A 70,972-nucleotide genomic window follows, 5' to 3' on the forward strand; every position below is an offset into this window, starting at 1 on the left:
TATGAAATGAAAATATATAAATCTATATGAAATGAAAAAATATCAAAATGAATGAAATAATACCTATTAATTTCTCATAGATGTAATTTAACATCTATATACTATTGCCGGCTGGGGGTCTCTGTACGAATCACGAACGGGACGGGACTGCTGAGGAGCGCGCCTTGAGCTGTTTGTTTTCCAGCATCAGTCTCATGACTTGGGTATGACTATGGGAAGATACCAGCAGCTCACATCTGTGGCAGCAGGCAAAGAACTTAATGGTACAGCTTCCTTGAAAAGTTTTTTGACCAATCACACAAAGCAGAAGCATATTGACAGTAGTTCTATCCAACCACTATACGCACACGTACCTTTTGTTAAAACAGTGCTTGCTTCTTTTGAATAAAATACCTGCTTGTAAGCCTTAAAACACAATGCACTGAGCTCCAGTATTAAGCTGAGAAGTTCCTAATATCTTGCTAGAGATACTTTTTTGAAGGTTAGGGAGTTGTCCTAACCAAGCATTAATACACAGACCATTGTTCTTTTTGTCCTTACTTTTCTACTTCTTCTATAACTTTTCTGCTGACAAATCTTATGGCTGCTGCTTAGCTCTAATTGCAGGTCTGCTGTTTCTGAGGTCTGCCTTTTGCAGCTTTCCCAAAACTCTCTGATTTGAAGGATTCCCACAATTCCCCCTCACGGTACAACTAAAAAGAAACCTTTGTATCCGTGTAGTTTATTAACTACCTTGCATTTCATAGCTTTACTATAGTATACCTGCTTATTACTTGCTTCAAGCATCCTTTTTGCTCGCATTAAGCCTTGCTATATTCCAACACAGCAATTTTAATGCTGTGAAAGTCCAGTCAGTTCAAAGGGCAAAAGTCATGTCTGATAACAATTACAAGTCATTGTTCCAAAAAAGTCTCGTCTGTTCCAAGGTCTTATTCAAAACCTTCCTCCATGTCTATACCTTCCTTCACCATCTGTGTGAGATTTCAAGAACTCCCTGTGAAACCATTTCCTACCTCTCTCTCTTGTGTGAGAGAAACTTCTTTGATAGTTTTGCCCATCATTTGTCACACACACCAATGTATGCAAGGTATTACTACTAGTACCACTACCAAAACACCCAATCCATAGAGACCTATGCTACAAGGTCCCCTTAGCCAAGATGCAAAGCTCCATCCTTGGAACAAATCATCTAACCATGACCCACCATCTTCTTTAATTGGAGCTGTCAAATCTTTCAGCTTTTGTATGCTTTTGAGGATGGATTCAGAGTGATCAGACAGGTTCATGCAACGCAGTCCTTCAAATTCCTCACAACCATGTCCTTGTGCCAGTAAAAGAAAATCAAGTGCTGCTCTGTTCCGTAAGGTTGCATGTCTGACAACACTAACATCATTCATCATGTCACTAATTGCAATGCAAGTAGCACTGTCTTCTTTCTTCAGCCAACACCCCAATCGCTATAATGGTTTCAGTGCCTCACCCGAGGCAAGTGGATGCAGAAATAAATTTGATGTAACTCATTTTGCAGGGCCCTAGGGTCTGAAATTGCTATAACACTTTTCTTTGTAATGATGGACAAATCTTTTTTCTCTGTGTTTTCTCTTGATGGCTTTTTTAACGATAGGTGCTTTCACAGTGAGTTGTCTGATGCTACATGGGCCACCTTTAATTTTTGAGGAATTCAGGCTCTACCTCCACAAATGAGCCAATATTCTGTTACTAATTGTTGTGGGGACTCATCTAGGTCATCTGCTTGTCAGCAGTTTCACCCTTAGGGGACACTGGGGTAGTACAATTGCACCACAAACTTGAGTATCTGTCCACAGGATGAACGGGAGTAACATTTAACTGTGGATCTCCCTGGTACTGAAAGGCAGCACAGAATTCCATTAGAAATGAACCAAGAATTCCAATTCTTGAGGTTCAGAAGGTGCTCTAAGAAGATCAGGGGCTCAATGATGCCAGCTGCTTATGGGATTGGTCTCGTTGGCAGCCTCACACCAATATTTGTCACGATTGGGTATTGGCCATTCCTTGGCTGGCACTGGCACACCGACCAAACAGGTCACAAAGGGTTTGTCTGGCCTCAAATTGGTCAAACATATGGTGTCTGAGCCTGGTGACTTGGCTAAAGCAAGGTAAACGTTCATTTTTGGTTGATCTACAGGCATATATGCACTGCAAAAGCAAGCAAGCAAAACCAACAAATGCCAGTATATCATTTGATCAAGCTCCATGTTCCTGTGCAGCTGCTTTTTGGCAAAAGCTTCCCCATCTCTTTCAGTTCTCAAGCAAATCTTTTAGCACTTGTTCAGGGACTGGCCAACTATAGGGCACTAAACTGTCCCTCTGAACTCCAATTTTTACAAATGTGGATATCTTAGAATTCTTTTGAACAAAATGGGCACCATGCTTTTGCTGAAAGAGCTCTATGATACAAACAATTTTCACAGTCCAAGAATCAACAATCAGACTCAAGATTTGTAGCTTTCACAGGTTGAACAGGGAAGGTCTGGCATGAACTATAGTTTCTCGGTGCGGCTCACGTCTGCGTGCTCAGTTCCCTGCTGGTGGAATTGTCGGTGCGCTCTTGTGTATGAGACGGTTTCATGTCCTTCGCAGGGACCCACTTAGGTCTGGCACCTGTGCAAATAAATACAAGCATACCCTTTGCCCCAAGTGATTAGTGCAAATGGTCCTTCAATTTGTCCTAACTCAAGGTTTCTGATCAAAATTTTCTTACAATTTTGCCTGTGTGCTGTTTGAAAAGTGCCTAAAAATTGGAGGATTATGTCCTGCAAATGAGCTATTCAAAGCATAAAGACATCTAAAGCTATGCTCAACACCTTATCAGAGGTGTTGCTTGGATCCCCCTTTTGTTGACCTAGAAAGGGTTTTAGAGTGTGGTGCGTCCTTTCAACAATTGCCTGACCTGTGTGGGAATAGGGAATTCCAAAAGTGTGGCAAACACTCCAGTCCATCAGAAATGTTGCCAATTTTTGAGCTCTGCATGTGGGGCCATTTGTCAGTTTTTGCCTCGTGGGGGATCAGTTTGGCGAGCTCTGGACTCCAGTGACACTGACAAGGACAAAAGCAAAAGACGAGAGGCGGTCTTTCTTCTCGGGACCAAAGTCCCACTGCTTTAATGGAGAACAACTCCAGGAGAGAAAGGGGAGAAAGGGAGCATCTAGGAGAGGAAAGAGGATGTCCAGGAGAGGAAAGAGAGCGTCCACCTGGTGGCAGGAGATTTTTAACCCTGGAGGAGGGGGGGTGGTAGAAAGGAACTACCATAGGTCAACATACGTAAATCACCACACTGTAGTTTTCTGCATAAATTGCTGCACTTGTTGCAAACAAAATCCTAAAATCTCCCCAAATACAACCATTCAGTCCCAAATGCTCACAATGAGGGAGAAAAACCACTCAACCCCCCTGTATACCCAGGCACCCGGTGTCACAGGGAGTACCAACCCCTGCAACTACAAAGTCCATACACACAAGCTCACCGGGAAAGGAGTATCTCTTTATGAGGGGACAGAGTGCTCGCTTTTCTCAACACAACACACACCATAAATCACAACAGCATCCACCCACATCATCTTCCTCAAACATTCACACACTGAAAACACAACCACAATTACAACACACAGGAAAAATTGCAGCAATAAAACAGGATTTGCTCAATTCACCCCCAGAATTGCTAGCAGGTTCTTATTGACACAGCAAATCCTTTCTGCTGGCGGCCAGACCCAAACCCAAACTGTACAGGCGTACGTTGTGTGCAAGACATCTCTGTGTGACTTAGGAACAGCCCTTCCTCTGCGTTCGCCGTACGGGTTACTTTATACAGAGTTAAACATTCCCTTTCTCCACAGTCCCAGCAGTCTTGTCTGTCCTCCATGAGGGACAGCCAAGAGCGGAGGTGCCTCCAGGAAAGGAATGTCCTGGCAGTGCCCAGAGACGTCCACAGCGCGGCTGTTCTCGCTGGAGCAGAGAAGCGTTCCTGGCGCGGTCACCAAATGAGGTGTGGAATAGAACTCACCACAGCTGAAGTTAGAAGGTGGTGTGTTTATTACAGCACCAGGCACAGGAGGAGTTGTCTCCTAAAGACATGTGTGAAGAATCACTGGCTCTCTACTTATCTAAAATATCTTACACATTCATATAATTCCCAAAAAACCCAACACATATTCATTAGGTAACACTGCCTACCCTCCTTTGTATTAAAATGTATTATAATTGAGTCCAAAGTTCCTTCACATTTCTGCAGTCTTTCACTTCAAATGGGTTGGTGGGTTTTAAAGTGGGGAATGGTGTCCTTCTGATGAAGGCCAAGACGTCTTCCTCAATTTGACCTCTTTCCTTATGACCTGTTGGCAGGCTTTTGCACTTCTTGGCTATAGCTGAAGTTTCGGGGCCCAGGTGCAGGCTCTGGTCCTCTTCTTTGTCACAAAGAAATCCGCATCCCATCCTGCTTCTTTAAACATAGTAAAGACAGGCAAGGGATATATTACCCTAGCCTTAACTACCTTACCTGCAAAACATTAACTATCCCTTATTATTTCTACTCTTCTTGCTATACTCCTTCCCCCTAACTAAATCTTGCTGAAATTTTAACTCTTCCAGTTCTTTTAAATCCTTGATTCATTGGCCTCATCTCGCCAGCCATGTGTGAGCCAATGACGTAACTGGGAAATTCCACTCCTGAGCAGGAGATATAGGGCCCGGTTCTGAGCTGGAAGGGTGAGAAGGATGAGATGCACACCATTTTCATCCAGGGGATGTCCTGAAAGTGCACTGCCTACCTTCCCCTGCAGCCGAGCACCATGCTCCACCTCCTTCTCCTGCTCCGCAGATTTTTAGGAATCCAGGGGTTGCTGTGTATTATTTGCTATTGCAACTAATAGAATGAATTTGCTTTGCAAGCCCTGTTTTGTCCTGGGCTCTTTTGTGCATGGGGCTCCTCCTGAACCTGTGACAAAGGCCAGCAGGGACCTACAGGACACTCCTATACTCATGTCAGGAAATTCTGAGAAGTGCTTTAAGTATCAATAAGTCAAAAGGTATCAATCAGTAAATCAAATAATTTGGCGGAATATTTAGCCTGTGAGTTTTAGCAAAGTATTGAAAATGTCTTAGATCCATGGGTACAAACAAGTAAGTGAGATTGCTGGATGTGCACGTATCAGGGAAGTGATTCCCCACACACCCAGTGCTGAGATCAAGTATTGCCTCTCTTCTAACCCTGAGCTGGCAGCAGGGATCAGGCCCTGCTTGGTAACATTCATTTTGAAGACTTCTGTTGAGCAGGTAAGAATGGTCCAAATTAAATCTTTTCCAGCTGTTTCCCTTTGGTTCACCTGTTTGAGGGTTAAAATTCTGTGCTGCAGGTCTCCTGGGTGTGTGCAGAGCAGAGCAGCCCCAGAAACCCCTTGGCTTGCCCACCAGTTGTCATGCCTTGCTGCCAGGTGTGCCCAGCTGTGGCAGGAGAAGGAGCCCGCAGCACAGTGGGCACCGTGCCCTGCCCAGCCGGGGCTCTCTGGCACAGAGCAGCAGCAGCGCCAGCACCGTTCAACCCGCTCCTGCCTTGGCTTCCCCTGGCACACAGAAGCCTCTGGAAATCAGCACCGCCAGCAGCGTTCCCAGCTTGGAGCAGCTGCTGCTGGCGGGCAGATGCTGCCGGTTCGACTGCTGCCAAAGGGCAAGAAAGGCAGAGATGTACATGCACCAGAGCTCTGGGCATGTCCAAGAAAGGTGCAAATATTTGGAGAGATTTGTTAGGAAGGATTTCAGTTGTGATGCCAACAGTGCCTTCTCTCCTGGTTCTGTGTGTTCTAGACAAGTAATGCAATGGTTGGCTCTGACAATTAAGAAGCAGATGTTATGTGGATGTTCAAATGTGTAGTGATGATATTGTTATATATCCTCCCATAGTCCTCTTTCTCCTCCCCTTTGTAATAGCCTTGGTAGTCAGGGCATTTGGGGAGGGCTGGCTTGTGACCAGCAGGCAGGGGGAAACAACATCTGTCCTGCAGTCAAGGTGCAAGAAAGTAATCTCCACCAATGGACAGCAGAGAAAAAGTTGACTGACAAAACTTTTGGAGGGGCTAAGGGTATAAAAGGCAGAGCATCCTCTTTGTAGATGAGCACATGTCTGCTAGTCATGGAGGCTCTCAATGCTGCAATCATTCCTTATTCATTCCTTTGTTAATGTTTAATATACCTTTAAAATGTTAAAAGTGAGAGTCATTTCTCGCACTTGCAATGCTGTGGGCCATTGTCTTGGTCTGATTTCCTTTGCTTGGGTGCCATCTGAGTGCTCAGTTGGGGTACAGACTGTACGTGCTTGGGGCACTCCTGGAGTTCCTCTTGGATCCCTTGAAAGACAGAGTTTGGCCCATGAGGGGAATTTGTGCTGCTTTGTGACAGAGGAGAACTTCCCAGGCTCTTTTGTGTTTGCTGTAGGGAAGGTTGGGTATTGCTTTGCATAAACTCACAGACCAACACAGAGCTGTTCCTTTGTGATGTCAGGGCATGGTTGCCACGTCGTCATAGTGACATCAGAAGGTTGCCTTGGTGCACAGAAGGCCTGAGTGTCAGAGCAGCCCTAGGCCTGCTCAGATCAGGAGAACCTTCCTGGTCAAAGCATGTGTCAGTAGGCAGCTGCCTACTGACAAGAGGCTTGTTTATTTAGCTTTTAGAAAAGTTGCAGAAATGCCAATAATGAACCATCTCGCCACTGCAGCTTTTGCTGCATATGGCATTGCTTATTCCATTTATTATTTTACGAATTTCGCACGTAAGTAGAGGTTTCCCTTCCGTTTAGGTTATGGTGTAACCTAACCTGGGTTTTCTATGTCTTCCTTCTCTTACTTAGTGACTGAGTGTCTGATTTTGAAACAGAAAGAGCATTAGGGTGCCACTGCTTTGGTAAAGCTCCTGTCAAGGCATTCATCTAAAAAGGGAGTGTCTGTAGCCACAGGGGCAGCATTTGCAAGGGAACCTGCAGGGCTTCCATTCCCTCCACAGGAGAGTCTGTGGCAGCAGAGTCTGTCATTTCCTCAGTTTGCTGGGACAAGCAAGACACCTTGGAAAATGTAGACTGGCAGACCTTCTTGGAATGCCTTTTAAAATCTCTGCAGTTGTTCCCAGAATTCAGAGAAAGCTTCTTTCTTTTTAAATTTTGTCATGAAAGGATTTGACTAACTTGACCTTTTACTGAGTGCTAAAATAGTTGTTCCCTTGGAAAGCAAGTGCAAACTCTAAAGCAGTGAGTGTCTGCTCCTGAACCTCAGAGGTGCTGCTGTGCTCTTCCACAATAGAACTGACATAGCTCAGGGGGATTTTGGGGAACCTTTTCTGGGACACTGTTTCCTGAAAGTTAATCAGAATTAGTGCATGACACTGATTGAAAAAAGAAGGAGTACCTGAAAGAGAGGATTTCAGAAGCTGTCTTATGTGTTTGGTAGAACAGGAGCATTGAGTGTTAAAGATCAATTTGCATTTTCTAGATCAAAGTTATATTCATTTACTGGCTAAACTGGCTGCAGTGTAGGCACAAGCAAGAAGATTGTCCTGATCTCTTGCTGGCTGTGTGAATGAAATGTGTCTCCTGGAGGGATGTTGTGAAACGGGAAATCATCTCTGTTTGGGTTGACTTGCTCTGTGGGATTCAGCAGCCCAGCAGTTTTATGAGAGCATCTGGTTCATTTTCCCTTCCAAATACAGGACACCTGAAGCGTGTATTCAGCAGTGCTGAAGATCCGGAGGTGAGTGAGAAAGGAGCATTTCATGTTGCTGGTGTTTAAGAATTGTAGAGGAAGATGTGAGCTTGGCCAGTAGCAGTAGAGTGTAGAGGGCCAGCTAGGAAGGCTGAAAGAAAATACATATTAATGCCTACAACAAAAATAACAAAGGCATGAGTGGATATTTTAAAATTTCCATCTCAGAGCTTGGAAGAACTACAAATCCAGTTTTGCAGAGACAACCTTGCTTGCTGACGGCAGATAGGGTGGAATATTTACTTAAGAGCAAATTCCTGTACAGTTGAATTAGACCATTTTGAATTAGTCAGAGTGCCTTACAATTCTATTCTTATCAAACTTTATGATATCTACTTAGAAGATGTCGTTGTAGAAAAGGAAGGACATCTTGCAATGGTGCCTGCTGTATCTGAAGTGAAATGGGCACCATTGTGTCTGGGGAGCTGCGTGGCCCAAAAGGACGCAGGGCTGGTGACCTTGAGTAGCTGAAGATGAGGCAGCATGTGGCCAGGTGGCCAAGAAGGCCAAGGGCATGGTGGCCTGTGTCAGCAGCAGTGGGGCAGCAGGAGCAGGGCAGTGAGCGTGGCCCTGTGCTGGGCAGTGCCGTGGCCACAGCTGGAGTGCTGTGTGCACTGTGGGCCCCTGGAAAACAGAGAGTCATTGAGGGGCTGCAGCGTGTGCACAGAGGGACAGGGGAGCTGGGCAAGGGGGGGGAGCACAAGGCCCGTGAGGAGGTGCTGAGGGAGCTTCAGCCTGGACAATGGGAGGCTCTTGAGGCACCTCCAGGCAGACTTCCATCAATCCCTGCATGACAGTGCTCAGCACAAGGGCTGTTTCAGTGCCAAACATGCCATCACTGCATCCAAGGGCTTTAGACACTGGAGTGGGCGACACTTCCATCTGGTGGTTTGTTGGCTCCTAGGTTTGCAAGCACGAGATAGGCTGTTCATTTTCCTGTTTATCCAGCAAGCCAAGATGCTTCTACACAGCGTTTTCTGCTTTTTCCTGCCCTGGATGGGATTCTGATCCAGTTTTAGGTTTCCACATCTGCAGCAGCAGTAGCAAAGGCATTGCTGTTGCTTTCCTTGTTTACCATTTCAGTGCTTTCAAGAACTAAAAGGTCTGTTTTTCTGAGATAACCTTGCTTGCTGATAGCAGCCAGGCAGGAGAATCAACTTCATATCCATCTAGAGTGCTGTTGAATTGTCTCTTTTTAATTTGGTGGCTGTGACTTAGAACCCCTCTGTCGCTATGAAATGTTACGACTTTTTCCTTAGAAGATGTGGTGGTAGCTGTTAAAAGAAATGAGGTTCTACATGATAGGTACCGGGCTGTCCCTCATGCTTCTCTCTTGCCACAGATGACAGAAGCAAGAGCCGTCTCTCCCCTGGCTCCCACTGCTCCTGGAGAAGAAGCCAAAGAGGAGCAAAATGAGGTGGATGACAACAACCCTCCAACGTTGTTCTCACCGCCCTATTCCCGACCTGTAAGTGCCAGTTGTGTGTGGTGCTGTCTTTAGTGCAAGGCAGAGCTGCAAGTTTTGGAGCAGCCAGCACTTTGCTGTTGCAGGCTGAGGATGCTGGGTGCTGGAGTCCTGCCAGGAGCTAGGGATTTCCTCCAGGCAGCCACCGCACAACTTGGCCTTTGACCTGTCATGTTGAGGCCGCAAAGGGCTGGTGCCTCTGGGAGAGCATCTGGCTGCTTGGCTCAGGGAAGCTCTATGTCTTGGCTTCTGCAGTGCTATGGCCAAGAGCAAAGGAGGAGGTGCTGGAGGTGCCAGGGCTTGGTTTGTTTGTTTTCCCTTTATGGCAAGGTGTGTTTGGCTTGTGAAAGTGGTCTGCACTTTCCTTGAGCAGTTCTTCACTGGTAGAGTCTAATTTGGGCACACTGTCTTTTGGCTTTTGATAAGCTGCAAAGGGAGGATTGTGTTGTCCATGCAGCTGTGGGGGGCCATTCTTGTCCCATGTGGAAAAGGAACAAAGTGCGGAGTTGCGACGCCGCCTTGTCAGGCAAAAGCAGAAGCGGCCAGTTTCTGTTGGGGCATATTTTGGTGTAGTCCGCAGCTTTAGCAAGTGCCTTGGAGCCATGAGTGCGGGTTAAGCTGCAAGTCCTTGCCTGCTGTCTTGTGATTCTCGGAAGAGGTAGACCATCTTGCAATGGTGCCTGCTGTATCTGAAGTGAAATGGGCACCATTGTGTCTGGGGAGCTGCGTGGCCCAAAAGGACGCAGGGCTGGTGGCCTTGAGTAGCTGAAGATGAGGCAGAGTGTGGCCAGGTGGCCAAGAAGGCCAAGGGCATGGTGGCCTGTGTCAGCAGCAGTGGGGCAGCAGGAGCAGGGCAGTGAGCGTGGCCCTGTGCTGGGCAATGCCGCGGCCACAGCTGGAGTGCTGTGTGCACTGTGGGCCCGTGGGAAGCAGAGAGTCATGGAGGGGCTGCAGCGTGTGCACAGAAGGACAGGGGAGCTGGGCAAGGGGGGGGAGCACAAGGCCCGTGAGGAGGTGCTGAGGGAGCTTCAGCCTGGAAAATGGGAGGCTCTTGAGGCACCACCAGGCAGACTTCCATCAATCCCTGCATGACAGTGCTCAGCACAAGGGCTGTTTCAGTGCCAAACATGCCATCACTGTATCCAAGGGCTTTAGACACTGGAGTGGGTGACACTTCCATCTTGTGGTTTGTTGGCTCCTTGGTTTGCAAGCACGAGATAGGCTGTTCATTTTCCTGTTTATCCAGCAAGCCAAGATGCTTCTGCACAGCGTTTTCTGCTTTTTCCTGCCCTGGATGGGATTCTGATCCAGTTTTAGGTTTCCACATCTGCAGCAGCAGTAGCAAAGGCATTGCTGTTGCTTTCCTTGTTTACCATTTCAGTGCTTTCAAGAACTAAAAGGTCTGTTTTTCTGAGATAACCTTGCTTGCTGATAGCAGCCAGGCAGGAGAATCAACTTCATATCCATCTAGAGTGCTGTTGAATTGTCTCTTTTTAATTTGGTGGCTGTGACTTAGAACCCCTCTGTCGCCATGAAATGTTACGACTTTTTCCTTAGAAGATGTGGTGGTAGCTGTTAAAAGAAATGAGGTTCTACATGATAGGTACCGGGCTGTCCCTCATGCTTCTCTCTTGCCACAGATGACAGAAGCAAGAGCCGTCTCTCCCCTGGCTCCCGCTGCTCCTGGAGAAGAAGCCAAAGAGGAGCAAAATGAGGTGGATGACAACAACCCTCCAACGTTGTTCTCACCGCCCTATTCCCGACCTGTAAGTGCCAGTTGTGTGTGGTGCTGTCTTTAGTGCAAGGCAGAGCTGCAAGTTTTGGAGCAGCCAGCACTTTGCTGTTGCAGGCTGAGGATGCTGGGTGCTGGAGTCCTGCCAGGAGCTAGGGATTTCCTCCAGGCAGCCACCGCACAACTTGGCCTTTGACCTGTCATGTTGAGGCCGCAAAGGGCTGGTGCCTCTGGGAGAGCATCTGGCTGCTTGGCTCAGGGAAGCTCTATGTCTTGGCTTCTGCAGTGCTATGGCCAAGAGCAAAGGAGGAGGTGCTGGAGGTGCCAGGGCTTGGTTTGTTTGTTTTCCCTTTTTGGCAAGGTGTGTTTGGCTTGTGAAAGTGGTCTGCACTTTCCTTGAGCAGTTCTTCACTGGTAAAGTCTAATTTGGGCACACTGTCTTTTGGCTTTTGATAAGCTGCAAAGGGAGGATTGTGTTGTCCATGCAGCTGTGGGGGGCCATTCTTGTCCCATGTGGAAAAGGAACAAAGTGCGGATTTGCGACGCCTCCTTGTCAGGCCAAAAGCAGAAGCGGCCAGTTTCTGTTGGGGCATATTTTGGTGTAGTCCGCAGCTTCGGCAAGTGCCTTGGAGCCATGAGTGCGGGTTAAGCTGCAAGTCCTTGCCTGCTGTCTTGTGTTTCTCGGAAGAGGTAGACCATCTTGCAATGGTGCCTGCTGTATCTGAAGTGAAATGGGCACCATTGTGTCTGGGGAGCTGCGTTGCCCAAAAGGACGCAGGGCTGGTGACCTTGAGTAGCTGAAGATGAGGCAGCGTGTGGCCAGGTGGCCAAGAAGGCCAAGGGCATGGTGGCCTGTGTCAGCAGCAGTGGGGCAGCAGGAGCAGGGCAGTGAGCGTGGCCCTGTGCTGGGCAGCGCCGCGGCCACAGCTGGAGTGCTGTGTGCACTGTGGGCCCGTGGGAAGCAGAGAGTCATGGAGGGGCTGCAGCGTGTGCACAGAAGGACAGGGGAGCTGGGCAAGGGGGTGGAGCACAAGGCCAGTGAGGAGGTGCTGAGGGAGCTTCAGCCTGGACAATGGGAGGCTCTTGAGGCACCTCCAGGCAGACTTCCATCAATCCCTGCATGACCGTGCTCAGCGCAAGGGCCGTTTCAGTGCCAAACATGCCATCACTGCATCCAAGGGCTTTAGACTCTGGAGTGGGTGCCACTTCCATCTTGTGGTTTGTGAGTTTCCTAGGAGGAGAAGCCCTATACATTTTCTCTTTTTCCAGCAAGTAGGGATGCTTCCGCAAAAACTTTCCTGTCCTTATAGGCACTGGAAGGGATTCTGAGCCCTTTTTACTTTTCCATATCTGCTAAGCAGTTGCAAAGACCTTGCTGGCTCTTTCCTACTTTTCCATTTCAGAGCTTTCAAGAACCAAAAGCTGCCTTTTGTAGAGATAAATTTTCCTGCAAATAGCCAGGGAGGAATATCGAAGTCATAGCCATGTGCTGTTTTTTTGAATGTGCCCATTTTAATCTGGTTGGAGTGACTTAGAATGCCATTGCTAACAAAGTTGATGATTTCTCCTTAGAAGAGGTGGCGGTGGGTATGAGGAGAAACAAGGTTATAGGCATCAGGTAACGTCGTGTCCTTATGATTCTCTCTTGCCACAGGTGAGGAAAGCAAGAGCCGTCTTCCCCCTGGCTCTCTCTGCTATTGAAGAAGAAGCCAGAGAGAAGGATAATGAGAAAGACGACCACTGCCTTTGTCCAGCCATGGTCAGACCACGGCCTGCTCATCATTTCAAGAGAGTAAGTGCCCGTTGTGGGGGGCGCTGTCTTTAGTGCAAGGCAGAGATGCAAGTTTCTGAGCAGCCAGCACTTGCTGTGTCTGGCCGAGAATGCTGAGTACCGGAGTCCTGCAGGACGTAGCCATTTCCTGCAGGGAGTGACAGCGAGAAATTGGCCTTTGACCTGTCCTGTTGGGGCAGTGCAGAGTTGGGGGCTTCAGCTGTGCTTCTGTCTGCTTGGTTCAGGGAAGCTCCATCTCTGGGCTTCTGCGATGTCATGGCCAAGGGCACACATGGTAGTGCTGGAGGTCAAAAGGCTTTGTTTGCTTCTTTTCCCTTTTTGGAAAGGTGTCTTTGGCTTGTGGGAGTGTTCTGCAGTTTTCTTGAGTCATTCTTCACTTGTAGAGACACTGTTGGCCCAGCTGTGTTTTGGCTTTTGGGAAGGTTCAAACACCAGATGGGGAAACTTTCGGCTGATCTGTTTAGTGGTGAAGAATGAAGCTTTGGCAAGTGCATTGGAGCCAAGAGTGGGGGTGATGCTGCAAGTCTTTGACTGCTGTCTTGTGTTGCTCAGAACAGGAAGGCCAACCTGCAGTTGTTCCTGCTGTATCTGAGGTGAAATGGGCACCATTGTGGCTGCGGAGCTGCATGGGCCTAAAGGACGCAGGCTTGCTGCCGGCCTTGAGTAGCTGCAGATGAGTCAGCGTGTGGCCAGGTGGCCAAGAAGGCCAAGGGCATGGTGGCCTGTGTCAGCAGCAGTGGGGCAGCAGGAGCAGGGCAGTGAGCATGGCCCTGTGCTGGGCAGCGCCGCGGCCACAGCTGGAGTGCTGTGTGCAGTTGTGGGCCCCTGGGAAGCAGAGAGTCATGGAGGGGCTGCAGCGTGTGCACAGAAGGACAGGGGAGCTGGGCAAGGGGGTGGAGCACAAGGCCCGTGAGGAGGTGCTGAGGGAGCTTCAGCCTGGACAATGGGAGGCTCCTGAGGCACCTCCAGGCAGACTTCCATCAATCCCTGCATGACAGTGCTCAGCACAAGGGCTGTTTCAGTGCCAAACTTGCCATCACTGCATCCAAGGGCTTAAGATACTGGAGTGGTTGACACTTCCATCTTGTGGTTTGTGGGTTTCCTAGGAGGAAAAGCCCTGTTCATTTTCTCTTTTTCCAGCAAGCAAGGATGCTGCTGCACCATCTTTTCTGCCCTTATCAAGCTCTGGAAGGCATTTCGCACCCTTTTTTTACCTTGATGCAGATGGAGCATTTGTGTTTCCAAGCCTTCATGCATGGCCTTAAAGATCACTTTGGGTTTAACACTGTCTCTGTTTTTCAACAGCCCTGAGAATCACTGTGTGACGTGTTTGCAAATTTAGCCCGAGGTCAATGTCCTTGCATTCCATCTGCTCCTCAGAGATCACAGAAACTGGAAGGGGCTGGGCTGCATTTCTATTCCAGCCACTTTAGCACTGTCAGTGTGGCTGAGTCCAAGAGAACTTGCCCGAGCACAGATGCACAAAGAGTGCAGTTCCCACTGCAATGCTCTGGGTCTGACTCCTTTCCATAAGGACCTACAATCTCCACATTCCCCAAGAATGTGCTTTTGTGAGGAACAGGAGAACAATTTCAGGATTGCTGCTGATCGGCACACTGGCTACCAGGTTTGATGTGTGCAGCAACAGAGAGGGCAGTAACTGGAGATTATAGTAGTGAGATCTATCTGTCTATCTTCCTACCTATCTATCTATGTAACATTTACATAACTGAATCTTCCTGGCTCTGGCCCAAGGCAGTTGGGGATGCAAAGATCACCAAAAGCATCCCTTCTGGAGAGGATTAGAGACATGTTCCCTCGACCAATTCTGAGCAGGCAGAGATGTTTCCCCCTCCAGATATGATGGTTTTTCCATTCAGAATTGTTTTCCTCCTTAGGCTTTTTGTGTCCTGATGTCTCCTGTTAATTCTTTCAATTTCTGCCTGTCCTAGAGAGGTGCAACAATTCCATGTTTAGGTGGTGTTTGGTGACTCTGGTCATACATGCCATGCATTACATGACACATGGTTTCCTTCACTGGCTTCCTCAGGGCTGTGTAAGTGCATTCGTTCATGGGACCTTAGGAGAGTGTCTTTTTCTGCTGGTCAGAATTCTCAGTTGACAGAAGAGGGACTTTGGTCTTCCTCCATGTACTGAGGTGGCCATAGAGGCTCTGTGACCTCCATCAGAGATCTTTGCATGCATCCTCATCTCCTGAATGACCAGGTTTTCTAGCAAGAGAGTGGATGTCAGAAAGGCAGAAATGCTGGTGCAGGCCTGAAGAGAACATGAACTCCAGGAGTGTCTCTCACAAGGGCTGAGCTCACCCAGGATGCCACCTGCAGAGCCAGGATGGAGCTGTGGGACATGGTGGGGTGTCAGTCACTACTGAAAGACAAACAGGACATGGCAGAAGCAGAGGGAGGCCCTCACCAGACCCTTGAGAAATGCCACACCTTCCCTGTCAGCTGCCTGAGAGGCTGTTTAAGCTTCAATCCCAGATGGCCCCTGATTATAAGGCCAGGGTCACTTTGGAATCTGTGCCTCCTCTCGGGCAGAGAATGACCCAGCAGAGCAGCAGCACAGTGCTTTTGGAACGTGTGAGCCCAGCAGTCTTTGAGTCTTGACCCACAAAGGTCATGTGGGAAGTTGAAACCCATCTTCTCTTGCTTTCTGTGCAGGTGCTTCTAGAGAAAGAGCAGGAGCAGAGTGCTTCATCAGAGATGCCATGCCAGACTCAGGGAGAGCTGTTCCCAGCCCGAGAGCAGGAAGAGCAGATCAGGCAGCAGGTGGAAGAGCCACAGGAGAATGGCCAGGTGAGCCTGACTGGCCAGGAGACAGAGGGAAGGGCAGGAAGAGGGGCATAAACCAGAGCTCTTGGGACTGGGGAGGCCAGGAAGTCCCACAGGCACTGAAAGCACAGGGCCTTGGAATTTGCAGAGATCAGCCCTGGGACAGGAGGTTTGCAATGGAAGCAGATGTGGGGAGGGAAGCAGAAAGAAGTGGCTGAATAAATGTGATTTTGAGGCTGCAAGAGGAAAAAGCTGAGCTTGATGGCAGCTCCCAGTCACTTGCTCTGCATTTGTGTGCACAGAAGATCAAGGCAGAGCCACAAGCAGAGCTGCCCGAAGCTCAGAGTGCCATCATGGATGTGAAGAGAAAGAACAGGGAAGACATGGGAAGAATTCAAGAGGAGAATCTCCATCAGCACAGGAGCCATCAACAAAACCAGGTGAGTGAAAGAGTGGCAGCCACTCCACTCATGAAGTGTCCTTTCCCTTCTCCTTTACAGTCTATCAAAGGACATGTGCAGGCAGAGCTGCAGGACTCTGAGGCTAGCAACAGGCCAAGGGAGAAGAGGCTGGAGGAAGAAATGAAAATTGTCAGAGAGAAACTTAATCGCCTCCCTCAGGCTCTAGAATGAGTGAAAGTGGGATGCAGTCACTGCAGTCACCAAACTGGTGGTTTCTGCCCTTCTTGCCTTTCCACTCAGAGCAGCAGGGAGTGGGGCCATGCCTCTGAGTGCGATCCTGCTCTAGTGTGTATCACAGTCACTCTGAAGGACATTTCCTGGTGTGCTCAATCTCCACTGCTGCTCTGTTCTTCTGGCCTATTCCTGCTGTCCTTATTCCTTCAAGTGTTTGTACAGTGGAACGTGGTGACCCAGATGGAGGACTGAAACAAGCTGTCTGTATCCCTTGTCAATCTCTTCTTTGCCTTTCCTCACAGTCAACGACTCCTGGCTGACAGGGACAAGCTGTAGTGTCTGACTGCTTTGTTCTGTTTGACTTGAGGTGCGAGTGTTGACATCTCACCGGGCAGCCTGCAAAGAATTCCAGCCAATGTCTGGCAATGAAGGGCCCCAAGTTTGGAGTGAGGCACAGGAACAGTGCCCACCAGAAGTGCTCCAGGTCCAGCACATCATGGGCTCTGATCCTGCTGCCGCAGCAGCATCATCCCAAGGAAGCCTTTCTGTCGAAGCTCGGAGCTCAAGCTCGGGCAGTTACTTCATCTCCCTGAAAGAGGAGACTGAGAAGAAGCACCTGGAGATGCTGGGTACGTCTGGGGTGTTTCTTGTCTGAGGGACAGTGTGTTGTGGGCAGGTGTCAGCAGAGCTGTACCAAATGCTCCTCCTGAGTTTGGTGTCACAGGGCCATTTAGGACTCCCCAGAGGAAGTGCTGTGCTCCGAGGCAGCGAGAGAGAGCTCTGGGTGTTCCTGCTGCCTCTGAGGGCACCTTGGACTGGCTTGGGTTTGCCTGAGCTTCTCTCTCTGCTAAAGGTTGAAGCAGGGGATGTTCTGGGATCAACAGAAGGCTGTGACCTTGCAAATGATCTAGACAAGTCTCGTGTGCTAGTGCCAAACTGAACAGAATTTTTACTTTCCTAAATTCTCCTTAGACTCCTGACTTCGAACCAGTAATCAGAGCAAAAAACTTCACAGAAATGGACTGGTTTTGGAGTTTTGTCTTTTTGGTTGGGGACTTTTTTTTTGGGAGTGGGGCCATGTTTTTGTGTTATTTTTTGTGGAGGCCTTTTTTTTTTTTTTCTGTGGCGGGTTTTTTTTGTGTTTTGGGTTTTTTCGGTTTATGGTTTGTGGGGCTTTTTTAGTGGAGTTGGTTTTTCTCCATCCTGAAAGCACCCTTCTGCCCCATGTCTTACTGATGGCATTTTTATGACTGCTACTGTTACCACTACTACATCTGCAGTTTATTTTGACAAGAATGCTATCTTTTTGTCAATAAGAACTATTTTGGAAGGACAACAGGTTACAGGACAAATAGAGAGCAAGAGATGTTTTCCATGTGCCCCCAAAGAAAAAAGCGATACTTTTGTAGCAACCTTTATTTAATCTTCTAGTTTTATGCTTATCAAGATGAGTCCAAGAGACGCATCCAAGTGGCATGATCAGATAAAACTGTACTACAGGCATTTCTCAGGAGAGAGCCTCCAGCCCAGCCATGGTATATTCCTCAGATCCATGGCACTTTTCCATACCCAATTCCCACTCTTTCCCATGACTGTTAGAATCCTACCCATTGGCCCAAGCCCTGCTCAGATCAGTCTCCAGGAAAACACATCAAGTCCTTTGTGATTCTGCAGCACAACCCAATGAATCTGCTTCTTGCCTGTAACAGCTGCCAGTGCTGTGCTCTCAGATAAGACCTGGTGGGGCTGAGACCAGAGCCCAGTGGATTCTGTGTCTGCTATCACCTGTTGGGACAAAAAGGGCACTTTTTGCCCACACACACCCTCGGTGTGGCTGATCTCAAAGCCCATCCTGTCGTGTCCTCAATGGGGGCAACAGCTTGTAAGAGGCTCAGGCTTGCTGTGGCTTCTTCCCACTGCTTGCCAGTGCTCATGCTTGGGCTTTGCCAGCCTTGATGTGCTAGCTGCCCTGCCCCTGAGGGCTGGAGGGACTGCAGAGGCTGCAGCCTTCCTTAGCTGGGAGAGGGGCATCTTTGAGCTCAGCCTGCTCATAAACAGGTCAGGCTCCTGATGCTGAAAGCCCCTTTGGGATCAGTTATAGCATGAGCTGCTCTGGTTTACAAATGGAAATAAATTCCTTTGGCCAACTGCTGAAAGGGTGGGGAAGATATCCTTCTCTCCTGGGAATACATCTCCCCATGCTTTGTTTCCTGTCAAGAGAACTCTTCAAAGGACTGTACAAAATCAGTCTCTGTGCCAGCCATCTGCACTGCAGGGCTGCCTGTCCTGTTGCTGTTGTGGTTGTGGTTGTTGTTACCCAGCTGACCACAAAGGGCTCAGAGCCCCAGACAGTGGGGCTGCCTTTTGTATCTCCTGGAAGCTGGGATCTCTGCTTTAAAGTCACCATCCCGCATTTTGTTTCCCTCAGAGAGAATGGTGAACCAGGAAAATCCCTTTAGGATATACACCGAAATGGAACACATTGGCAGCGGGTGAGTCCAACCACAGTTACTCCTGCACAGCCATGGCCCAGGTGTTTTTCTGGTGGAATGTCTATCCAGTGTGAAGTCAGGCCAGCTGCAAACATGTTCACACACTGGGGATAAGATGACCCCATCTCTCAGTGCTGCTCAGAATTTGTGAGTGTGCTCAGAAGGCATTGTCAGAGACATCTCCGTGCTGCCAAGGTCTTGCCTGCATCAAGGAACAGGACGTGGAAGATCTCCTTGTGTCTCAAGTGTGGGACAGCTCTGTGTTAATTTCCTTAGCATTTTTGTATGTCTCCAAATCATACTGCCCCATTAATGAGAAAAGAAGAAACTTGCTTGCCTGAAAGAGCAACCTAGCCTCTATCAAAGCTGTGTGAGATAACAGTTCCCAAGAACATTTCTTTCCCCTGCTTTGCAGAAGGAAATACTCTGTGGTCAGGATAGGAACCACACAGTTTAGAAAGTGAAACCCAAGAGGAATGACTAAACTCACTTTAGAAGTTGAACCCCAGTGCTTCAGAAACAGGCCCAGTGCCCATGGACTGGAGGAGAGGAAAATGCATCATCTGCCTTCCGGCAGAGCCCTCCTGCCTCCCGCAGGTTTTTGACACTTCCAGCAGACATCTCCTGTGTGGGCTGGCTTTCACTCTAGGAGCTGAACAGCTTCTCCTTTCTCTGCTTCTGTTTTGTTTCTAGGGGTTTTGGACAAGTGGTCAGAGCACTCAACAATGCCACAGGAGGAGAGGTAAATGTCAACAAGCCCCACAGACTCTGCTGCACATGAGGGCTTTCCCCTCTGGTGTGAGCTGTGGTTGGAGCTCTGGGCAGAGCTGTGCTGAAAAGGCACAAGAAGCACAGACTGGTGCCAGCCTGCACAATACATTTGGGACTTTGTCCTCCTCAGCTGCCAGAAGGAAGGCACGGAGGCAGCGGTTCCTTTCACAGAAGGACGTGCTCACTCACTCTCCATTGCTAAAACAAAGGTGGTGCCTTAGAGCACCTCACTGCTCTTTGGGGCTACAGCTTCAGAGTCCTGAATTCTTATTTCTGGCTGCCAGCAAATCCATCTGAAAGCTACTGGTAGTTCCTTAGCCACCTGCAGTGCTTCACTTGGGAACTGCACGTAGGGAGAGATCTGCAAGGTGTCCCTAAAAGCCCTAAGCCATGCCCATAGCCCAAGATGTATGCACAGAGTATTAAGGCATGGATTACTTCTTCTGAATCCCAAACAAAGCAGCAGAGAGTGTGGTCAGAGGTTTGTGGGTGATAGCTGAGACACCACTGTTACCAAGTGGACAAGGCAAAACGTCAGTGGCCCCACATGTCCTGTAACTGTCCCCCAAGGGAGCAGAGAAATGGGCTGTTGGAATGTCAGTTCCTAATTACTGCAGTGCCTAATCACAAGGCAGTTTGGCACAGCTCAGCTGTGTCATTGCAAAATCACTTGCTCCATGTGCGTTGTCGTCTCGTGCCACCAACTTCTCGAGTTACTGATTTTTAATGTCATTTTAGGTGGCCATAAAGAAAATACATCTTCAAGGACTGAGAACGAAGGAACTAACTGTTAATGAAATCATGATCATGAAGAAGTGTAGGAGTCCCAGTGTTGTGAATTATTTAGACAGGTGAGAGGTCATGGTCTTATCCCATCAAGGGGCATTTACATACAGCAAACATGAGAGGTTAAAAATCCACTTTGGTCAGTGGCAGAAAGTAGACCTGTTAATTTTTATTTATTCATATTTCTTTACTCATCTCCAATGGATGTGAGGAGAGTGCATCTTGTCTGCATGAGTTTTCCCTGCCACTTGTCGTTTGAAAATTATTCCAAAATTACTGAAACCTGGGTCAGCTGTATCTTACTAAGTCAACACCCTCAGAGTACATTGCCTCCACATTTTTTCGGGATTGATTTTTTAAAGTTTCTTAAATGCTGATGAACCATCCTAAAGTGGATTTCTCTTAGATCGTTGCCCCTCTTTGTCATTGCTGGGCATGCCAGGAAGACTTGGTGCTTATTTCCAGAACCACCATGCCTGACAGGTTTTTACCTGGGCTGTTACTAAACTGCATTTTTCACCTGCTGGCCATCTAAGACATCTCTAAGACATCTCCTTTTTCACTGCTGTGCCTTTCTCCTCCAGACTGCACAGACTGCAGATTGTCTATTCCTTTGATTCTGTCCTAGTCACAAAGGCACCTGGAAACAAGAAACTCGGAAGCAAAACATCAAGGTAGTCATGCATGTTTATCTCCCCGGCCTTGTTTCCTTCTTTCAGCTACCTTCTGGGTGAGGAACTCTGGCTGGTAATGGAGTACATGGATGGAGGCACCCTGAGTGATGTCATCCGCAAGACCTTCCTGTCTGAAGACCACATTGCAGCCATCAGTCGGGAGGTCAGCAATCCCATCTGTGCTTCTGAGGCCTTGGGCAGGATTGTCTGGGAACAGGGGCTCAGAACAGGAGTGATTTCATGTGCCAAGCTTTGTTTCTGTGTGGCTGGTATGCTATGGGCAAGTAAAAGCATCTCAAGTGAAAGGCCTGCCAGTGGCCCTGCACTCACTGTACTCAGTGCCAGTACTCTTATCTCCTACTGTTGTACTCTCGCTCCGCCTCTTGTATTTGCTGTTCCCCATCTTGCCTCGCTAAACTTTTTTCTGTCCTCACTGCATTCCTTGCCTGTTAAAGCAAAGGTGCTGGTGGCAGGATTTGAAACAAACAGCAAAGAAAAAAGTTAGACTCGATTCTCTCAGTCCTTAGCTAAGAAGGATAGAAGTGCAGCCAAAATGCTCTTTGCTTCTGAGCACATCCACTGCAGCAGGAGTCATCCTGGCTGGTTTGCAGGGGAAAGTCTAAAAGAGCAGGTGCTGTTGCTCTTTCCAAAGCTGACATGCCTTTCCTCAGAAAGGTCCTGCTCGGCAAGTGTTGGAGCAGCAAGCTCTTCCTCTCAGTGGCACTGTGTTCTGCCATTACTCCCCATTCCCCTGGAGCGGGAATCTTTTAGATTCTTTGTTTCTTTCTCGTGTGATGAAATCACATCACTCATTTTTGCCCTCCTCTTTCTCTTTCCTCTCTCAGTGCCTGCAAGGACTGGATTTTCTTCATTCAAACAATGTGATCCATCGAGATGTGAAGAGTGACAACATCCTTCTCAGAACCGATGGCTCTGTCAAGCTGAGTCAGTAGATTCTTGGTCAGGTGCAGCGTTCCAGGGATGTGGGTGTGGGGCTGCTTGGAGTGACAGCCAGCTCCCCAAAAATGGTGCTGGTGGCAGCGCAGGGACACCCACTGTGAGCTGAGGGCGCAGTTGCCACGTGCACAGAGATAGGACAAGGAACAAGAAGTCAAGAGTAGTGTTATCCTGTGTGTGTCCAGGAAGAGGGAGGGAGCTACAAGTCTAAAGTTTCCAAAGAACAAAAGCCACTGCTGGAGGCAGTGTAAAAAATCAGGGGATTTTTTAAGTTGCCATTGTCAGGAGATTCAACAGCACATTTTCAAACCTCTACTGGGGAATTCTTTTGCTTGCTTTCCCAATTGCACAGAATTAAAATAAAACCAGTATTTTTCTTTCTCCTCAGCTGATTTTGACCTCTCTACTCAGCTCAACTCTGAGCAGAGCAGACCGTGCTTGGTAGCCGGGACTCCTTGGTGGATGGCGCCTGAAGTGGCGACAGGTCAACCATATGGCCCCAAAGTGGACATATGGTCTTTTGGAATTGTGGGGATTGAAATGTTAGAAAAAGAACCTCCTTACTGGGACCAAAGTCATGCCTCGGTAAGCAGCAAATACTCACCGATCCCACTGTCTTTCTCACCTCTCCCATTCCCTGCATGCCATTGGACAAAATCCCATTGCCATCTGCTGGAACTACTTCCACCAAGGTCCCCTCTAAAAATGTCCCTGCAACACATCAGCATCTGCTGTAGATTTGGATACATCAGTGGTCGAACTCAAGCCTTACCACATGCAAACAAACTCCATTCTCAGGAAACACTTTCCTTTGGGTTATAAGTGGTTCCAGTTCTTTTGTCTGTGGAGATGGCCCCAGAAAAAGGAAACAAGCATCTTAGAACTTCTGTTATCTTTCCATAAATGAAGGAAGGAAACCCAAACCCAACAAAGTTTCTAAAACTGTAGTCTTTAGAGGGGAACCTAACCCAGTGTGCAGTTTCTTCTCACTGGGAAACATGCCTGCAACCTGGGCATGAGTGTGTAAAGGCCACTGAGTCTCTTCTGCTTCTTGTGCAGTGCTGCTGTACTGCATTTAGTGACCATGTTTTTTCACAGCCCAAGGCACGTTCTCTGTGTCACCAAGCCAGAGCCTGGTGATGTGGAGAGCCTGCCAAAACCTCCCGTTTGTTTCCTGGCACTTTCTGAGATGGGCCTACCACTAATGCATTGACTTGAGTAGCCAAATGAGCAGAGGGTGACCATAGGGATGGCACCTCTCCTTCTTCTGACCATGACAATTTTGTCTTTTGCTGCAAAATGGGAAGCTGCAATTTTCAGACTGCTGAGAGACAGAGCTGCAGGTGGCACCTGTGTGCCCAAGCAAGCATTTCCATCCCAATACACCGCAGCAGGCATCTTAATGTGGCTGTGTTGAAGATGAGTTTGTAAATCTTTATTTCCTTACCTGGGGATTACCTGATGGATTTTCTTTCTTTTCTTCCAATTCCCATTGTTTTCAAGAACAGCACAAAAAGCTTGATGAGTTTTGTTCTAAGGCACGTGTGCTTAAAGGACCAACAAGCAGTGCAGAGATGCCTTTCATGAACTAACCCTTGAAATTAGTTAGTATAGCACAGTCCCTCTTCCATAAAGCCTCTAAAACTGGTATGAATCCTCAGAGAAGTAAACATGCTTTTGCTGATGTAGTTCCCACTAACTAGGTCAGTCAATGAAATCAGCTGCCAAGGCAAGATCTGTGGGATGGTGGAAAAGCTGTGGCCGCATCAGGGTTTGGATTTTTGGTTGGGAAAGGAAAGTCATCTCTGGGTCTCTGTCAGGGCAGTAACTGCCACTGAGGAACAGAGGCTAAACAAAGGGATCTGGGAGAGCCTTAGAGATGTGAAAGCAGCAGGTGGAGCCTCATGAGTTTTTTTCTCCAGGCTCGACGCCTGATAGCCAAAGTAGGGACCCCAAAACTGCAGCATCCCAAGCTCCTCTCAGCTTTGCTGCGTGACTTCCTGAGCTGCTGCCTGCAGAGAGATGAGGAGCAGCGCTGGTCTGCCAAGGAGCTCCTGCAGGTAAAATGTGAAGGGGCTGCAGGTGAAACAGGCTCTGAGGGATGGGCTCCTCCTCCACTCAAGTCCAAGACATCAGATGAGCCCTCTTCTTCCTCACTTCCACTCTTGGGGCTCTTCAAATGAAAATGGTGAGGAATCCTAGACTGGGCTGGGCTGGCAGGGCCCTCTAAAGGTCCTCTGGTGCAAGTGTCCTGCAATGAGCAGGGACATCTTGAAAGAGAGCAGGTAGCTCAGAGCCCTTTCCCACCTGACTTGAAATGGTTGCAGGGACGGGGCACCTACAAGCTCTTGGGGCAACCTGTGCCAGGGTGGCACCATGCTCCGAGTAAACAAGTTCTTCCTTAGACCTACTCTGACTTGATCCCCATTTTGTTTAAAAATATTCACCCACATCCTATTGTAATTGGCCTAGTTAAAAAAGATGTCCCCCACGTTCTTCAAAGCCACTCTGAAGTCTTGGAAAGTGGCAATAAAGTCTCCCTGGGGCCTGTTCTTCACAAAGCTGAATAACTCCACCTCTCTCTACATTTCCTGAGAGGAGAGGTGCTCTGTTTTCTGTTTCTGTCACGCTCTTAGTTTTTTAATTTGGTGCTGTGTTCAGTTTTACCTAATGTCAAAAGAATTGAAGTAGAGCAATGCAGGGTACAGAGACATGAAATGGAGGTGCAGGAACCCAAGGAAGCCAGTCCCAGCTGAGCAGTCAGAGATTTGGCTGTGGGCAGGAGGGGCTGTGGGGGTTCACTCTGAGCCTCTGAGGGGCCCTGGTTTGTGCCCCCCAGCCCACCCTTAGAGGTTTCTGCCACAAACAGAGACAGCCAGGAGGGACTTGTCCCAGCCCCATCTGCTGCCTGGCACCCTCAAGCAGACGGGAACTGTGCCAGGGTTGCTGCCAGGTTGTGTGGCAGAGTGGGAACTGCAGGGCCCAGTGCCCCTGGGCTGGCCCTGCTGGGAAGGAAGGTGCCGACCAGCACACAAGGGGCAGGGCATGGAAAGGTAGACACTGCTCTGTCTCCCTGCGGAAATCAGCACAGTGCCTGTCTTACAAAGAGAGGGACCAATGAGAGGCTTTGGAGTTTCCTGAAAAGAAGAAACTCCAAGGACAGAAAGCACCATTTCTAGAGCACTGGCAGGGCTAAAATCTCAGCAAGATGAAGACACCTGTATCAATGGGTGAGTGAGATTCTGGGCCAGGTTTGCCTGTGATGGCAAAATCCTGCACATCAAGATGGAGGTGTAGACGGTCCCATTGTTCCTCTTCCTGCATCCTTCTAGGGGCAGGAGCAATCCTGTGAAGCACTGAGCTTGGAAAGTCATGGTTCATTGTATTTTGTTGATTTGGATTTTTTCCCTTTGGGCAGCATCCATTTGTAAGATATGCTGAGCCTGCGTCCAGCCTGGTGCCACTGATTGTTGCAGTGAAGAGGAAGGAGACAAAAATGTGACAATCACATCAGAACCATTTATTTATTCCTTAACAGGTTTAGAGTAGGATTGTAGGTTAGGACTAGGATTAGGATTAGATTAAGGATTAGGATAAGAATAAGGATAAGGATAAGGATAAGGATAAGGATAAGGATAAGGATAAGGATAAGGATAAGGATAAGGATAAGGATAAGGATAAGCATAGGCATAAGGATAAACATAAGGATAAACATATGGATAAGGATAAGGATAAGGATAAGGATAAGGATAAGGATAAGGATAAGGATAAGGATAAGGATAAGGATAAGGATAAGGATAAGCATAGGCATAAGGATAAGGATAAGCATAGGCATAAGGATAAACATAAGGATAAACATATGGATAAACATATAGATAAGGATAAGGATAAGGATAAGGATAAGGATAAGGATAAGGATAAGGATAAGGATAAGGATAAGGATAAGGATAAGGATTAGGGTTAAGGTAAGGGTTAGGGTTAGAGTAGGATTGTCTAATAGGACTGCAGAATAGGATTGAAAATCAATAAAGTTTCTGAAACCACAACTCACCTTGAAGATCCCCTTCCTTCTCACTCTGCGAATGAACTCCAGAATTCCATCTGAATTGTCTGTTGTTTCTTAAAGGAGGAAAGTGAAACGGTGTCTTTGGTATGGTGTCAAAGTGGGGAAGGATCTTCTTCAGTCATCCTCTCCAGACCAGACTGCCTTTGGAATATGGCCCACTGGTCAGTTTTTGGCCATCTTTGGTACTTCTATTTGAGGCAGAAAGGACAATGGCATTTGCAGGCAAAAGCAAAGGAAGAATGGGGCAGCCCAAACATCTTATGCAGATGCAGGCCTTCAGCTGTGACTGGAGAGCATTGGAGCTCCTGCCACTTGGACTTGGATCCCTAAATGCAATAATCTCTTTGGCTGGAGGAAAGCCTTGATCAAGTGAGAAAGCAGAAAGATCAGAGAGGGTGCTCGGGAAGGTCTCCTGTGGTGCAGAGCTGTCAGCACCTGTGAGGTGAGAGCGGGCCCGGCCTTGCCCGGGCTGGAGCCCCAGCTGAGCCGCGGCCGAGACAGGGTGGAAAGAGGCCCTTGGAGCTGCAAGAGGCAGCAGCCGGGCCCTGGGTGCCTCTTCCTGGGAGCAGGCGAATCCTCTGCCCTCAGAGCCCAGGTGGCAGCTGGCTGCTGCCAAGGGGAAGCGCAGCCGTGCTGGGCACAGCCCAGCCTGGAGGCATTGGCCATCTGCAGTGTGCCCAGGAGCAGAGAAAGGCCAAGGGCAGCCAAGGGCCACTGGGCTGGCGGAGGATTCCTCCTCTTCTGCTGGCTGCCCTGCAACTCCTGGCAAAGGCCAGCAGTGTGTGCAGCACTCTGGGCACCAGGGCAGGGAGCCGGGCTGCTCGGCAGGCTGGAGCACAGGGCAGCCTCCTTCAGGCCCGGCACTTGTGCCAGGGGAAGCGAGACCAGCGTGAGGCAGGGACAGCTTGGCAGGGCCCATCTGCAGGAGCCAGCGCCTCACGCAGCTCTGGGAGGAAGCACCTGCAACCCTGCAGTTCTGCACTGAGCCAGAGCAAAGGTGTGACATGCAGAGTGTTTGGCAGAAATATGCAGGCCCACCAGGCCAGCCTGCTTTGTGCTCTCTGGCGCACAGCAAGGGCTGTGCAATGCAGCTCTGAGCTCCTGGGAGAGAGGCACATCAGGGATTTGCCTGAGGCTTGTGCTTGAGGAGTGAACTGATTTGGCCGGGGGCAGAAGGGTTTCAGTAGGCAATTTGTGTTTTCTTCATTAATTTCTGAAAGAAAGTCATAATGTGCTGCACACAGGTAGGGTTATTAGAAAAGAAAGACCTTATAAAATCAGGCCTTCCTATTGCTATGTTTGCTCAGTTATCCCATCATAAAAAAACCCCAAACAATATTAAAAGTAGTAGCAATTTTAATTTATTATTTAAAATAAAAAAAATTAAAAATTGGTTATATTATATTTGATTAAAATAAGGGAGAATTTGGTTCCAATAATAGCACATAAGCAAAAGATAACCACGGAGTGTGGAGTGCAGGGCTCTGGGACCCTTGCCAAATCACGTACAAGCTTGCCAAGTGAAGATTCTTCCTTATATGCCATCTGTCAATGCCATCTCCTCCCATTTTCGATTCAGCACACTTCTACCTCCGTCCTCATTATCATCTTTACCACGCATGTGCCACCACTCGGTTTGGTGGTCGCACAAGTCTTTGGGGGTCATCTGAGGAAGATTTTGTAGTCTTCCTCTTTGTCCTTTAATTCAGCTTTGCGTTACACATGCCCACCAAGCCAATACAATGTAAGCCAAAACTAACAAAATTACTGCATTTAGGCATCAAGGCAATAAATCCCTTATAATTAGCATTTTCCTGGGACACAACCAGAGTGTCCCTTCTTTGTTAGTTTTTAGCAACCATTATCTCTTGCTTTCCTCCTGTTCCTGAACATCTGCGGGGAGGGGGGGGAAGGTAGAGCCCCGCCTCTCCCTTTTTCTTTGGCATTACAACTTTTTACTGTTTTAATATTTCTAAATATTAATTACTGTATCAATATTGATTCTTGTTTCAATTTTTATCAGCATGAATCATACCTATTTACCACACTATGGTAAATTCCCAACTGTCCTGTTGCATCTTCTACATGCAGCCAGCTAACTTCCCATGGGAATAGTCATGAGTGCAGTTAGCACAACAAGCTATTGTGCTGAGAAAACTGTTTGCATCTGTAATAAACAAGAAACCTGTCCATGAGCGTGCACGAAAAAAAATGTAATCACCCGAGTAAGAGTGAGTCTTAGAAAGTGTGAGTCTTAGCATGTACACACTAATACACCTTCTAAGCAATAAATTGTGTGGCAAGGAAACTACCAGCCAGTTGGAGTTGAACACGAGGTCTGTGAAAACAGTATAAAAATGAGTTATTTGACTAAAGAATTGGCTTTCCCTGCATGAAGAAACTGAGTCCTGGCTGCTTTATTGACACAGCAATGTGGCTTCACTCAGCAAGAGCACTTGCAGGGTGTATTGATGAAACACTTGTGTTTGATTCCCAGAATAGGATGGAGAGGCATTAAGTCCAACAAACAGGGCATAGTCTTTTCAATTCCTTTAGCTTTAACAGGAGTGCTGAACCACGTATTCCCCCACTGCAGTGCTTACTGTGTGCAAGTGGCTATCTTGGCCTTGAGAATAAGGAGAGTGGTCCTGCTAAGAAGGTAGCTGGAATGCATTCAGGGGGAAGAAAGTGTTTTTAGGAGGCTCTTGACCACCAAAGGAGAATTTGAGGAATGGGAATTTTTCCCAAAGGACTGTGTCAGGAACTGGAGTTGTGTCCCAGGCCCTGCCATATTTGATCCATGTTTGAGCAGGTTGACAAGACAATGAAGAAAAGTGTCTTGTTTAAGAGCTGGGACCTTGAGCCTTGAAAGAGAAACAATGGATTGGTCAATGGGTGGGCAGTCAAGCTTTGAAAGGAGAGCAATGCACAATAGAGCCCTTGGTGGCAGGGAGTCATGGAGTCATCCTGAGCCATCATCTCACACGCCAGGCATGTGTGAGCTGATGCTGTAACTGGGGAAATTCCGCTCCTGAGCAGGAGATACAAGACCTAGTTCTGGGCTGGAGATTTGAGAAGGACGAGATGCATAGCGTTTTGATCAAGGGGATGTCCTGCAAGTGCACTGCCTACCTGCCCCTGCTGCTGAGCACCAAGCTCCAACTCCTTCTCCAGTTGATTTTTGGGAATCCAGAGGTCAGTATGTATTATATGCTATTGCAAGTAATGGAATGAATTTGCTTTGCAAGCCCAGTTTTGTCCTGGGTTATTTTGTGCATGGGTCACCTGAACCTGTGACAATGACCAGCAGGGATCTACAGGGCACTCCTACTCTGATGTCAATAAATTCTGAGAAGTGATTGAAATATGTCGATAAATTGGAGGTAATGTTTAGCCTGTGAGTTTCAGCAAAGTATTGAATATGTCTTAGTTCCATGGATACAAACTACTAGGTGAGATTGCTGGGTGTGCTTGACTTAGGGAAGTTACTCCCTGTGCACCCAGCAATGAAATCAAGTAATGCCTCCTTTCTAACCCTGAGCTGGCAGCAGGGATCAGGCCCTGCTTGGTCACTTTCATTTTGACAACTTCTGTTAGCAGGGAAGAAAGGTCCAAATGAAACCTTCTCCAGCTGTTTTCCTCTGGTTGATCTTTTTAGGCACCAAAGCTCTGTGCCACGGGGGGCCTGGGTGTGTGCAGAGCAATGCAGCCCCCACAAAGCCCTTGGTTTCCCCACAAGTTGCCAGGTTGACTGCTTCCAAAGGGCAAGAAAGGCAGAGATGTACATCCACAGGAGTCCTGGCCATGTCCAATAAAGGTGCAAATATGTGGGGAGATTTGTTAGCAATGATTTCAGCTGTTATGCCAACCCAGTGCCTTCTTTCTTGCTTCTGTGCATTATAGGTGAGTAATGTAATAGTTGGCTCTCACAATTAAGAGATAGATATTATGTGGATAAATATTCTGTTCAAATGTAAAGTGCTGCTATTGTAATATGTCCTCTCATAGTCCTCTTTCTTTTCCCCCTTGTAATAGCCTTGGTAGTCAGGGCAGTTGGGGAGGGCTGGTTTGTGACCAGCAGGCGGGGTGTAACAACACCTGACCTCCAATCAAGATGCAAGAAAGTAATCTCCACCACTGAACGGCAGAGAAAGAGTTGACTGAAAAAACATTGGGAGGGGTTAAGGGTATGAAAAGCAGAGCATCCCTTTTGGAGATGAGCATGTGGCTGCTAATCATGGAGACTTTCCAGTGCTCCAATCTTTCCTTATACAGCCTTTTCTTAAGGTTTAATAAACCTTTAAAAAGTTAAAAGGAGGGTAATTTCTCAGATGGGCAATGCTTTGGGCCATTTTCTTGGGCTCGTTTCCTTTGCTTGGGTGCCATCTGAGTGCTCAGTTGGGGTACAGGCTGTAGGTGCTTTGTGCACTCCTGGAGTTGCTGTTGGATCCCTTGAAAGACAGGGTTTGGCCCGCAAGGGGAATTTGTGCTGCTTTGTGACAGAGGAGAACTTCCCAGGCTATTTTGTGTTTCCTGTAGGGAAGGTTGGTTATTGCTTGGCATAAATTTACAGACCAACATGGAGCGTTTGCTTTGTGATGTCAGGGCATGTTTGCCACCTTGTCGTAGCAACATCAGAAGGTTACCCTGGTGCATGGAAGGCCTGAGTGTCAGAGCAGTCCTAGCACTTGCTCAGTTCAGGAGAATCCTCCTGATTGAGGAAATTGTCAGTGGGCTGTTGCACACCGACAGGAGCCTTGCTTTTTCCAGTGTGTGAGCACAGCCTGCAAACTTGCAGGACAGTGTTAAAATGATTGAGGGAATTGCTCCTTTGCTTTTCACTGCCTATGGAATTACCTATGGTGCCTATTTTGTAGCATATTTCACACGTAAGTAGATGTTTCCCCTCTGCTTAGGTTAGGGTGTATCCTAACCTGGCTTTTGTATGTCTTCCTTCTCTTTCTTAGTGACTGAGTTTCTGGTTTTGAAACAGAAAGAGCATTAGGATACCACTGTTTTGGTAAAGCTCCTGTCAAGGCGTTCATCTTAAAAATGGGTGTCTGCAGCCACAGGGGCAGCATTTGCAGGGGAACCTGCAGGGCTTCCGATGGCTCCATGGGAGAGTCTGTGGCAGCAGAGTCTGTCATTTCCTCAGTTTGCTGGGACAAGCAAGACATCTTTGAAAATGCAGACTGGCAGACCTTCAGGAAAGGCTGAATAGTTGGACTAGGACTACTGTTGTAATGTAGCTTAGGATTTTGCGCTCTGCTAGTGTAAGGAAGGCTACTGCGATTAAGTTTGGGAGGGCATAGGAGTGGGCTATGATGAGGTTAATAATGAGGGTGGTTTGGGTTAAGCTAGGAAGAGGATCGGAACCTCTGAGTTAAAGGACTGAAGTCTTTTGCATTTTCCAAGCTCTGCCACGCTAGCTGGTCCTTTTCTTGGACGTGGTGGGGTGTAATAGCCTTTTGTAATTTAGTTGTTTTCATTACTTAAGGCGAAGGCTTGCTTGTGGTATTGGCCTCACTTTTCCTATCCTTTCGTACTGGGAAGAGTTCATCATAGATAGAAACCGACCTGGATTGCGCCAGAACTCAGATCACGTAGGACTGTTAATCGTTGAACAAACAAACCCTTAGTAGCAGCTGCACCACTACGATGTCCTGATCCAACATCGAGGTCGTAAACCTCCTCGTCGATACAGACTCTCGGAGGACATTGTGCTGTTATCCCCGGGGTAGCTTGGTCCATCGATCAATTGTATTGGGTCTGGATGCTATTAGCATGTTGAGGGGTTGCTCTTAGTCTAGAGGTGTGATCTAATTTTTGGAGGTTTTGTTTTGCTCCAAGGTCGCCTCAACCGAAAAACGCAGACCAGAAGCTTATGTGTCAGTGAAGCCAGTAGGTGAGTATGTGTTTTAAGGTGGTTGCTGGTTTTGAAATTCCACAGGGTCTTCTTGTCTTACAGGTTTGTCCCTGCTTTTGTACAGGGAGATCAATTTCACTGATTACTGGTAAGAGACAGTTAAGACCTCGTTTAGCCATTCATACTAGTCTCGATTTGTGGGACAATTGATTCCACTACCTTTGCACGGTAAGGATACCACGGCCGTTGAACGTGAGTCACCGGACAGGCATCACCTTCAAAACTTGTTTTGCATTTGCTGAAGGCTATGCTTTTGGTAAACAGTCGGGCCTTGATGGGTTTGCCTAGTTCCTTTTACAGGTTTTAATCTTTCTTAATGGACGCTCCTCTGTCAGGTTAACAAGATACTTAATACTGTGCTTGTTTGATTTGACGTATATTGGTGGTTTGTTCATAATGTACAGATGTAAGCTTGTGTCATAGAGGGAGGACCCTGGTTACTCATTCTAGCACTATTTCTCCTATTTGAATATAGGTTAGCCTGTTAATGGGGAGGGAGTCATAAGGTTCTTATATTTTTGTAATGTAGAGCTTTAACGCACTCTTTGTTGATGGCTGCTTGAGGGCCCACAATGCAGTTGGAAAACCCAGTATTTATCTGCTCAGAGAGATTGTATTCTTTTTTAAAGGAGCTGTACCTCCTTTAAATGGCCCTTAATTCGCTTCATTAGGGTTTGTAGGTTTTCCTTGGAGAAGAATTAAGAGTGAACTTAGATTCGTTTCACAGGCAACTAGCTATCACCCAGCTCAATTGGCTTTTCACCTCTACTGACAAGTCATCCCACTCTTTTGCCACAGAGACGGGTTCGCTCAATAATAGCTGCTCGTAAGTAGCTCACTTGGGTTTCGGGGTAGCAAACTTAAATTCATTTTGTATTATTTTTCTTGCTAGACCATGATGCAAAAGGTACAAGGGTTGATCTTTGCTGTTTATAGCTTAGTTTTCATTATTATTTCATCTTTCCCTTACGGTACGTGGTCTCTATCGCGCCAATGGTGTCTTTTCTATCACCTATACTGGGAATAGTGAATGCTTTAGTTGGGTGCGGGGGAGTAGCTTTGTTATTCCAGATCATGTCGATTGGGCTAGAGTTTGGCATCAAGACAATCTGGTGTTAGCAGACATTTTTCAGGTGTAAGTTCAATGCTTTTGCTGAAGCTACGTCTTGGTAGCCTAAGTGCACCTTCTGGTACACTGACCTTGTTACAACTTACATCATCTTTGGCTAAGTAGCTTATTAGTTCATTGGGGGGGGCGCCTGCGAGGAGGGTGACGGGCAGTATGTAGGTGCCCCAGGGCCAGCTTAAAGAGGGCTCCATTGTCCCACTCTACTGCTAAATCCACCTTCCAGGGGTTATTTCATACCCCTTTGCCGCTATGTTCTAACATAGAAAATGTAACACATTGCTACCTTTCCATAGGCTATACCTTGACCTGTCTTGTTAGCGTGGTGGGGCTATTGAACTCACTGTTGAGCTTTCAGGGGAGGTGGGCTGGTGACAGCAGTATGTAGGCTGTTTTGGCAAGGAATGGTCAGACATATCGTGGATCATTGATTACAGAACAGGCTCCTCTAGGTGGCTTTGGGGCACCGCCAAGTCCTTAGAGTTTTACGCGTTGGTGCTTAAAGCATCAGGAGGATGCTTTAGTAGGTGTAAGCATCAAGATTTAGGGCCAGGCATAGTGGGGTATCTAATCCCAGTTTGGGCCCTGGCTTTCGTGGAGTTCAATTAATCGTTGTTCTAAGATCTTCTTTGATGGGGAGGCCTTTTTGGCATCTTGGGCTTGTGACAACTCAGTTGCTTTTTAACCTTTGCTACTTGGATAGCATGTGACCACTCTTTATGCCGTTATAAAGTTAATTTGGGTCTCCTGTATGACTGCGGTGGCTGGCCCAGGATTTACCAACCCTGGATATGCTATGGCTAAGTCAAGTTTACACTCATTGCATAATATTAACTACTGCTGATTACCCGTGGGGGTGAGGCAATTGCAAGGTATCTTGGGCTACGGTTGTGGTGAGCCTGATGCCCGCTCCTATCTCCCTGATTGAGGTGTTCAGGGCATCTACACTGGAGCGCGGATACTTGCATGTATATACCTAGCAAAAACTAACAGTAAGGTTAGGACTAAGTCTTTTGTCCTTGGGTGCGTGTGGCAGCCATCTTGACATCTTCAGTGTCATGCTTTCTATAAGCTACAAGGACGTGAAATTTGGTGGGTAGCTGGTTGATGGTTTGTCATCATGACTTGTGGTTTGTTTCGGTTTTTGGAGAGGGGCTAGCTTTGGGATTAATATTATGTTTGTTTGGGGGTGGTTAGGGGAGTGTTGATGGTGGCTGGTTATTATTTTTGACAGTAGGGAATATAGAGGAAAGTTAATTGAAAGTGTATTGATGGTAAGTAGTTTGGACAATGTAGGGATATGTGGCTTAGTTATTTGAAAAAAAAAAGTCTAGATAAAAAAACAGATGCATAAAACGGAATTTAAATGTTAATTCCTAGTGAATGATAAAATAATTACTATGTCTGGCAACCATTACACTATCTGTTGTCTAGAGGTAGGTAGCGCGCCCTCCATGAATGGGGTCAAAGTGCATCAGTGCCAAGTTTGCGACAACCTTATCCGTTAGATCATGACATTCTGGGTGTTAGGGGATTCATATGCTTGGCGGTCATGTCATGGACATGTCAAGAGGAAGATAACACCTGCTCTGCACTTGAGGGGCTTATTGAAGAGACGCTAAAAGAAAACAAGTGCAAGAGGTCGGGATGCCGAGGTAATGAAGTTAGGGAGGAGTATTCAACCGACCACTTGTATCTGTGAAGGGCAAGGAGGAAGGAATGAAGCAAGTTATGATCCTGAAGTTACAACCAATAGCGCAAAAGAGCAAGTATAGGAGAGGTATGTGCTTGACGGCAATAAACTAAAGCACATATGATGTTGATAGCTCAGTTCTCGTGAGAAATGCGATCAAAAGATAACCATGTCTGGCTTGGGAGTGCTTGAAGGCTTTTGGCTGAGAATATTACCTAGGAGGTGGGCGAATCCTGTAGACTAGGGGAATTCAAAGGTGTACTGGGACATTCCTCGTTCTCTAGGTTGGGTGTTGCGTACATTAGGTAAGATCCTGGGTCTTTGGGTGACACTTGCGGCTTGGACTTGGGTAGAAATACTTGGGTTGTATGGTACCTGAAGCAATAATGTGCCTGGTAGGTAGGCTGGATGAATACCATCCGTTTGGGTTTTTGGTGGAAGAGCTTGACGTGTAATGTGGATTATCCTACATTTCATGAACTGTCTGATGGGGCAGAGAGTGCGATGCATTATTATACATACCCTGAAAGCAAGAAGAAAACGTGCTGGGTAGGGGGGGAAGGGGGGGGGGGGGGTAAGGGGATGGGGGAGGGAATGAAGGACGTATTTAGGTGTTCTTATAGTTAAATTTTGTAACGACTGCTTTTCAGGCCGTAAATCTCAGAGAGAGGCCAAGTGGGAATTTATGATAGAATCTGTTCTGTTTTTCGGGCTGAGTTTTGTTCTAGGGGGGTTGGCGGTTGCATTAACCTGTCTCCTTACTATGGGGTGTTGGGGCTGGTCGTAGCAGCGGTTGCAAGGTGCAGATGACTAGTGAGTTTGGGGGTCCCTTTTGTTTCTTTGGTACTTGTTATGGTTTATTTAGGGGGAATGTTGGTAGTGTTTGTGTATTCAGTGTCGCTGGCAGCGGATCCTTATCCGGAGGCTTGGGGTTGCTGGGGTGTTGTTGGTTATGGTTTTGGGATGGGGTTGGTTGTCATGGTGGAGCTTGTTATAGGGGGTGTGTTGGGGTTGTTGATGGACGAGGGGATGGTGAATAGTGGGGATTTGTTGTCGGTCCGGTTGGATTTCAGTGGGGTAGCTGTGTTGTATTCAGAGGGGGTGGGATTGCTTTTGATTGGGGGGTGAAGGTTGTTGTTGACTTTGTTTAGGATGTTGGAGCTTGTGCAGGGGTTGTCTCGGGGGGCGATTCGAGCTCTTTAGCAGTAGGGTCAGGAAGTAGTTTAGTGAAAAATGCCAGGTTTGGGAATTGGAGCAGAGGGTTTGAGTCCTTTCTTCCTGAGGTGTGTGGTGGGGTAACTCTAAAGAAGGGGTTTAGTCTTCAATCTTTGGCTTACAAGACCAATGTTTTTATAAACTATTAGAGTTAATTAAAGTTTAAGTAGCTTGTTTTCTAGGGCGGCCGCAAGGGGGAACAGAACTAGAATGATTGTGAAGTATGTGAATGAGGCTAGTTGGCCGTTGATGATGAAGGGGTGTTCTACTGGCTGGCTGCCTACTCAGGTTAGGATGAGGACATTGGCGACTAGGGTTCAGAATAGGGTTTGTGATAGGGGACGGAAGGGTATTGATCATAGTTTTGATGTATGTAGTAGTGGGGTGAGGAACAGGATGAGGATTGAGGCAGCTAGAGCTACTACGCCTCCTAGTTTGTTTGGGATGGATCGGAGGATGGCGTAAGCAAATAGGAAAGATCACTCGGGTTTGATGTGAGGAGGGGTGACTAGTGGGTTGGCTGGGGTGAAGTTTTCTGGGTCACCTAGGAGGCTGAGGGAGAATAGGGCTAGTGAGACAAGTAGGGAGAGCATTAGTACGAATCCTAGGATGTCTTTGATGGTGTAGTATGGGTGGAAGGGGATCTTGTCACAGTCTGAGGGAATGCCTAGCAGGTTGTTTGAGCCTGTTTTGTGGAGGAAGGTGAGATGGACAAGAGTAAGGCCTACGATGACGAAGGCAAGGAGGAAGTGGAGAGAAAGAATCGGGTCAGTGCGGGGTTGTCAACAGAGAACCCGCCTCAGGCTCACTTGACTAGTGTTTGCCCGATGTAAGGGATGGCAGAGAATAGGTTTGTGATTACTGCAGCTCCTAAGAATGATATTTGGCCTCACGGTAGGACATATCCTACAAAAGCAGTTGCTATGAGGGTTAGGAGGAGGATGACTCCAATGTTTCAGGTTTCTTTGTTTAGGTATGTGTCGACGGAAGGAGACCAGGACATCAATTAGATCATCACAGGCCCGATTTTATTGATTAGTACAGCAGGGTAAATACAGTTCATAATGAGCTTCATACATATTGCAAAAGTTGAGCTCAGGATTGGTTAGTTACATATCAGCAACTACGCCTACTTCTGCATTCTTATGGTTATACTTTTGATACTTTCTACATATTCTCAGGAAGAATCTCTCTTCCCTATCCTCATGTTGCAGCAAGGGCAGTCTTTCCTTGCCTGTCATTGGTCACCGACTGCTGACTTCTCCTTTCAGCTTACTGACTGCTTACTTCCCTCTCTCAGCTTAACCAGCGGCATTATGTCAGCATGGCCTTTCTCAGCTAACCAACTATTAATAATATCCTCCACAGGTATAAGCCGTAGTAGAGTCCTCGGCCGATGCGTAGGTAGATGCAGATGAAGAAGAAGGAGGCTCCGTTTGTGTGGAGGTTGCGGATGAGTCAGCCAAATTGTACGTTTCGGCATATGTGAGCGACAGAGGAGAAGGCTAGATTGGTTATTAATAATATCCTCCACATTTCCCCCGTTTTCTTCTTGAGCAAGAAGACTAGTGTGCCAGGTTTTTGCTATTGTACGGCTGACCATGTTTTGAATACAGTTAAAGATACAAGGCAAAATAAGCAAAAACAGTAAAATTACACCCCGAAGTCCTATGGCATAGATCACAATGTTCCTCAGCCATGGCCCAAGTCCTAAGCTTTTAAGCCATTCACCAATTCCTAATCCTTCTTCTTCCTTGAGACTGTGAAGTCCCTGTTGCAGTTCTTTTATCTTAGTGGGAATGGACACCGAATGATCAGACAAATTCATGCAACACATTCCCTCAAACTCTTCACATCCATGCCCTTGTGCTAAGAGCAAAAAATCTACAGCAGCTTTATTCTGCAAAACAGCATGGTTAACACTCTGCACATCTGCGGTTAGCATGTCTAGAATTTGTGATGTCTTGTTTAGCTCATCCTTTGCCCAGCACCCTAATTGCTTTGCTAAATTCATAGCTTTATTGGCAGATCCTCCTGGCAAGATAGTTGAAACTACCACTTGTTTGAATGTACCCCAAAACTGTGGATCTCCTATCTGGCTGCAGTCTAAGTCATGTATGCTACGTCTCTTCCTGTTTGAATTTAGACTCAGCTGCATTAGCAAGGATACGTTAGGGTGAAACAATGACAATTTCCCCAAATGACAGGATCCACCCTGTGGTTTGGCTGGTATACCATTCCACGCCCTGTCTCCACAAATCAAAAATATTCCTATGGGTAATTTCATTGGTGCGGTGATATTTGTGCCGTTACGTTGACTGTAATGCTGCGGAGAGAATTTACTCACATTCAGGGATCAATCTAGGGTGGCCCATGTTTCTTTAGGTTGGTTTAAATTCTGAGCATCCGAAAATTTGAAGCTAAACCATCCGCCAGCTGTCGTGTTAGACATACTGGCGTTTGTACTTCCAAAAAGATCCAATTCCTCAGGAGGAGAATGCAAAGAAGTGTTAAGTGATTGGATTAGTAAGCATTGGCGATAACCATCACTCTGACTTGCAGTATACCCTTGTTGTACTGGCAGTGTGATGTTTGACATGTTAGACATACATAAGGTTTGATTGTTTATCAAACTGCAAAATTCTCCAGGAGACCACAGCGGAAGTCCCACCAGGCATGTTCGAAATGGGTTAGTGACTCCTCCAAGACTAAGACAAAGCGATGATTGGTTAGTTTGATTAGCAAGTGTCACCCATAAATTTTCTCTTGTTTGACTAAAGTGTGTTATTCCTACTGCTTCACTTGCTACAGCATTGAGCAGTATAACAAGAACAAACCTCATTTTTCTTTCTGCTTGCTTTGTTTTTCCTTTCTTTGTTGTCTTTTCCCTGGTTTGCTAGATTGTCTATTGTAAGGCTGAGTCAGTTTTTGAATATACTAACTCTAAATCAGCATCCTTGCTTACAGGTATAGCATGAGGTAAGTCTGAAGGCTCACTGATATCCTTACTCAGATGAAATCGTTCCCTTTTTTGCCTTCCTTTTCTTATCTATCTTCAATCTTGCTGCTCCTAATTTTACTGGTCCTGCCACTTGCAAACTCAATTTTTGCAACTTTTCAATGCAGCAATCTAGTGCTCTATCAGGATTCCTCTTGAAGGGTCCTACAATTGAATGCTGTGTTAAAGGTACTAATTTCCTACACCTTATAGAAACTATGCGTGATTTACTTTGAACCTTAATTCTATTCACAATACATTGTACCTCCCATCGATAATAAGCAAGAATTTTCTGTTCAGGAGACTCATAAAGATTTAAAGCTATATATGCATTTTGCCCTGTTTGTCTCCTTAATTCATCTTGCCAGCTTTTACCCCACGTGTACTCGTGCTCACAAGTGTGACACCACAAATCCCACAATAGTGATTGTTCTATCCAAAAAGTTCTATCACAACCCCCACAACGTAGGGCTATCCAAGCAGCACAATGTGGATTGTGACAGTCAAGGCAATGTTCTGTCGCTGGATTTGTTAAACGAAAGGTTGATAATGAGTCAATAAAACCAATCAGCTCCTGGGCTGTCCGGTAGTGATGTGTCAGTGCTCTGTCCACCGCTTTCGAGTACCCCTTCAATTGTAACAGTAGTGGTTGTAGGACTAGAAGCAGTTTTTTCCCCAGTCGCTCCTTGTCCTTCTCCGTAAGGCGATCCACCAGATGCTGCATCAAAAACAGGTTTAGTCCACTTAGCAGGCACCCACAAAGGCCCTGTAGGTGAGGAAACACAAAGATACCCCCGACCCCAATATAATACTTTTGCAGGTTTTTCCCATAATCCTGTACTCGGGTTCTTATACTTGACCCAGACCTCTGTTTCCTTAGTAGTTTCCTGACTTGACCTCGGGTGATGTTTAATTGCAGGGGGGGGTATCGTCTTCCCCAAAAATACATAAATGGTTAATCACATACAGAACCTTAGCCAAACATGCTTGTGGATCTCTCAAATCTTGATGTTTTTCAATATACTGCTTAAGGGTGCCGTTTGCTCTTTCCACTATTGCCTGTCCAGTAAGGGAGTATGGAATACCTGTCACATGCTTAACAGACCACTGATTCAAAAATTTCTAGCACTTACTAGGACTCTAGCACTTACATAAGCTGGACCATTATCCATTTTGATACTCTTTGGTACTCCCATAACAGCGACGCAACTTAACAGGTGTCTGGTAACGTATAAAGCTTTCTCTCCTGCCTGAGCCGTAGCCCATATGTAATGACTATATGTATCTATAGTGACGTGCACATACTTGACTTTACCAAATCTAGCTATGTTTGTAACATCCATTTGCCATTTCTCATTTATTTCTAAACCTCGAGGATTAACCCCGATGCCTAGACCTATTCCACCATTATGATAACTACATGTTGGACATGCTCTAACAATGGCCTTGGCTTCTGACAAACTCAGCTCAAAGTGTTTTGCTAATCCTCTTGCATTTTGATGATACCTACTATGTGCTTCTCTGGCCAATGTATGCTTATCAATAGGACAAGAATTATCAATGGGTAGGGTAACCAATTTATCTGCACGTTCATTCCCTTCTCCTAAACCTTCAGACCATTTATGACTCCTAATATGAATCACAGAATACGCTGCTTTTCTCTCCCGTAAAGCTTTCCTTAACTGTATCAGTAACTCATACAATCATTTATTATTCACTTCCTTAATTGCCGCTTCCTCTATCCGTCTGACTACTCCTGTGACATACATAGAGTCTGTGACCACATTTAAAGGTTCCTGTAAGTTGGACACTGCCCATACTACTGCTAACAATTCCAGAGTTTGTAAGCTATCTGCAAGGTCTGCTGTGAGGAGTTGATGCTTCCATTGTCCTTTTTCTTGCCAGGTGACAGCAGCACGCCTTGATTTCTTTCCTGCATCTGTAAAAGCTGTAATAGCTCCTTCTATGGGGTGTTCTTCTCTCAACGGTCGGGTAATCCAGTTCCATTCTGTCATCTATTGCAAAACTCTGGGCACTAATTTGCTGGTCTCTGCTTTAGCAGATGATGTCAATAATGCTTCCTGTAGATCCTTTGAATTAATCAAGTACCAGTCCAAGGTTTCTTCTTCCATAGGCAATCTAATGCTAGCAGGTTCTCGACCATCCACTTCAAGAATTCTGAGACGCCCCTTTTTAATTAATGCAGCCAATTGTTCAATTTTTGAAGATATTGTTTTCTTATGCTGTAGTGGTGGTGACAACCATTCCAACACCCGTATCTCCCCCGTTTTCTTTTGTAGTTGAGAGAGAGCACCAGGCAAATGGCAAGGGCTATTCCAAATAGTAAGGTCAATGGGATGATCAAGTTGTCGACGAGACACATACCCTTGCTGTACACAATTACTAATTTGCTGCAAAGCAAGATGATGCTCCTTTGTCAGGTGTACAGGAGTAGTAGGGTCAACGCCCTTTAACAAAGGCCAAAGGGTTTCTAATAAATGATTTGGTATTCCCACAATGGGCTTCAGCCACTGTAAGTCTCCCAGCAACTTCTGTGCATCGTGTAGAGTCTTAATGTCCAATTGTAATTCAAATTTTTGAGGTATTACTATCTGATCCGTCAAAGTCCATCCCAAATATTTCCAGGGCCTTGTAGTTTGAATTTTCTCTGTAGCAATAACAAGTGAATATGCAGCAAGAGTATTTTTAATGCTGTTAATCTGTAAAGAGGAGAATGGCTGTTGCTGTGCAAACAAAATATCGTCCATGTAATGATATATTATAGTTGCTGGCCATTTGCGACGTAGTGGCTATAATGCAGCATCAACATAAAGCTGATATAAAGTGGGGAAGTTGCGCATGCCTTGCGGAAGAGACGTCCATTCAAATCTTTTATCCGGTTCTCCACAATTTATTGCTGGTAAAGTAAAAGCAAACCTCTTCATATCATCAGGATGCAGCCCAATAGTGAAAAAACAATTCTTTAGGTCAATAATTAAAAGTGGCCAGTGTTCTGGAATCATAGCTGGATTTGGAAGACCAGGCTGTAAGGCCCCCATTGGTTCCATCTGGTCATTTACAGCCCTCAAATCATGTATCAAACGATATTTCCCTGATTTCTTTTTGATTACAAAAATAGGTGTATTCCAAGGGCTGGTGGATAGTCGTAGGTGTCCCTTTGTATATTGTTCCTTTACCAATTCATGGGCATGCATAAGACTCTCCCCTTTTAATGGCCATTGCTTAACCATCACCGGTGTATCCGTTTTCCAGGTGAGTGGAATGGGGAAAGTCCAAGCAATGGCAATTACCCCAAAGGGTGCTGATTAGTTAACACCACTCCCAATTGTGTTAAAATGTCCCTTCCAATTAAACAGGAAACTGTAGGAGGCAGTTGAACAATTGAAAACACAGCAGATACTTGTCGATTCTCAATGCACACAGACAAAAGCGGCGATCTGCTTGCCAATGTAAATCCTCCTACTCCTGTGAGCATGTTTGATGATGGAAATAGAGGCCAATGTTGTGGCCACGCTTCTGGAGAAATGATGCTGGTATCTGCTCCTGTATCCAAAAATCCATAAAGGGTTAGGCTTTGATGCCCATAAGTAATTAAAACCTTTTGCTTTGATCTATTTTGTAAATCCACAGTCAAAAGTGTAACGCCAGTAGAGCCAAAACCTTTTTCATTCCGTGTTTGCCCAGTAAATGATTGTATTCCCGATGTCATTTGTGATAGTGGTACCAATTGTGTGATGCGTTGTCCTTTTGTAATTTTAATCGGAGGATAAAGGGTGTAAACCAGGTGAGATGGACGAGAGTAAGGCCTACGATGACGAAGGCAAGGAGGAAGTGGAGAGAAAGAATCGGGTCAGTGCAGGGTTGTCAACAGAGAACCCGCCTCAGGCTCACTTGACTAGTGTTTGCCCGATGTAAGGGATGGCAGAGAATAGGTTTGTGATTACTGCAGCTCCTAAGAATGATATTTGGCCTCACGGTAGGACATATCCTACAAAAGCAGTTGCTATGAGGGTTAGGAGGAGGATGACTCCAATGTTTCAGGTTTCTTTGTTTAGGTATGTGTCGACGGAAGGAGACCAGGACATCAATTAGATCATCACAGGCCCGATTTTATTGATTAGTACAGCAGGGTAAATACAGTTCATAATGAGCTTCATACATATTGCAAAAGTTGAGCTCAGGATTGGTTAGTTACATATCAGCAACTACGCCTACTTCTGCATTCTTATGGTTATACTTTTGATACTTTCTACATATTCTCAGGAAGAATCTCTCTTCCCTATCCTCATGTTGCGGCAAGGGCAGTCTGTCCGTGCCTGTCATTGGACACCGACTGCTGACTTCTCCTTTCAGCTTACTGACTGCTGACTTCCCTCTCTCAGCTTAACCAGCAGCATTATGTCAGCATGGCCTTTCTCAGCTAACCAACTATTAATAATATCCTCCACAGGTATAAGCCGTAGTAGAGTCCTCGGCCGATGCGTAGGTAGATGCAGATGAAGAAGAAGGAGGCTCCGTTTGTGTGGAGGTTGCGGATGAGTCAGCCGAATTGTACGTCTCGGCATATGTGAGCGACAGAGGAGAAGGCTAGATTGGTATCTGCTGTGTAGTACATAGCTAGCAGAAGACCTGTGACGATTTGAGTAATTAAGCAAACGCCTACTAGATACCCAAAGTTTCATCATGTTGAGATGTTTGATGGCACTGGGAGGTCGATTAGGGCGTTGTTGATGATTTTGAGGATTTGGTGGTTTTTACAAAGGTTGAGGGCCATTGGTTATTTCTGTATGTGGATATGAGGATGATGAGAATGGATAAGGCGAATGATCCTAAGTAAGCTTTGATTAGGCCTGAGTGGAGGGTGGTGGCAGTTTTGGTTGCTATTAGTTGCAGGCTGGCTAGCCCCTCTGGACCTAGTATTTTGTATCAGGAGAGGTCAGTTAGGTGGGATGCGATGTTTTCTCCTCCTTTGAGGAAGTTGGTTATACTTAGGCAGTGGGTTAGGGGGTTAAAGTATCCTAGGGATGTTGAGAAGTTTTAGAAGGGAGCTTGTTTTGTGAGGATGAGTGTTTGGTCTATTTTTGAAATTTCTAGAACTAAAGCAATGCCTAGGGCTGTTACAATTAGGGAGGTTATTTTAATAGAGGGTGGCATGGTTATTGGAGGGGTTTTTGTGGGGATGATGAATGAGGTGATGAGGAATCCTGCCAGGATGCTTCCCAGCACAAGGCGAGTGACAGGGGAAGTTACTGCGGGGTTGTTTTCACTTACTGGGGTCAAGGGCGGAATTCAAACAAAGCCGGTCTGTACTAGTACGGTTATGCGGATTGTGTGTACCGTGGTGAATGATGTGGCTAGAAGGGTTAGGAGTAGGGCTCAAGTGTTTGAGGAGGATGTGTTTAGGCTTTCAATTATTTGGTCTTTTGAGTAGAATCCTGCTAGGAACGATGTTCCTGTTAGGGCGAGGTTGCCGATGGTAAGGCATGCAGTGGTTGTGGAGAGTATTTTTTGGAGTCCTCCTATTTTTCACATGTCCTGTTCTCCATTTAAGCTGTGAATGATGGAGCCTGAGCATAGGAAGAGCATGGCTTTGAAGAATGTGTGAGTTGAGATGTGGAGGAAGGCTAGTTCGGGTAGGTTTAGTTCAATTGTGACTATTATTAGTCCTAGTTGGCTTGAAGTGGAGAAGGCAATGATTTTTTTAATGTTGTTTTGGGTGAGGGCGCACATGGCTCCAAATAGTGAGGATAAAGCTCCTAGGCAGAGGCACAGGGTTTGGGTGGTTTGGTTATTATTGAATAGAGGGTGGGTTCGGATAAGTAGGAAAATTCCAGCAACTACTATTGTGCTGGAGTGGAGTAGGGTGGATACGGGCGTTGGCCCTTCTATTGCAGCTGGGAGTCATGGCTGGAGGCCGAATTGAGCGGATTTTCTGGTTTGCAGCTAGGATGAGACCTAGTAGAGGTAGTGTAGGAGATTGGGATGGGGTAGGAAGTTGTTGGATTTCTCAGGTGTTTGTGGTGGAGCCTAGTTGTGCTATGCAAAGGATAAGTCTGATGTCTCTGATTCAGTTGTAAATTACGACTTGGAGGGCGGCGGTGTCGGCCTCTGCTCGGCCGTGTCATCAGCTGATTAGTAGGAAGGTTATGATTCCAACTCCTTCTCAGGAAATCAACAGGACAAATAGGTTGTTGGCAATGATTAGGATGAGTATGGTGATTAGGAAGAATAGTAGGTAGTTGTTCCCAGAATTCAGGGAAGATTCTTTCCTTCTACAGTTTCTCCTGAAATAATCTGACTGTCTACCTTGACCCTTGACTGAGTGCTAAAATAGTGATCTTCCCATTGCAATGAAATGCAAACTCCAAAGCAGTGAGTGTCTGCTCAAGAACCATGGAGATGCTGCTGTGCTGTTTCACAACAGAAATGCCAGAGCTCAGAGGGATTTTGGGGAAGATTTTCTGGGCAACAGTTTCCAGCAAGTTTAGAAGAATTGGTGCATGCAACTGATTTTTTTTAAAAAGTACCTGAAGGAGAGGATTTTAGAAGCATTTTTATGGTTTTGGTAGAACAGTAGCATTGAGTGTTAAAGAAGAACCTGCATTTTCTTGGTTATGTTTTTAGTCATTTACTGGCAAAACAGGCCAAATTGTAGGCACAACAAAGAACATTGTCCTGATCTCTTGCTGGCTGTGTGAATGAAACGTGTCTCCTGGAGGGAAGTTGGCAAACAGGAAATCAGCTTGTTTGGGTTTACTTGTTCTGTGGGATTCAACAGCCCAGGCAGTTTTCTCACAGCATCTGACTCATTTCCCGTGCCCACTACAGGTCACCTCAGGCGTGTATTCAGCGGTGCTGATTCTGAGCTGAGTGAGAAAGGGACATTTCATGTTCCTGGTGTTTAAGAATTCTAGAGCTAGCTGTCACCTTGGCCAGTAGCAGTAGAGGACCGGCTAGGGAGACCGAAAGAAAATCCATTTTGATGCCTTCAACAAAGGTAACAAAGGCGTAAGTGGATAGTTCCTAGTTTCCCTCTCAGAGTCCTGAAGAACTACAAACTCAGTTTTGCAGAGAAAATGTCACTTGCTGACAGCAGCCAGAGGAGAAAACTGAACTAAGAGCAACATCCCAGAGAGTAGAATTAGCCCAGTTCAATTTAGTCAGAGAGACTGAGAATTCTATTCCTGTCAATTTAGTGACATCTCCTTAGAAGATGCAGTTGTGGAACAAGAAGGCCATCTTGAAAAGGTGGATGCTGTATTTGAAGTCAAACAGGCAACTTTTTGCCTGGAGAGCTGCGTGGGCCAAAAGGAGCCAGGGGTGGTGGCCTTGAGTACCTGAAGATGAGACAGCGTGTGGCCAGGTGGCCAAGAAAGCCAAGGGCATGGTGGCCTGAGTCAGCAGCAGTGGAGCAGCAGGAGCAGGGCAGTGAGTGTGGCCCTGTGCTGGGCAGCGCCACGGCCACAGCTAAGGTCATTCTTGGAGTTCCTCTTGGATCCCATGAACAACAGGCTTCGGCCCACAAGGAGAATTTGTGCTGCTTTGTGATGCAGGAGAACTTCCCAGGCTCTTTTGCATTTGCTGTAGGGAAGATTGGTTATTGCTTGGTATAAATTCACAGACCAATACAGAGCGTTTGCTTTGTCTTGTCGGGGCATGGTTGCCACCTCGTCATAGTGACATCAGAAGGTTGCCTTGGTGCATGGAAGGCCTGAGTGTCAGAGCAGCCCTAGGCCTTGCCCAGTGCAGGAGGAACCTCGTGTATGAGTCATTTTTCGGTGGGCACTTGCACACTTTCAAACGCCTTGTTTTTTCTGGTGTTGCAGCACAGCCTGCAAACTTGCAGAGCAGTGCTATAATGATTCACCATCTTGCTCCTGCGCTTTTTGCTGTATATGGTGTTTCCTTTTCAATCTACTATTTGACTCTTTTTTCACATAAGTAGAGACAAGATAAGAAGAGCAAGAGCCGTTTTTCCCCTGACTCTCTCTGTTATTGCAGAAGAAGCCAAAGAGGAGCAAAATGAGGTGGATGACAACAACCCTCCAACGTTGTTCTCACCGCCCTATTCCAGACCTGTAAGTGCCAGTTGTGTGTGGTGCTGTCTTTAGTGCAAGGCAGAGCTGCAAGTTTTGGAGCAGCCAGTACTTTGCTGTTGCAGGCTGAGGATGCTGGGTGCTGGAGTCCTGCCAGGAGCTAGGGATTTCCTCTAGGCAGTGACCGCAGAACTTGGCCTTTGACCTGTCCTGTTGGGGCAGTGCAGAGCTGGGGGCTCCGGCTGTGCTTCTGGCTGCTTGGTTCAGGGAAGCTCCATCTCTGGACTTGTGTGGGGTCATGTCCAAGGGCACATGTGGTAGTGCTGGAGGTCAAAAGGCTTTCTTGGTTTCTTTTCCCTTTTTGGAAAGGTGTCTTTGGCTTGTGCAAGTGTTCTGCAGTTTTCTTGAGTCGTTCTTCACTTGTAGAGTCACTGCTGACTCAATTGACTTTTGGCTTTTGAGAAGCTGCAAACAGCAGACGGGGAAAGTTTCTGCTGATCCATTTTGCACTGAAGTCTGCAACTTTGGCAAGTGCCTTGGAGCCCAGAGTGGGGGTGAAGCTGCAAGTCTTTGACTGCTGTCTTATGTTGCTCAGAAAAGGAAGGCCATCTTGAAATGGTGCCTGCTGTATCTGAAGTGAAATAGGCAATTTTGTGGCTGGGGAGCTGCATAGGCCAAAACAAGCCAGGGTTGCTGCCGGTCTTGAGCAGCTGAAGATGAGGCAGCGTGTGGCCAGGTGGCCAAGAAGGCCAAGGGCATGGTGGCCTGTGTCAGCAGCAGTGGGGCAGCAGGAGCAGGCCAGTGAGCGTGGCCCTGTGCTGGGCAGCGCCGCGGCCACAGCTGGAGTGCTGTGTGCACTTGTGGGTCCCTGGGAAGCAGAGAGTCATGGAGGGGCTGCAGCGTGTGCACAGAAGGACAGGGGAGCTGGGCAAGGGGGTGGAGCACAAGGCCAGTGAGGAGGCGCAGAAGAAGCTTCTGCTTGGACATGAGGAGCCTCATGAGGGACCTTCAGCATTTCCCCAGTGCATCCAAATATTTGAGCTGCTTTTGGAAGCAACTTCTCCCCCTTTTTTCCTTAGTAGTTTTTTTTTTTTTTGTTTGCTGGGAGGAAGAGGCTTTTTCATTTTCTTTTTCTCCCAACTAAAGTTGTTTTCATCATTTTTTTCTGCCCTTTTATAGCACTGGGACTGAGTCTGCTAGAATTTTAATTTCCAATGTATCACTTCTGGAGAATGCAGTAGTTTTGCATGAGAACACATCATTCTGTGCAGGGACCTTGGTGCAGAAGGAGCTGTTGTGGTTCCAGCATGGCCTCACACATAACTTTGAGCTTAGTAGTGACCGTGCCTTTTTGCAGCCCAGGGAATCAGTGTGTGTTGTTTGGGAATTGAGCAGCAGGTCAATGCCCTTGCATTCCAGCTGCTCCTCAGAGATTACAGGAGCTGGAGGGAGATGGGCTTTATTTCTCATTCCAGCCACTTTAGCACCACCAGTGTGGTTGAGTCCAAGAGAAGAACTTGCCCGAGCACAGATGCACAAAGAGTGCAATTCCCAGTGCAATGCTCTGGGTCTGATCCCTTTCCGTAAGGACCTACACGCTCCAGATTCCCCAGGCGTGTGCTTTTTTGAAGCAACAGGAGAGCAGTCTCAGGATTGTAATTGAGCAGGGCACTGGCTACCAAGTTCTGATGTCTGTAGCAACACAGAGGGGACAGTAAAGAGAGATTTCAGTAACGAAATCTGTCAATCTCTCTCTCTCTCTCTCTCTCTCTCTCTATCTATCTATGTAACATTTGCATAATTGAATCTTCCTGGCTCTGGTCCGAGGCAGTTGGAGGTGCAAAGCTCACCTAAAACATCCCTTTCTGGCTAGGATTAGACACATATTCCCTCGACTGATTCTGAGCAGGCAGAGATGTTTCCCCCTCCAGATATGATGGTTTTCCCTTTAGAGTTGTTTCCCTCCTCTGGCCTCTTCTGCCCTGAAGTCTCCAATTAATTCTTTCAATTTCTGCCTGTCCTAGAGAGGTGCAACAATTCCATGTTTAGGTGGTGTTTGGTGACTCTGGTCATACATGCATTACGTGACACGTGGTTTCCTTCACTGGCATCCCCAGGGCTGTGTAAGTGCATTCGTTCATGGGGCCTTAGGAGAGTCTCTTTCCCTCAGCAGCAGCAGCAGCAGCAGCAGCAGGGAGCGGTGGAGGGTCAGGACGAGGAGGAGGTGCCTGCCCTGGCCCTTTGCTCCCAGGCCCCAGGCCGGGAGGGCTCTGGCTGCAGCAGGGCGCTCTTCGGGCAGCCCCTGGCAGCCTCTGCACGGAGCACAGCGCGCTGCCCCATCCTGCTTGTGCCACTTTTTTTCAACAATACCCTAGCTCCTCTTCACAAGGAAAAAACTCCAGCAATGTAAAAAGAGCTAATTCAAGTACAGTTCTATCTGCCTTTGTATTGTAGTTCAGGGCATGTATTTTTTTGTCTAGAATTTCATGATTTTTATGAAAACATGCATTCATATCTGCACATTTTTGTGGTTTTAATTATTCATATACCAAAACACTCCTTTTTAAACTCTTGATTTATTGCAGTTGATAATTCTGACGTTGTATATTTTAAAATGTCATACAACAACACCCTTTGGGTAGTTTTTCTCACACTTAAAAAAAAAACATGTAAGTAATTTTAGTCTCTGTCTCTCCAAGTTGGTTCATACTGGCCTGTTTTAAATCAGGGCTATAATACTTTTAGAGGCTTGAGAGAGGTCCAATGAAATGCACACCAGTGATTCCTCTTCTGCAATGTCCTGGCCCTGCCAGAAAGCCTCTTTTCACTTTTTTTTTCTCTCATTAGCTCAACTGCAAACACACGTTTAGTTGCAAACTTACACAAGATGAGCAAAATGAAAATGATGTGAGGGGCCTTTGGGAGCTCCTTGCTGATCTTTCTGCTTCTTCAGCTGTGCAAGGCTCTGATCCAGGCAAAGCGATTGCACTTAGTGCTACACAACCATTTGTCTGGAACTCTGCTGATTTCTAGGGACAGCTGGAGGCCTCAATCTCCCTAGGATGTTTTGGCTGAGCCAAGCTTTGCTGGGTTTTGGCTGCAAATACCATTGCCCTTGCTGTCTTATATCCACAAGTACCATGGCTGGGCAAAAACTGCCACGTGGGCCATCTTCCAAAGGCACTTTGGTCTGGAGTTTGTGACTGAATGAGAGCCTCATCCACTGCCAAACCACATGAAAAAAATCATGAAACACAACTTCCCATCCTTAACAAACAACTGACAATTCAGAAGTGGATCTAGAGCATCGGAATGAAAAGGAAGGCAATCTTCCAATGGAGTTGTGCTTTCGGGAGTTTTTCTTCTGACTCCCACTCACAGCTGGCACTGGAAAAAGACACGTCTCTGCAAGCGTCAGTATCTTCTGTCTGCCATCAGTTGTTTTGCTGCAACAATCAGAACAGGCAACAGGCTGGAGAGAGGCTCAGCTGATGCTAGCAACAGGAGCTGCCCCAAGGAGAAAAAAGAAATGAACTTTTACCTCCCAAACCCAGAGGCTCAAGCAGGATTCCTCTGGTTCCCAGAAATACAAAGAAATAGGGCTGAGAAGACCCTCTGCAGCTATGTGTTCATGCACAAGACTTTGCTGATGCCATTTGCGTTTTGCCTTTTTTTCTTTTCTATCTTTTCTGTATTCCTTGCACATCAATTTAGAGCTCTGTAGGCTACTCTATATGTGACTACTTTTCCCAGTCCATTTCCATGGCCTTTGCCTAAGTAGAAAGACAAACTTCCAGAGCTCCAAGCGCCGGCGGGCAGAAGGCCCCAGTGTTATCTTGGTTCTTCCTGGGACAGACCCCTCTGGGGAGATGGTGGACTCACCATCCCTGCAAGCCTTTAAAAGAAGACTGGATGTGGCACTCGGGGCCATGCTTTAGTTCACGTGTTAGGCCATGGGTTGGACTCGATGGTCTTGAAAGTATCTGTCTTCCAAGCCAGGGATTCTGTGATTTTGTGACTGAGGCAGCTTTTCCTGCAGCCCTGGAAAGGGCTGCGGGGTTACTTGGCCAAGGACCGGGATCAGGGCTCATGGAAAAGAAGCGAAGGGCTCAAGGCGAAGGCCGAGAGGGCAGAGCTGCCACAGCGCGGCTCAGAGAGAGCCTCATGTCCTCCTCCTCAACCTGCGCCCTCTGCGCTGCCCTTTGCGGCGCCGGCGGCTCCTCTCGTTGCGGGGCTCCAGGGCGTGCTGGGGACCGGGCCCCTCGTCTCTGGGAAGCGCCGGAGCCTCGGAGGCGAGCGGCAGCTATTGTGACCGGCAGGGGAGAGCTGCGGCTGCGGCCCTGGGCACGGCGAGCTGCCGCTATGGCCGGCTCCTGCCGCGGCTCCTGCCTCTGCTGCGGGCTCTGCTCCTGCCCTGTGCGCACAGACACGGCCGAGGGCTGCCCGGCAGCTCCCTGCCGCTCCGCAGCGGGCCCGGCCGGGCTGCTGCTCTCTGCGGCCTCTGCCCGCCGCTGCCAGCCCCGCCGCGCTCCCGCCGGCCTCTGCCGCAGCCGGACCCACACGGGGAGGCAGCACATTGTGGCCAGCTCGGAAAAGCCCTACCCGCAAACCGCCCGCCGCAGCCTCGGCCTCAGGGCACAGGCTGCCGGCGTCCTCGCAGCTGCGAGCCGGCCCGGGCCGCCTGCCGGCCTCGGCCACAGCTCCCGCCTGTGTCTCCATGGCCGCGGCTGCTCGGCACAGCGGGCTGAGCACAGCCAGTGCCAGCAGCAGCTCCTCACGGGCCCAGGCTCCGGGCGCTCCGAGCCCGCCCTCCCCCGAATCTCAGCCCTGAGGGGCTTGGCGTCCCAATGCATCCCCTGGGGACAGCAGGGTCGGCCGCTGAGCTCAGCCCAAGATGACACCACCAAGTGAACAATGGAAAATACACCAAATCCTCATCAGAGACAAGAGAAAACTCCCATGGTGCCTGACAGCCTGAAGCAACTGCCAATTACAGATCATTCCATCCATGTGGGAAAAGAGACTTTTGCGTTAAAGCAAAACAGTTATTAAAAAGGAGGACAGGAACAAACAACAAAGTTATTTGGACTCATGCTTCTTGTCTCTGTTAGAAAGGCCAAGAAATGCAATCCTTGCTCTTCTGACACAGCTCTCTCTGTTCATGGTGTGGGACAGCGAGTGCTGATGATATGCAGGACCTAATGCAAGGGACAGGGAGGAGGATGCAGCAGGCACAGTGCCAAGCTGACAGAGGGACGATCTCTGGCAGTGGCACTGAAGGAGAAGAGTTTGCAGGCAGCACAGAAAATGGCTCTTTTTTTCCCCTCTTCTTTCAGTGTTGCTAAGAATGTAGCCTGGAGCAAGCTGGGAACACCAGAGCATGGAGCCCTTTCCAGGCAGGGCTGCATCTGCTGAAGGGGCACAGGGAGCTCAGCAAGAATCACACACAAACCAGCAGGGGACTGAGGAGCCCCTCTGGTGGCAGTGAGCAGCCTCGGGCTCTGCTTACTGCTGCTGCCATTTTCTATTGAACCATCTCCAAGGACTTCTGTTGTGCTCTGTATTTCTAAGTGGTTTCCCCCTTGTTTTTTTTTTTTTTTTTGTTTGTCTCCTGCACCTTGATTTCTCCAAATTTTCCTATCCTGTCAGCAGCAGCCCCTGTCCAGAACTGGCTCTAAAATATCAGCAAAGCAGCTAAGAACAACAACGGATGGTATCCTGTGGCTCAGGAATTCGTATGCCAGAGCCCTGCTTGTGCATTATGCTTTGTCAGGACCTCCTTTTCTGTGCAAAAACTAGTGAGCAGTGCAGTTTTTTTGCCTAAGAGCTCCTGAGAAGCAAATGTTGTGCTAGGTTTCTCAGAGTGTATCCGTTAAATTCGTTACTGGCAAACAGAAAGTAAGGCCAGGGTAGCAGAGCACCTGGGAGCTGGTCACTCCCTGCAAAGGGCTGGTGTATGATGTGAGAACACCACGTTCCAGGATGGGCAAGCAGGGTAAACGTGCTCAAGGTGCTGCAGGTGAGGTTTGGGCTCACTTACAGGGCAGTCAAGGGTGGTGAGCACTGCAAGATCCAGCTGCAGTCCCCATCCGCATCCCTTTCAGTGCTGGCTTTAGTGTGTCTGCAGCCTGGATCCAGAGTGCCCTGGGCGGCTCCTGAGGCTGCCTTTTCACTCAGGGTGAGGATGCCCAGGAGCCCCTGAGGCCGGCAGTGGAGACCAGGGCTGGGGCTTGTGGCCTGGCCGATGTGGCTCTGGGGGCTGGGACATGCCAGGGCATGGGTCACTGTCACTGCCCTCCGCAGCCCCGGCTAGCTCTGGGATGTTCCAGGGACAATGCCAAGAGTGGAGAACTGGCTAGACTAGGGTTTGCCTGAGCCAGAACCTCTAGGTCAGCTGCCTAGCAGTAGAGACCCCTGGAGGACCAAGTAGAGAAGACAGCAGAAGCTCTTCTGTGGTGTAAAGTGCAATGAATTTTATAGGAGCGGCTGATAGAAGGTACTTAACAGAAAATCCCCAAAGGGAAGCAAAAGTTAAAAGAACCCCCAACACCCCTGTGCACAGGTTTTTAAAATCTTTCAAAAACGGGGGTGGACACCATACAGTAACCAATAAGTGACTGTTGGGGTGTGGTTTCGAGGGCCACAACAAATCAGAACAAGGGGAGGAGAGAGGGTTGGGATAGAGATTGGATCTTGGGGTAAGAGACAGGGAACTTTCTGGAACAAAGGGTAGGGTTTGGGCTGATGGATGGGCCAAAGGGGCCGGGTTGTCTTGACAGACAGGGAAAAATCTGGTGAGGAGGGAGGGGATTCCTTGAGAGACACGTAGGGAAGAGAGCATAACACGGGGGAGAAATTAACTGTAATAACTCGGGGAACACTTGAACATACCCCAAACTAACAGAACATTTGGCTCAATAAACTAACACACTGCAACACAGAAATTCAGGCTTTCAGCAGCTGAGAGGTGGCAGTGTTAGAACCCGCAGCAGCTGGTGAAAGCCATCTCTCTCCTTCAGGTTCTTGCTGTGTGGGAAGGTGCTGTGAGTTGTGGTGGCTGCACTCCCCCTTTGCTGGGAGGATGATCTGTACCAGGGGACGGCACAAAGCTGCCATGGTGAGCAGAACATGCTCAGAGCATTACAGTTCAGAGAATGGCACTGCCCCTGAAGGGCAAAAAGCTTGAAAGCATAGAATTCTGTGCAGAACCGTGTCACAAATTTTCTCTTCTAGAACATGCTCATTTTTGAATACTGTAAGCGAATACTCTGGGTTTTATAGAATACGTGGGGTTTTTCTCTTAAGGTTTTTGGGAGAACTCTCAAGTTTATTTTTAGTTGCATTTTACATCCAGCAGGTATACAGATTTTTTTTTTTTAACTGTTCTTTTGTAAATACTTAGGGAAAAAATAAGTAAGCATTTTTAAATCTTTTGGGATATTGTGGTTAATATCCTTAGAAAGAAAACATTATTGAACAAGTGTGAAAAGACAGAGAGAGGGAAAATAGCATAAAAGTCTTTTAGTACAGGGTGTGTAATAAGGACTGCAGAACTGAGTAATTCCTCCAAGGGCATAGTTAGCAAGATATATCACCAAGAATACCTGCCAAGATACTTCCTTAAAACAAGGGAAATGTGCCCTGCAGCCATACGAAGTACAGCCAAAGCAAATGAAAACCTTTGAAAAAGAAGGAATTTTGCCAGTGACATGAGTCTGTCTGGATAATTGAGGGATGCCCATCAACCTTGCACTGAATTCCTCAATATTTGTAAAGTCTTTTCTCCCAATTTCTGTGAAGTGAAGAAGCTGCAGTTGTTTAACCATTAATTTAAGCTCTTTGGGGAATTACCAAGCACCGTGTATGTTCTTTTGTAGCTGAGCAGGACTTGAGTTTCCCAAATCTTTTACAAAGCAGAAGGGAACCACAGAGTTACTTGTGCTAGTATTAATGAAGGGTTTCATGAAAGCAGGTGAATGAGAGCATTGCATTATAGAACTTCCACATTCATGAAAACAGGAGTCCACTTAGAATAAAACCTATAAGGCTAGCATAACATCAGAACAGGATAAAATGAAATTACGAGACAGGAAGTGGTGCATCAGAAATGAAGTGTATCATTTCTGATACATCTGCATGCATTTGCAAGCTAAAACAGAAAAAGAAGGGCAGAGATAGAAAGGAACGAAGATTTTGAAATTGCACCATGCAGAAGAGACACACAAACCATCAGTGTGAACACAGCTGAGAGATTCATCTTGGAGATGGATTAGAGTGGAATCCATTCACTGAAGATCTCTGGTGCACAGGAGTGCAAAGACTGAGGAAAAAAGGAAATTTCTGAAATCTATTTAGATTCCTGGAAGCATTGTCCAGAGACGTAAAAATCTAAAGCCTCAGAGAATCTGAACCTCAAACTTCCCCAAATGGATTGATCGGGTATTATGGGCACATCTCTGCTGTTTTCAGGGTCAATGAAATTGACAATGGGCTTCTGGAAATTAGGAGTGCCCACCCAGATTTTACCTCCATTACTTGAAGAACACCTTAATAAGGCACTTCAGGAACTGAACACTGACGTTCTCACCCTGCTCTATTTACTTTACGTTTGGGTACAGGCTGGTAGAAGGAGAGATCTGGCTTTGATTTCCAAGAGGAAGGTAAGGAGAAAGACAGGCAGCACAGGAAGCACAAGGCCCTGTCAGAGGACCTGTGGAAGGTAACTTTGTGCCCCAGCACTGTTAGAGGACGTTCCCTGTCATTGGTGCAAGTAGCTGGAGACATAAATACTGATTTATTTGGGGGCCGCAGTCTTGGTAAGTGCAGAGGTGGTTCAGTAACGTGACATGAGGGAGTTCCCTCAGGGCAACTGGGATGCCTGAAAGAAGTGAACAGCTCACCACAGCCTGGGCCGCTCGGCTGCTTTCTCTTTCCGACCCTCTTGGGGAGGCTCTGACATTTCCTCTTCCCTGATGGAAGTGCTGCTGCTGCCAAGAGAAACGTCCCCTTACTCACTCAGTGTTCCCTTTGCTTGCCGGATGCCCCATCTGCTGTCGCTGTCCAGGAGAGCTGCTCTGCACGGGAGGAGGAGCCCGAGGGAGAGGCTTTGAAGATGGGGCAGCTGGGATCCCTCTGCTTGGAGCTCTGTTTAAAGATACACGGACTTGCATGTGAACAGGCATAATTATATGGACTTGTACATATGTAGCCTGCTATTTGTACAGGCCTATTTCTGTACATATGCTATCAGATTTATGAATGTACTGTGTATATATGCACTTATAGATACCTGCATACATACAGGTTTTCAGTCACATCTTTGTGTGTATATGTATCTAGTTCTTTATGTGTATTGTAATATCTGTGTTTAGATTTCCTTATGTATACGGTTGTGTAGGTATCTATTTCTATTGATGTATTGATGTAGTTTTTTTTAAATAGCTATATTGGTATTTGTTTTGGCATGTATGTATTTTTAAATTTTTTTAGATGTGTATTGATGTATTTCTATATATATTATATTTACATATATATCCTTATATATTGCTGTAAATTTGTATTGATGCAGTTGTACAGATATTTAGATTGGTACTGCTGTTTGTCTATTTACAGATAGGTTTGTTTTATGTATCTCTTTCTTGAATGTAATAGGTAACATTTAATCTGTATTCACATCTGTACATTGTGGTGGTTATTTATGTATTCAGTTCTATTTAAAAGTGTCTGGAGTGGTATAGTGGTGGAATTCTATTTGTAGAGTACTTGGTATTACAGTACTTGGTATTTCGTATTTGTATATGGGCTGTATGTTTGCCATAATATGCAATAAATTAAGTTATTAATTTTCCCTTGATCTCTGTGTATAGTGAGTGTTTGTAGAGGTTTGCAAAAAATTAGTTTTTGTTACCAGAAGTTGTTATTTGTATGTTTTTAAATAGTGTGGTGTAACAAATACATAAATTACTTTTTTAAAATTTAACAAAGATTTGTATGGTTCTGTTTTGTCAGCACTGGTGTAGCAATTGGTAAGAAATGCCATTTGTCAAGTGAGATGAATGTGTTGTAATTTGTGCTACCCAAAGCCATGGGCAGATGGCCATGCAAATCTCCAGCCATGCCCAGCACATGCCCCACCTGCACTCAGGCTGGGCAAGGGAAGCGCAGATTTGGGCTGGCAGCAGAGCCCACGTTGGCTCAGAACTCGCTGCAAAGGCCTGCTGGCTGAGAAAAAGATCAGGGATACATTTTATATATTCTATTTCTTACAGTACATATACTAAAATATATATTATGTAGTGTATTGTAGAAATCCTTAAAATCAGAGGAATTGCTGCTTTGGAAATTTGGAAAGCTGCTTCTCAGTGAAGAGGATTTCTAGGCTAGAGGAATATAAAAATAAAAAGAAGACCATGGACAGTGCCATTGCCAGAGGCCCAGGCTGTTAAAAGGAGGAATGGATCGTCCCCTTTGCCGTCTGTAGCTGATACCCCTGTCAGTAATAAGTAGCAACTCCGGGGGCAATGAGATGGGAAACCATCTCTCTAAACCAGAATGGGGCGTCTTTTAAACCAGCTAGAGGCAATTTTACAGGGTAAAGGACATTCAAACATCTCAAAATGTGAAATAAAAGACTTACTAATCTGGGTAAAAGTGAATACTCAAAATACAGACTTGAAGTCTGATTTTACCTTTGATTTCTGGGACCAGATAAAGTGGAAAATTCACAATCTAGTCTCTCTCAAAAAGGAAGAGTCTTTGGCCAAACTTACGCCTGTCTCCAGAGCTTTAATGGAGCGCTTTGATCAGAATGATTGTAACAGAGACTTTCTCAAACATCAGAACAGAACACCTGGCTCTGAGACTTCAATTCTGTGTGGTGCTGGACCTTCATCCTCCTCTGGGGAGAACTTGGATTTTGTTCAGGGTGTCCTGGCATGTCCAGGGTTTCTCCAGGCAGTGTGGACAGCACCCCGAAGCCCGGAAAAGGGGAGTCAGATCAGCTTCCAGCTTTGGTCGTGCACTCTGTTTTTTCCAGGATTCCCTGAGTCACTGACGCTGCAACCAGGCATCGTCCCAACTCCTCCGGGAAATCATCCACCCCCAGAATTCCCAGAAAAGTGTTTGGGATTTTTCTTGCATTCCAAGAGTTTGGGGGCTCATGGGACATGTTCTAGGGAGGCTGGGAATCAAACGGGTCCAGGAGATTAATGTTTGGTGAAGCTTTGCAAAACAGGAGCTGCTGTTTCTGTGCTCTGCTGCTCTTCTGAAAAAGATGCGGCTGGATCTTATTCTGAAGTTGTGCAGGTGGGGTCAGCCAAGGGGGGGCCTGGATCCGCTCTGCCTGGCTGAGAGGCTGCAGGGTCGCTCCTGTCACTGTTTGCCCTTCCCAGGAAGTCACCCCCTGGGATCGGGCTCAGGCTGGCAGTTTGCTTTGGAGCTCTGAGGACTCTTTTCATATAGATTCCTCTACCAAAACTTTCCAGGATTTTCACCACTTTTGGCTCCCCAGCCTCCGGTTACAGCAGGTGGGGGGGCTTTGGATTTGGCTCTGCCTGCAAGGGAGCGGGCAGGGGGGAGGACAGAGGTAGCGGGGGCAGCCAGGGCTTGAGCAGGGCATGAATGGCTCTGCCCAGAGAGATGGATGGGATGGAGGTGGAAGAGCTCAGGAAAGTTGCTGTGGAGGCACAGACAGTTCATTCAGAAGCCTTGAAGCCTGTCTCATTGGCTGCTGGAGTTGGGGTGGAAAGCATGCTGCGATTGCAGATCAGACCTGAGAGTTTTCCAGCTGAATCCCTGCAGGCAGGGATACAGTGTGGAACCTGTCACAATCCATTGGAAAGCATCACAAAGACAAAGTCGGGGTCTACAGCTGGAGAGCAGCCCAATTTGTATGAATCTAAAAAGATCCAATTTAGTGAATCCAGATGTGAGATAGCAGGCTCTGGCCTTTCTTCCTGTCACCAAGAACTTGGAGCTCTCCTCCCCAGCGCTTCCTGGCAGGGCTCCCAGGAAAGTTGCTGCAGCAACACTACTGCCAAGTGACGCCGGCCAGGGGCTATTTACAGACTACGAACAAGACAGGGCTGCTTTGGAAGGTGCCTAGAGCTGTTTATTTTTCAGCATCAGTCTCATTACATGATTATGATAATGGGAAGCTGCTAGCAGCTCACAATCCAGGCAGCAGGCCAAAAAATGTAAGGTTACAACTTACTTTATAAGCTTCTTGTCCAATCACACAAAGCAAAAGCATATTGACAGTAGTTCTATCCAATCACCAGAAGCACACGTAGCTTTGGTTAAAACAATGCTGTCTTATTTCGAATACAATACCTGTTGATAAGCCTTAAAACACAACACACAGAACTCCATTATTAAGCTTCAACCTTCCTACTATCTTGCTAGATAAGCTTTCTGCAGCTTAAAGAGCTATTCAGACAAGCATTAATACACAGGCTTATTGTTCAATTTGCCCTTGCCTTTTCCTACTGTTTAAATATTTTTTTCTGCTGACCTATCTCATGACTGTTGCTTTAGCTCTGCTCACAATTCTGCTGTATCTGAGGCCTGCCTTTTGCAGCTTTCCCAAAACCCTCTAATTTTATGGATTCCCTCAATTCCCTCTCTCTCTTCACCCAAAAAGAAACCTTACCAATCGTATCATTTATTACTTGCGTTTTGTAGCCTTACTATAATATTTTTGTTTCTTATCTGCTTAAAGCATGTTTTTGTTGGCACTAAGCATTGCTGTATTACAACACAGTAATTTAATGCAGTGAAGGTCCAGTCATTGGAAAGGGCATAAATTATGCCTGACAATAGTTACAAGTCATTATTCAAAAATCTCTTGTCGATTCCAGGGTCTTAACTCAAAACCTTCCTCCACTTCTATTCCTTCATCCACCACCTCCATGACCTTTTGAGCACCTGTCTGTGAATCCATTTCCTACCTCTCTCTCTTGTGTGACAGAAACTTCTTGGACAGTTTTGTTAAACATTCATCACACACACTGAAGTGTTCAAGGTATTACTATTAATATCACTACCAAAACACCCAAAACATGAGACCTATCTTGCAAAGTTCCCTTAGCCAAGGTGCAAAGCTCTATTCTTGGAACAAATCATCTAACCAGGACCCACTATCTTCTTTAATTTGGGCTGTCAAATCTCTCAGTTTTTGTATGCTTTTGAGGATGGATTCAGAGTGGTCAGACAGGTTCATACAACACAATCCTTCAAATTCTTCACAACCATGTCCTTGTGCCAGTAAAAGAAAATCAGTTGTTGCTCTATTTGGAAGGGTAGCATGTCTAACACTATTAACATCGGTCAACATGTCACTGATTGCAGTGGATGTGGCATTAGTTTGTTTACTCAGCCAATATGCAAACCAATCTAATTGTTTCAATGCCATTGCTGAAGCCAGTTGGGGTGAAAACAAACCTGCTGATACCCTTTTCGCAGCCTTCCAAGGCATGAAATCACTTCTACAGTTCTCATCTTAATGATGAGAACTTGGAGCTTTTTGGCAGCATTCATGGGATGGCTGATTGCTGTGAAAACACTTACTGTTCTGATGGATCATATACAGGAGTGATGAAAAGGAAAAACAACCACGGTCTAAATCTTCCATTGCAACTACCTAATTGGTCTAATATTATTCAAAATTTAGAAAAACTTTGAATTCAAACAAACACTTCCTTGCCTTACCTGTAAGATATGGTCATAATGATGTAAATCCACAATACAAAATTCCTTCTCACCATGAGATCAAAGAACTTATAGGAAGAATGCAAAAAAAAAATTATTATAACTTTACCTGATCAGCCTCCAACTGTAACAGAGATGCTAACAGCTTGCAGTAAGCTCACCTCTCCAAAACATCTTGCTAATGTGCTAGTCAATGCTTTTGGAAAGCAGATTGCAGATTCTTAAGAAAAGTTAGGAAACCATTGGGAGATAATTTGGGAAAGGCTTTGGGAGAAAATTTGGGACAAAAAATGGAAAAGCTTGAAAAGACCCTTGAAGCATAAAGAAACATTTTCTAAAAATCTGCTGGTACAGTTGGACTCTGATAAAAAGGCTTGTGGCTTTGCTTGTGGTAAAGCAGGACACATGAATAGAGATTGTCCTACAACAACAATCAAACTTAAACCTCTTTCTATTTGCCCTCAATGTAGGAAAGGGAAGCATCTTGCTAAGTACTGTCATTCTCAATTTGACATCGATGGCAAAGCTTTATCATTATACTCAAAAAAGAGCTCGGATTATCACCACACCTCGACACAAGTAGTGACCTCCTTACAGTCAATTACCCAGTCAAATGGCATTGGTACCTCAGTCATTTATCCCTCAGTCATCCATCCCTCAAATGGTCCCAGGTCAATACCCTCATGTACAAGGTTTGAATTGGCCTCCTCAAAAATTGATACACCTTTTAAATAAGTTCTGTTATGAAAGTATGAGACGGAGTGGGGATCCATTCTGAATTAGGTGAAGTGCCTAGAAGAGGTGAGAGGTCTGTAGGGCCAAAGCTGAAGAAAGGCCGCATTCCAGAGACAGCAAGGAGACAGAGAAAGAAAAACAGAAATTACCGCAAGGTCGATCTGCCCCAGACCTAGGAATTCCTCTGATAAAGAAGAACTAGTGCTAAATGTCACGCGGAATGAATATGTATGAACTTATTGTGAAACTGTATGCATATGCATTTGGGAGGGGATAAAAGACGACCTGAGATCTTCAGAGGTACGCATGCCTTGTTGGGGGACTTGCGTCCGGCGCGTGTCGTAAAATAAACATACCGGGCTTTACAACTTTTATAAAGTTGTGAAGTTTCTTCTTTTCTCCGCAAAACATTATGGCGAGCCAGATAGGAGTTCTCTGTCCCCGCAGGGGCAGGGGGGATAGACGGACCTCCAAGGCGCGCCCTAGGATTTTTTCCTGGTGGGGCTCCGCTCGTCTCAACTTGCCACCTGCGAGGACAGACAAGGACCTGCTGGCCTGCGGAGGAAGATACGGTATGTACTGAGGGGCCCCTGGGGGAGGGAAAGGAGAGCAAGGGAGTAAACCACCCGGAGACGTCTGGGTTCAGCTGATAGAGCAGCTGTATTAGAGATGGGGTTCATCGTTCTGATAGAGCAGACCGCTAGTGGCTCTGGGGGTGAGCCGGGTGAACCCGTGTATGTGTGTTGAGGGTTCATAGTTCTGATAGAGCAGAACCGCTAGAGGCTCTGGGGGTGAGCCGGGTGAACCCGTGTATGTGTGTTAGGGGTTCATAGTTCTGATAGAGCAGAAGTGTTGAGCCCGTGTATGTTTTGTTTGCATGTGTGTGATGTCCAGACACTGTGTTGCTGTATGGTTAATGTGTGCATTGTGTGGTCGGTGCACTGTGTTTCTAATCGTGCAAGTGTATAAGTGTATGGTGTATAAAAGAGAATAAATCTACAGTGCGGGGGGGTCAGTACTACCCGTGTTTGAAGCAGCCGAGTGAGGCCTGAGGCGCCGGCTGCAGCAGGCTGTGGGGGCAGGGACAGAAGTGCCCCGCAGAGAAGCGAGTGGAAGAATGTCAGTGATGGTACTTATCGTGTTTAAATGTAGTGATTTGTGTAGATCTGGTACATTTTAACCGTGAGTATGAGTGTGAGCTCAGAGAGTTCCTTTGCCTTGGATGTTTGATTTTGATTGTGTCCAAGAAAATTGATGTGAGTAAATGCTGAATTATGGTATGCTATGTTGTGTTGAGAAAAGTGAGCACTTTGAGAGATATGCCCTTTCCCAGTGGTTTTGTGTGGTGATTTTCTTCCGCTGCATTGTGGTAATTTGATTTTCATTGTATAGTAGTGTTTGTGGAGATTTTAAGATTTTGTTGCAACAAGAGTGGCATTTTACATAGGAGAACTATAGTACAGTGATTTATGCTTAACTACGATAGAGTTAAAGGAATTCTAAGAATTCCCCCCCTCACAGCAATTCAAGCCTTGGCTCTAGGGAATTTGAGATAAAGGGGGGTGCAGGTGCGAGTGTTTCTGTCTGAAGGCATATCAGAGTTTCGGCTGTGACTAGCACAGCCTTTTTGCAAAGCAGTAAAACAAGTGTAAGTAGGCACAGTGCTTAATTAGATTGTGCAAGGAAAGAACTAGAAAAGACTGATATTTTGTCTGATCAGAATATAGTGTCTATATCACGTTTTTGATTAGCATGCTGTGTGAGGTGACAGTGGCTGTCCCCTGGGCACAGGGACAGCTCTGGCTGCCCCGTCTCCCCAGGGAACACGGGATTGGCCTGTGAGCAAAAGCTGGATGTGCAGTTATTATTGCAGTGCGGTGTTTATGAGAAACACTTGTTTTGCTGTTCTAATAAGTGTTAGGGCACATGTAAATTAGAAGTTTCTGGTCAAGCAGATTCAGAACCTAAGGTCTTAGAACTTGTGTGTGGGAACCACATCTGATACCTGCCACCTGGAGCTGTGTGTATAGGAGGAAAACTGAGAAACTACTGTGAAGGTCTGTAAAAAGGTTTGAGTGGAAGCGAGATAGGGCAAAGAGAAATAAATAATGAGAACTGACCAGAGCAAAGAGGTTCCTAAATTAGCCCCTTTTGAGAGGGGCTCACTGGGAGAAGGCTGCCAGTAGGAGCAGCTCAGAAAATAAAAAGATTTATAATACTTCATTGCTGTTAGTACTGTTTTAAAGTAGGAGGATAAATGGGATAGAGTTTTGTATGCTGAAATGTCTTTGTGTTTTAAGAAATCACCCAGATTTCTTGAAAAGGGAAAACAAGGCAAAGAGAAAGCAAATCAAACATGTTGTTCAGCATGCAGCATAAGATAGCAACGTATGAAACCAGGCAAAGATCATCATGCTGAAATGCAAAGCAATCACAGTTCACAAAATGAGTACACATGATTTGCTAAAGGCTCCTCCCAAGGTAAGGGAGGAAGGGTAAAGATGACCTCCCCAAAAGGGAAGAATTTTTGTTGACACAAGGGCCATATATTCAGTTTTAAATAAAACTTTAGTACCTGTGGAGAATGTTTATGTTGTAGTGTGGGGAATGAACAACTGGCCAGTCTGAGAAGGCATACTTGTGCAAACCTTTAAAGTAACATGTGTACTATGTGTACCTAAAAGCTTTTGTACAATTCGCTCAATTTGCTAAACATTCTCAAGTGAGAAAGGTTACTCTGGAGGCAAATGATATAAAGATGTTTAGCTTAACATTAACAGACACTGAAATTAAGAAAGACATTAGTAAGGAGGTATTAGAATAAGTAAACAAGTGTTTTCAAGGGTATGGGCCTCTGCTGTACCAGGGAGACTGAAAGATGCTCCCCCATGAGCATCAAGTTTAAGGAAAGAACACAACTAGTGAGAACTGAGTAGTACCCTCAAAAGAAAGATAAGGAAGGAATCAGCCCAATAACTGATAGTACTGGATTAAGAGCTGTCAATAAGATAACACAGAATTTATACCCTGTGGTAGCAAATCCATATACCTTACTAACTTGTTTAACACCTGAGCTAACCTGGTTCACTGTTTTAGGCCTTAGAGATGCCTTCTTTTGCCTCCCTATCCACGAAGCCAGCCAGAAAATTTTTGCATTCAAACACAAGCTCACATAGTCCATGTGCCTGAAGGCTTCAAGATTCCCCACTCCGATTGGAGAACAGCTTGCAAAGACCCAGAGTCCCAGGAAGCTCCACAAGAGGAAAGGAGGCTGTTGCAGTACATGGACGATTTTCTAGTAGCCACTCAGATGAGGGAAGCGAGAGAAGCCTGGACAGTAAGCCTTTTGAATTTCCTAGGACTCCAAGGACGCAGAGTCTCAAAGAAAAGGCACAGGTAGTGAAACAGAAGGTAATCTACCTGGGGTAAGAATTATGGACTGCTCGCCAGACCCCTCTATGCTCTTATTGCCAATGGAAACAGAGATCTCCAGTGGACACAAGACACCACATGGGCCTTTCGCCAACTAGAGGGAGTGCCCTCGTGTCAGTTCCAGCTTTGAAACTTCCAGATGTAAGTAAACCATTCTTTCTATTTTTCCCAAGCAAAGAATTGCCCAGAGAATACTGGCTCAGGACTTAGACCCTTACTGAAGGGCAGTTGCTTACTTCTCTAAGCAACTAGATGCAACAGCCAAAGGATGGCCAGGTTGCCTCAGAGCTGTAGCAGCAGTCATGCTGAATATTCAAGAGGCATGCAAGTTTACCCTGGGACAAAAATGTGCTAGTGTCCCACACAGTGTCGCAGTACTGGAAGTAAAGGGTGGCCACTGGCTCTCACCACAGAGGTTTACGATGTAGAGATAGTGGTGACTAACATTGTCAACCCAGCTTCTTTTCTCAGTGGACACCATAGTTGCCTAGAGACCACCGAAGCTACGTACTCCCGTCGCCCAGACTTAAGGGACACTCCTCCGGACGATGCAGAGACCTGGTTCACTGACAGGAAAGCGACATTGCAAAGTTCACAGTGACCACCTGCAGAGAGGTAATCGAGTCTAGACCCTTACCAACAGGTACCTCTGCGCAGAAGGCTGAGGTAATTGCCCTGACCCGTGCCCTGGAAAGGGCAAAAGGGAGGAGAATAACCATCTACACAGACCCAAGGAATGCATTTGGAGTCACACATGCACATGGAGCCATCTAGAAAGAGAGGGGACTGCTGACCTCACAAGGAAAGAAGAGACAATCCAGCTGCTAGAAGCAGTTCAGCTACCTGAAAAGGCATATTAAGGCACACTAGAGAGTGAGCTTAAAATTGGAGGAAAGAAATGAGCTGGCGGATGGAGAGGCAAAGAAAGCAGCAAAGGGTGAGGTACAGATTTTCCTCGAAGGTAAGCCATAATACAATAATACTAACCAAAAGAGACGTACAACTGCAAGGGGTGGGCTACCATTGAAAGAGAGCTAATAATCCCTTCCCATTTTCGTAGTTACTAGTGAAGGAAGAGCACTAGAAAACACACTAGGGCCTAACTACTTAGAAGCCTTTTATAGAGTGTGGCTCCTTTTCAAAATGACCAAGGCTGCGAGTGATACAGAGTGCATTACACAAATCTGATTGAAACAATCGTTGTATCGTTGTCAAGAATTTATATGCCACTATCACTCAGGTAAGCCGACAATGTGATCCTTGCCTCCAGACTAACCCCAAAATACACCCCCGGCCAAAACTCGGTCAGACTGGGAGAGGCCATGGGCCTGTACAGCAGTGGCAAATTAACTTTTCAGAACTCCCAAGGAAAGGGGGGTATCAGTATTTACTGGTATTGATAGATACATTTTCAGGGTGGCCAGAAACATTCCCCACCAGAACTGTCAAAGCTCAAGAGGTGACCAGATTATTTTTATAAGGAATAATACCACGCTTCAGAGTTCCAGCCACGATATCCTCAGATAAAGAATCACATTTCATTTCCAAAATAGTGCAACAGATTAGTAGCCATCTAGGCACAGATTAAGAACTTCACACCCCATACCACCCCCAATCAAGCGGCCAGGTAGAGAGAATGAATCATTTGATTAAGCAGCAAATCATAAGACTGGGGCAAGAAGTTAATCTACCCTAGCCCAAGCTCTTCCACTAGCAATATTGCAAATTCAAACTAAAACCTTGAGCTAAAGGAATGCTGAGTCCTTTTGGAATGCCTTATAGAAGACCATATAGAACACAAAGAGAATGTCCAGAATACATGGTGGCATTAAGCAAACAGCTCAGAGTAATTGAGAAACATGTAGCTGGAACTTGGAGCAAGGAGTTAGATAGCCTGGGGATGATGTATATGTTAAGTCTCTTACAGAGAAGACTTCAGAACCGCAGTAAGACAGACCACTGCGAGTACTTCTCACCACCTTCACTGCAATCAAAATCAAGGAGCAGAATGCCTAGATCCATCACTCTCGGGTGAAGAAGGCCCAGAAACCCCTTAAGGAGTGACGCCAGGAGACAATGAACTGCGATTAAAACTTACTCGGGCAAAATGAGTATATTGCGGTCGGGAGTAGCTCATATTTTAGTTTGTAGAATTGTATTGTGTGTAATCATAACTAAAGTTTCAGAACTTGAGAGTACCTCTGTTCAAAGTAATGCTAAATGGCCTTGGTCCCTGGCATTTAATCAGTATACTGGATCATAAGAAAACCTTCTGAGATAAAAGATTTAAACATATCTACTGTAGTCATCCACGAGAATCAGATATGTGAGGAGCAAGAATGGCAAGAACAGGAACTGTGGACTCTTCAAGGAATCAGAGGAGAAGAAATCAAAGTAGGGTGCCAGGTCATCAATAGGGTAGCTTATGAGAGACCAGATGTAATTAGTGTCTGAACCTCTCCTGGTGTATATGAACACCAGGAAGTCTGTGATAACCTAAGTGAATCAGACTGTTAGTGTAATTTCACCTTGATGCAGCCTGTAGAAGTGACCTGCCTTTGAGCTCGAATTACTATCAGACTTTCATTTGAATTCAAAGTGGATGTGACTGAACAACAGCTATTATTCAATCCAGAATGGTCTCTCAAATGTGTAGAGTTGATAATGCAAATTAACATCTCAAAAATCCAACCAGCCTGCTCCTCCTTCCTAAAAACTCCCTTTGAGGGCTGGACACTGCACTTTTTACCACAGCAAGGCCTTATACACCCCATACTAGTTCAGACTAAAACAGGCATATCTCAGGAGCAGAACAAGAAAAGAAGGAGCCAGCTCTCCTGGTGCCTAAAACCAGGAACACCAAGAAATCAGTTTCCTTAGGTCATTTTCCAAGCCGGTTGGCTGAACACTCAGGCAATGACTGGTAAAGGGTGCTGAACTGCAGGTGGTAAATTAACCCAAGCAAGGAAGGTGATTTTCTTTATTTATAGCTATCCCTTTTCCTACTGAGATTTGGATCAGTGATTGTTCCAGTCTGAAGCAGTTAGATTCTGCTTAAAAGAGGTAGAGAGAGACTCCCCCTCAGAGCTCAGCAGCAAGCTGTAAGATTTTGAGCATCACTTTTGTGCTGAGTGTTTCAAGTAGCAGAAACCTAGTCCCAGTTTCTTCTGAAGCACTGCAAATGAATTTAAGCTCTTCTCTTAGACTTCCCCTTCATTATTTACTTGAGACTTAGACCTGAAGCTAAGGGCAAGGTGGGTGAAGTTTCGTAGACCAAGAGAGACATTCCTGCTTGCCACACATCTGAGAAATCAGGTGCTCTAGAGGGGAAAGGAGATTCCTGAAGTCTCTACATTTCAGAACAAACATTGCCTCAAATATGACCTAAACCTCTGTCAGATACACTTGTGAAGTGTGTCTGAATTTGCAGTGTGAGCCCAGCACATCCCTCTGGCAGGGAGGGATGGTCATAAACAGAAAGCAGTTCCTGTTCCCCATAACAAACATCTAACTGGTATATTAGAGACAAAATTAAGAGTTTTAAATAGAATTGATTCAGAAATACTGGTGAATAAACTGGCCACTGCAGCAAGTAGCCTAACAAAATTGAAGCAGCCTTTATAGTAATCTCTATTGGCATTAAGAACTAGCCAGTGACAGATTTCAAAAGTACTGCCAAAGTAAAGAAGTATGAAAAGGCCGGGGACCAAGACCACAAGTTGATAGTAGAAACACTTAGTATAGTACAAGATAATGTGTCTTTAGCTTTCAGTTGTATACAAGCACAGTTATAGATACAAGCAACAGCAGCTCTGATCATATGGGAAAGGGGTGAAAGTAATTTTCCAGCTAAAATTCAAGAAATTGTGTGAGATAATGCAATTGATATTGAAAGGAAGTTTCAATCCTGGCAGACTATGGTGAATTTCACCTATGATCCTGTTTCTAATGTGGCAACTGCCTTTGTGCTTACCATACATAATGCCACTGTTTATGTTGTCCATCCCATCATTGCTCTAAGATCAAACCATGAAAAAACAATACTCTATCCTTCAGAACATAGAGTATGGGCACGAAAGATGAATAGAAAGTGGCAGACAGTAAACTTAGAATCCTGCATTACTAGAGAACAGATGGGATTCATTTGCGAAAGCAATACTATTAATGCTCAAGATGTGTGTTTGGACACTGAACAGAGTATTTGTCCCTTCAAAGTCCATCCAGTCACTGACAAGAAAACTGTGCTCGTATATACTAGAAAAGGGGGTATGCTTGAGAACTGCTTGTGCTGCTGTACAAATTGATAGCAATGATGTTATTCTGTCTAGTAGAAACCATTCTAATCTCTGTATATGTAATTTTGTTAAAGTTATTAGATGTGATCTTTGGGTGGTCACCAACTGCGAATAGAATCTTTAATAAGTTGTGTCACCCCATTGTAGTCTTACTAATATTAGTTGGGATAAATTTAGGACTATCTATTATATTGTTAATTTAGTACTGGAGAATGCTACAACAAATAGCTGTACTAACATCTTTGTCAAAAGCACACGGTGAAGCACTAAAAGACACTTACTGTTGTGAAAGTTTTCATTAAGTAAAAGAATTTACTTATTTCCTAGGAAAGGGGGGAATGAGACGGAGTGGGGATCCATTCTGAATTAGGTGAAGTGCCTAGAAGAGGTGAGAGGTCTGTAGGGCCAAAGCTGAAGAAAGGCCGCATTCCAGAGACAGCAAGGAGACAGAGAAAGAAAAACAGAAATTACCGCAAGGTCGATCTGCCCCAGACCTAGGAATTCCTCTGATAAAGAAGAACTAGTGCTAAATGTCACGCGGAATGAATATGTATGAACTTATTGTGAAACTGTATGCATATGCATTTGGGAGGGGGATAAAAGACGACCTGAGATCTTCAGAGGTATGCATGCCTTGTTGGGGGACTTGCGTCCGGCGCGTGTCGTAAAATAAACATACCGGGCTTTACAACTTTTATAAAGTTGTGAAGTTTCTTCTTTTCTCCGCAAAACACCTCGACACAAGTAGTGACCTCCTTACAGTCAATTACCCAGTCAAATGGCATTGGTACCTCAGTCATTTATCCCTCAGTCATCCATCCCTCAAATGGTCCCAGGTCAATACCCTCATGTACAAGGTTTGAATTGGCCTCTTCAATAATTGATACACCTTTTAAATAAGTTCTGTTATGAAAGTATTTCTACTGGAATTATCAGGTTTTTCAGCAAAGACAAGAGCTTTTGATTCTAGGCTTTTTTCAGACTTTCAGTCCTTCCAGTGGTTGTTTCAATAAATTGTAACAAAGAGCTAATATATTTAACTCTTGCTTTTAATGTTCCTATAGTGACTCCATCAAAAACACCTATAGCTATTGCATTTCTTCTACCCATGAGTACAGCCAAGCAAAACAACTTTCCAGAGAATTCAGTGCTGTCTGTGCCATTTGGAAGCTCAGGTCCTGAGGTCTTTTGGGTGCAATTTTTGGACCGCAACCAAGCAAAATTGACTTGCTGCCTGACTCACTGTGGTAAAACAATTTACATTACAGGCATGCTGGATACTGGTGCAGATGTCACTGTAATCTCTCACATGTTTTGTCCCAGCCATTCGGATTTAGTAGCTCCTGCAGGTTCCCTCACAGGGATTGGAGGTGCTACTGTATGTTGGCAAAGTGCATCCATGATTAACATTACAGGTCCTGAAGGAAAGACAGCAATAGTGCGCCCTTTTCTTGTTCAGAAGCTTCTCACCGTCTGGGGGAGAGACATCCTGTCCCAATGGGGAGCAGAACGGGAGGTGGGCCTGTGATGGAAACCACGTCAAAACCTGCCACTTGAAAGCTGAACTGGAAAACTGATCATCCTATATGGACTGATCAATGGCCTTTAACAGAGAAAAATTTAAATATCCTTAAATCATTGGTAAAGGAGCAATTACAACAAGGTCACATCACTCCCACAAATAGTCCCTGGAATTCACGAGTATTCATCATCCACAGGAAGACATTGGACTCCTGGAGGCTGTTTCATGACATGAAGATCAATGTAATGACTGAAGACATGCGACCTCTTCAACCTGGACTTCCTTTTTTATCAATGATCCCAAAACACTGGCCTCTCATTGTC

General features: G+C 46.2%; 1 protein-coding gene and 2 pseudogenes across 1 annotated transcript; 1 reads left to right on the forward strand and 2 right to left on the reverse strand.

Moving 5' to 3' along the window:
* Positions 1 to 16,693: 16,693 nt before the first annotated feature.
* Positions 16,694 to 25,379, forward strand: LOC132087222 (serine/threonine-protein kinase PAK 3-like). The gene is made up of 9 exons (XM_059493233.1): positions 16,694 to 16,826; positions 18,626 to 18,689; positions 19,383 to 19,431; positions 20,199 to 20,311; positions 20,966 to 21,083; positions 21,766 to 21,865; positions 22,266 to 22,462; positions 23,800 to 23,937; positions 25,296 to 25,379. The coding sequence occupies exons 1-9, from the start codon at positions 16,694 to 16,696 to the stop codon at positions 25,377 to 25,379; spliced, it is 996 nt and encodes a 331-aa protein (XP_059349216.1).
* A 10,675-nt stretch (positions 25,380 to 36,054) lies between these two features.
* LOC132087241 (cytochrome b-like) lies at positions 36,055 to 36,858 on the reverse strand (annotated as a pseudogene).
* A 5,769-nt stretch (positions 36,859 to 42,627) lies between these two features.
* Positions 42,628 to 43,588, reverse strand: LOC132087223 (cytochrome b-like; annotated as a pseudogene).
* Positions 43,589 to 70,972: the final 27,384 nt, after the last annotated feature.

The sequence above is a fragment of the Ammospiza nelsoni genome, unplaced genomic scaffold, assembly GCF_027579445.1.
Source record: "Ammospiza nelsoni isolate bAmmNel1 unplaced genomic scaffold, bAmmNel1.pri scaffold_55, whole genome shotgun sequence".
Lineage (NCBI taxonomy): Eukaryota > Metazoa > Chordata > Aves > Passeriformes > Passerellidae > Ammospiza > Ammospiza nelsoni.

Excerpts from the sequence above, each read along its gene's own strand:
- LOC132087222 (XM_059493233.1), top strand. The coding sequence starts at position 16,694 with ATGGGCTCTGATCCTGCTGCCGCAGCAGCATCATCCCAAGGAAGCCTT. Across the intron at positions 21,084-21,765 it reads TTGCAGCCATCAGTCGGGAG|TGCCTGCAAGGACTGGATTT; the intron begins GTCAGCAATCCC and ends TTCCTCTCTCAG. Across the intron at positions 21,866-22,265 it reads CGATGGCTCTGTCAAGCTGA|CTGATTTTGACCTCTCTACT; the intron begins GTCAGTAGATTC and ends CTTTCTCCTCAG.